The 60,948-nt window shown below is 38.8% G+C and overlaps 1 long non-coding RNA gene across 2 annotated transcripts; it reads right to left on the reverse strand.

Annotated features, from left to right (window-relative positions):
• Positions 1–20,544: 20,544 nt before the first annotated feature.
• Gm34327 lies at positions 20,545–60,547 on the reverse strand. Of its 2 annotated transcripts, none has more exons than XR_386140.2 (5): positions 57,447–60,547; positions 56,648–56,809; positions 24,366–24,610; positions 23,033–23,180; positions 20,545–20,704 (listed from the first exon to the last, which is right to left on the reverse strand). It is a non-coding gene; the product is annotated as a predicted gene, 34327 (long non-coding RNA). The 2 variants fall into 2 exon arrangements; XR_386139.2 differs by having other exon boundaries at positions 24,362–24,610.
• Positions 60,548–60,948: the final 401 nt, after the last annotated feature.

Genomic DNA, 60,948 nt, shown 5'->3' on the forward strand with positions numbered 1-60,948 from the left:
CTAAAATGTCTTTAATTTCTTTCTTTCTTTCTTCCTCAACCCAGTGGTCATGGAGTAGTGAACTGTTCAGTTTTCATGACCTTGTAGACTTCCTATTGTTTCTGTTTTTGTTGAATTCCAGCTTTAATGAATGGTGATCTGATGATAAGATGTAAAAGGTTAGTTTAATTTTCTTGTATCTGTTGAGGCTTGCTTTGTGACCAAGTATATGGTTAATTTTGGAGAAGGTTTCATGGTGTGCTGAGAAGGTATTTTTTTGTGTGTGTTTAGGTAAAATGTTATGTAGATATCTGCTAGGTCCATTTGATTCATAACATCAGTTAGTTTCATTATTTACCCATTTAGTTTCAATCTCAATGAGCAGTCCATTGGTGAGAGTATGGTGTTGGAGTGTAGAAATCTCCCACTATTAATGTGTGGGGTTTGATGTGTGATTTGAGCTTTAGTAATGTTTGTTTGTTTGTTTGTTTTTGTTTTTTATGAATGTGCTCTTACATTTGGAGCATAGATATTGAGAACTGACACATCATCTTGGTGGATTTTTTTCCTCTAATGATTATGAAGTATCTTTCCCCATATTTTCTGATTAATTTTGGTTGAAAGTTTATTTTATTATATAGAATGGCTACTCCAGCTTGCTCCTTGGGTTTATTTCCATGAAAAAAAAATCTTTTTTTCCAGCTCTTTACTCTGAGGCAATGTCTGTCTTTGTCTGAGATGTGTTTCTTGTATGCTGCAAAAGGATGGATTTTGTTTTTGCATCTGTTCTGTTAACCTGTTTCTTAATATTGGGGAATTGAATCTATTGGTGCTGAGAGATATTAATGATCAATTGTAGAGTGTAATTTTAAAATCTATGCTATAGCCTTCCTGTGGCAGTTCTCTCAGCTCTGCTCTGAGAACATGCTGCCACTGGTCCCACTACTGACATAGCCCTGCCAATGGCCAGCTGGTTCCCTAAGCAGGAACTGAGTTCCCTCAACTTCTCGTGGCTAGCTCCTTCAAGCCTCTAACAACCACCCAGGCTCTGTCCTTTCTCTTATCCACCTTAGTTGCCATGAATGGAAAACACCAGACAGCCTTAATATTTTAAAACTAGCCAGATAACTCAATGGCTGGGTGAAGAATATCCTGCCTTATCCTCCTTAGCCTCCACAGCCGTTGAATGATACAAATTATCACTGCCCCAAGATCTTCATGTCTGCTGCTTCCTCTACTCCATTGTTGCCTCTCTCTTCTCCTCTTGCCCTCTTCCTCTCCCTAAGACCCAAATATCCCACCTTTTCCCTTTCTCCCAGTGATTGAATTCTGCCATCTTTATTGACACAATCAAGAACCAATTAGGAAAACAACACCTCCACCTACAACCAATGATTGTTATTTTTTGCTAATTTGATGTTGGTTTTGTGTGGGGCAGGGGGGTGGTTCCCTTCTTTTGGTTTTGCTTGTGTGGAGTTATTTTTTTCCTCTGTTTTCTTGTGTGTAGTTAACCCCCTTGGGTTGAAGTTTTCTTTCTAGTATCCTCTATAAGGTGTATTTGTAGATAGATATTATTTAAATTAAGTTTTGTCTTGGAATATTTTTATTTCCCCACCTACAGGGATAGAAAGTTTTGCTGTGTATAGTAGTGTAGGCTGGCATATGTAGTTTCTTAGAATCTAAGACATCTGCCTAGTCCCTTCTGTCTTTTAGCGTCTCTGTTGAGAATTTGGGTGTAATTCTGATAGGCCTGCCTTTGTCTATTACTTGACCCTTTTCCCTTTCACCTTTTAATATTCTTTGCTCTTTACATTTACTGTTTTGATTATTATGTGGCAGGAGGATTTTCTTTTATGCTCCAATTTACTTGATATTCTGTAAGCTTCTTTTATGCTTATAGGAATCTCTTTCTTCAGATTGGGGAAATTGTCTTCTGTAATTTTGTTGGAAATATTTCCTGGGCCTTAGAGAAGGGAATCTTCTCCTTCTTGTGTTCCTAGTGTTCTTAGGTTTGGCATTTTCATTAGTGTCTCAGATTTCTTGGATGTTTTGCATCAGGAATTTTTTGATTTAACATTGTGTTTGACCTTCTTCTATTGTATCTTCTATGCATAAGATTCTCTCTTCCATCATTCTGTTGATGATGCTTGTATCTGTAGTTCCTGTTCTCATTCTTGAGTTTTACATATCCAGCATTCCTTCAGTCTGTGTTTCCTTTATTGCTTTTGTTTCCATTTTCAGTTCTTAAACAGTTTTATTCATTTCTGTCACCTATTTGTTTATATTTTCCAGTACTTCTTTGAAATAATTATTCATTTCTTATTTAAAGACCTCTATCATTTTTATAAGATTGGATTTAATGTCATTTTCTTGTGCTTTAGTTATGTTAGGATATTTAGGACTTGTTGAGGTAGGATACGTGGGCTTTGGTGATGCCACAATGCTCTGGATCTTGTTGATTTTGTTCTTATGCTAGTCTTTAGGTATCTGGTTGTCCTTGGTGCCAGCAGGCCAACAGGGATGGAAACAAAGTTGCAGCCTGGAAATGGCGTATACAGGATAAAGGTATAGTTTACCATAGTTGGGTGTGCTTTAAGGGGACTACCAATCCCCTGGCCTCCAAGTCGCCCCGTGGGCTAGAATTAGAGTGCAGGGCACAATTTATTATAGCTGGGCATGCCTAAGGAGACCAGGCAGAATGTGCCTGGTACAGAGTCTTACTTGGTTGTCCTGGAGGTTGGCAGACATGGTTTTCACTGGTGCCAGCAGAAGAGCTGGATATCTCTGCTGCTAGCATGGCTCTGGGCCTGTTCATGTTTTCAATGAATATATATTAAGCATGTACCATATGTGTGAAGTATTTTGAGTCATGTAGTGCCTCTGGTAATTATGGTTATATAATTCTTTATTCTATTGTTTTAAGCCACTGTTGTAGACTACATTACCCATCTTTGCCTTATTCTTCACTTCACTTGCTCAGTTAATGTTAAAGTCCTTGTCTAATTCTAGAAATAAGGAATTTCTTTTTTCAAATTCCAAAATTATATTTAAAGAAGGCCAGTCTTTCTAACTTGACCAGTTTCCAATAAATATTTTACAGAGATAAAAGCCTAGAGAGAAAAGATAATCACATTAAGAAAGGAGAACAACAATATGAACTAATCAGTACTCCCAGAGCTCGTATCTCTAGTTCCATATGTAGCAGAAGATGGCCTAGTTGGCCATCACTGGGAAGAGAGGCCCATTGGTATTGCAAACTTTATATGCCCCAATACAAGGGAATGCCAGGGCCAAGAAGCAGGAGTGGGTGGGTAGGGGAGCAGGGTGGAGGGAGGGTATAGGGAAATTCCGGGATAGCATTTGAAATGTATATAAAGAAAATATCTAATAAAAAATAAATTTAAAAAAAAAGAAAAAGAAAGGAAGGGAGGAAGGAAGAGAGAGAGAGAGAGAAGCAAAGAAACGGAGAAATAAAAAACAGATTATCCCATAGACTTCCTGCTATAATATGAGCTAAAACCACATTCAGTAAATGTGTCCTGTGACTGAGGACATAAAGCAAGCATTGAAGCCCCACAAATGAGTGGAAGCTTTGAGAATGTTCTCAGTGCCTGATTTATATTAGAACTGCTTTAAGATTCTGAATTTGATTCCTACTTATAACGTGTTACATACTACTAAAACACAGTCTTAAAGAACTCGAAGCACATGGGCATCCTTCTTGTCAAAGCAAGGTACACTTTCCAGGTCACATGCCATCTCATTTCAGCCTCATGGTCTAGCATGGCATTCCTACACCTGATTTCTAAATAAAACATTCTAAATTTAAATCCTAACTCCAGTGTTTTCCAGCTGTGTGACCACAGGGAAATATCTGTCTCTCAAAGTCTAGATTTATCCCTTTGTAAAACAATAGTCATAGGGTTCTGGGAAGACTGAACGATAGTTCATGGAAAGCATCTAGCAATGTTTGGCACATTGATTCCTTCTACAAATGCCAGATGTTCCTATAGTCATATTTGTAACTCCCCTGTCATGTAGATAAGACCTCTATTATTTACACATTAAAGAAAGAAGATAGAACAAGGCTGAGAGAAACTGTTCTGGCTATAAATGATGGTGGGCCTAGGAAGGACATTAACAGTCACTCTTACCTGCCGGGTGACAGCCCTATATCATATTATTTGTCAAAGAAACAGTTGCTCAGATAAGGAAGTAAATTGAAGGAGAGAGGACTGTTCTCATGGAACGAGCTGTAAGACCATCTAACCTGCTTGAGCCTACAAGTAGACTTGACATTAGGTTGTTCTTTGTTTTTATTCTAGGTTACTTTTACCCAAAGACTTATGTGTACGTATTCTTATTTGCAATACAATTTGCAGTCCTATGCATAGGAGACCCTAAAGACTACACAAGAAAAACACTCAGAACTAATAACCACTTGCAGTAAACTTGGAGGCTACAAATCACTATACACAGATTAGTAGTTTCTGATATACCAGAAGGAAATGTCCTGAGAAAGACCTACAAAAATAATACTATTCACAGCAACTCAAAAAATATTTGATGTAAGTAATTTTTTGAATGACAGAGTACATAAATTTTAAAACTGTTAAGAAAGACATGTCAGATGTTTCTAGATTATTTTTATATTTTATTTTGGTTTTGTTTTTATTTTTAATTTCATTTTTAATAATTTATTACTACTTTTAAAATATTAAAAAGTAGTAGATATAAAACTGAAACATACCTTTGACTAAACCTAGCAAAGGCAGTGAAAGATGCCTACAATGAAAATGTTAAAGCACTGAAGGAAGAAATTTAAGCAAACTCCAGAAGACATACTTATGGATCAGCAGAATTAATATTGTGAAAATGGCTCTCTTACCAAAAGCTGTCCTCACTCAAATCCAGCGCATCCATACCACAATTCCAATGGCATGCTTCAGAAAAGTCAGAAAAAAATCCTAAAATTCATATGAATTTAGCACAGAAGGCTACATGGAGTCCTGATCAAAGAGAACACCTGGAAGTTGTCCTTACTCCTCTGGTACACTAGAGAGTCACATAATAAAAACAGACATGATATCAATGGACAGAACAACAGAACCACACATAACCCCACACAGCTACAGCCTCATTCTTTTTCTTTAAAAATTCCCAAAACACAAATTGAAGAAAAGAGAGTCTGTGAAACAAATGTTGCTGTGTAAACTGCTATCAGCAGGCAGAAGAATGAAACCACATTAAATCACACCTCTGTCTCTCATTCATATACAAATTCAATCTACTGATCAATTCTAAATGAATCAAAATAATTCATATAAGACCTAAAACTTTTACCTATTTGAGAAAATGTAGGAAAAGTCTTTAAGTTGTAGACATAGGCAAGAACTTTCTGAAAAGGACTCAAATAGCTTACAAAGTAAGATTAATAATTAATAAATGAGATCATATCACAAGATCATATTACATACAAGAGCAGCAAAGGAAACTGCCAATTAAGTAAAGAGACAGACTACAGGATGGGAGACAAATCCTTGCTAACAGCACATCTGACAAAGGATTAATATCTAGAGTATATAAAGAGCTCTAAAAAACTAAATTCCAAGAAATCAAGCACCTTAGTCATTAATGGGCTAATGATGAGAAAGATGGAATAGAAATGGTCAGTAAACATTGGAAACTGTATCCTCCTCGCTGACCATCACAAAAATGCAAATTAAAGCAACCCGAGGTTCCATCTCACCCCAGTCAGCATGAACACCATTAAGAAAACAAGTAACAAATGCTGTTGAGAATATGGAGAGAGGGAATCTGTGTACACATCTGCTAGAAAGCTGAAGTAAATCAGCCACTGTGGCAATCCGTGTGAAGGCTTATCAACTGACGTTAGAACCACTGTATATCCAGGTATACCACTTCTGAGAACAGACTTGTGGGTTTATGATGATATCTGACAGTAGAGGAACAGACACAGAAAATGAAGCACGTATGCAAAACTGAAATTGATTTAGCCATAAGGATTTTATATCAGTTGCAGGAAAAATGGATACAACTGTAGGTTCTTTTAGAAAGCAAGTTGATTCAGACATTTTCCCTCATTTGTGGATCACACACACTGCACACATACACTAGTTAGGGTTCTCTAGAATAACATTACTTATAAAATGAATCTCTCTATGCCTACAGAAAAGTGATTTATTAGAACTACTTACAGGCTGTGGTCCAAACAACAATAGCCTAGTAATAAAAGTAAAAACAACAACAACAACAACAAAAACCCAGTTCAGTCCACAAGGCTGAATATCTCATCTGGCCTTTAGTATAAGCCAGGACCACAAAGAAGTAAGCCTTGGAGCCAGTGAAAGAATAGACACATTAGCAAGGTAAGAGCAAGTAGGTGCCAAGCTCGGTGTGGGCCTGGTGGAGAAAAGGTGACGTGGTTCCTGCCCATGAGAGAGGGCCTTCAGCATGAGCTTCCATGAGTGTCGATGGCTGCTGTAGGCATGGCTTGTTTGTGTAATAATGTACATATTTCACATTCCTCCAAATAACATCCACCCTGTTTATGTTATTGACTTTAAGAGAATTAGAAACAGCACAAGTCCAGGAGTCAAGGGTGTGGCTATGTCTCAGCATAAATGGTAAATGTCGGGACTTTCTGGACAGCTCTTTCAGGCTCTGGGAAAGAGCTCTAAATATATGAGTTCAAAAATATATAATTTCTCAACTATGCAAAATATAAGGATGCAATGTGAATTATGTGGGGCTTCATGAATGTAAAGGGATAAAGTCAGCTATACTAGGTGCCAGCTTGTCAGAAAGATACAAAGGCAGGCAGATTCCTGAGTTCAAGGTCAACCTAGGATAAAGCAAGGTTATGTGCAGGTGTGATAGGAGTGGTAATTTCAGGGCAGGATCCCACCCAACCAGTTTACCTTCTGTGCTTTACAAAGGCAGACAGATCTCTGAATTCTTTCGCAATGTTAAGAAAAACAAAACAAAACAAAACAAAACAGGATGTTTGCTGTCACTTAAGAATCAAAGGGCGGTGAGACAAGGGATGCTGATTAATAAGATAATCAAAAGAAAACCTGGACCGTGGGTTGGGAAGTGTGGGAGGGGAGGGTATGGGGGACTTTTGGGATAGCATTCTAAATTTAATTGAGGAAAATATGTAATAATAAAAAATATTTTTTTAAAAAAATCACTGGGTTGATATGTAAAATAAAGGACTGGACCTGTGTTCTGGAGATGACCCATCCAGAGAACTTTTTAATGATTAGAAAAAGAGAGATCTGCTTGGAGAACACACAGAAAAGTAAGCAGGACATGGACAGAGAGATCTTTTGTCTCTCCTTAAAGCTGTTCTAAGGCATTTCAGTCACTGTGACACACACACACACACACACACACACAAATAAAATAATGGTCTCCAATAGCTACTTGAATAGTTTTACTTAAATGTATTTTAGTTTTGTATATGCTGTTCACTGCTGATTTACAGTCTTCATTTCCTCTCCCCACTGCTCCTTCAGTGTTGTCTTGGAGGCTCATCTCTCAGATAGAGCTGATAAAGTGAATGTGTCTTAAAAAATGTTCTTTCATTTAAATTCCTTCCCTCCACAGCTGCTATAGCATGTATAAAACCAGTTAATTGATGGGATTACTCCAATTTTCAGAATTCTAATTACAATTACTATGTTGTCATTTTGAGTTAAGATTTTCATTTTGTTTTATTTTTTATTTTATTTATTAAAAAAATATTAATCATTCATTCAGCATTTAGAAGGTATTAGATAATCACCCAGACACCAGTTTCCCAATTAACATATATGTAAGTAATCAATGTGTGAATGATTAGCAAATAAAATTCATCTTTTACTGTTCAGTCTCCATTCACCCAACTTCACACTTCCAGGCCTGGGCATTTTTACTGGTGGCTGATGAGGGTGGGGTGAAAGACCAGGAAAAATTCAGACCCCCTAGCACCAAGAATGTAGGTTAGCGGTTCAGTGATCTGTTCCAGGAACTGACCCACCACAAAAGTTAGATTGAAATCCTGAGAACAATCTTGAGAAGCAGGGAGTTTCCCCTTGTGATTTTTAGTACTCCGTTGTGATTTTTCACTGGCATTTTCGGCATTTTCCAATAACACCCTCCCTACCCCCTTGGGTTGTGTTTTTTTTCCTTTAAATATCCCCTTTCCCAGCTACTCTGGGTCAAACTCCTCTACCCCTGCATGGAATACGAGTCGACCCCAGCGTGCTGGTTCCTGTCAATAAACCTCGTGCGATTGCAGCAAGGACGGTCTCTCGTGAGTTCTTGGGGGGGGGGTCGCATTACTCAGAGACTTGAGTGAAGGTCTCCCCTCTTCGTGGGTCTTTCATGGGGTGCAGCCAAGGTCTGATAACAAAATGATTTCACAGAAAAGATGTGAGCTTGCCTCAGAGAATGTCCGCATAGTTCTCATCTGTACCTAACCCAAAGGAAGAAGGCCCTCCAATCTGACAACTACACCCTCCTAGTCCCACATTCAATCAATGCTTGGTCATATCACATTCATTGTTTTTGTTTTGCTTCTCTACTGAGTGGCAAGAAAATGCTATAATCAATTTTAGAAAACGCTCTTCCAGAATCAAGAGGCTTGTTTTTTTGTTTTTGTTTTTAAAAAAGGACTTGGACATTTATAGATGTGAAGAAGAAAATAAAAGGCAATTTATAGAGACATTTTCAAGTTTGAGAGGTCTAAATATTTCATTCTTAGTTCTGTAATTAGCAGCTTTGAAAGTATTTCACTAGAAATGTATTTATAAACATATGAGAGGAGTTGGAATATTTGTCTGTAGAATTATTCTCCAAATGATAAAACCAAGGAGAACTGAAAGGCAGGTAATAATTGCCTTCAAGTAAATAAAAGGCTATTTCTGGAAGATTCTGAAAAGATGAAATGTTCTATCTTTCATATTGAAAATAAATTTCTGGGTGTCAAGAATTGGGAAAAATCACAGGCTCTCCTTCTATGCCTTTGTACGTTATACCAGCTAGTAAAGCTATTAATACCTGGACTTTTAAAAACCAGCCAACAATAATGAGAACTGGGGGTGGTGCTTAAGGCTCACATTACCTGTTCACCAGACCCTCACTTCTAATTCTCATCCTTCTGTGTGCTTTCCAGAGCAGACTGTCCCAGTACCAGTCAACCCAGAACAAAAGCTTTCTGTTTGCATAAAGGATTTAGATTTCATTGTCCATGGCCAATGTGGCTCCAAGAAACTCTCCTATATACAAGTTCTTATTTTAAGGAACCACAACATTTGACCTTTGACAGATGCTTATAATTAATATTCAGTTGATTAAAACTTTAAGATGAGACGTTATGTTTTGACATATTCCTGGAATAGGCCTATTATATTCTCTCGCTTAGAAAAAAAAAGTTTCCAAATCACTAAAATTTAAGCTTCATGTAGTTATAATTCACACAGTAGTCATTGATACATTAACATGGCAAGACTCTAAAAGAATAGAGACACAAAGCCCATTTATGGAAGTGCAGAACCTGAAGCCAGTGTGTTCCCAGAATAACAAACATAAAGGCTAATGAAGATGGAGCCTCATCAAGTCAAGTTACACCTGAGTAAATCAAACAGCTTAGCAGCATAAAGAAAATGAAAGAAAGGAGCTGTTTCATTATTTGAATTATGATTTTGTTTGGTAGGTTCTTATCTACAGGCATAGCATAGTGTTAGGGGTTGAATATCTCCCATGGGATGGCTCAACAATGTTCATGACAGCTTTATTTGTAACAGCCAGAAATTGGAAACAACCTAGATGTTCCTCAACTAATAAACAGATAAAGAAAATGTGGCACATTTACACAAGGGAATACTACTAAGCTATTAAAAACAAAGACATTGTGAAATTTGTAGGTAAATTATGGAACTAGAAAATATCATTCTGAGTGAGTTAACCCAGACCCAGAAAGACATGCATGATATATATTCACTTACAATTGGATATTATCCAAAAAGTATAAGATAACCATACTACAACTCACAGGCCCAAAGAATCTATGTAACAAGGAGGGCCTAAGGCAGGATACTTGAATCTCACTCAGAAGGGGAAATAAATGGAGGAGCTAGAGAAAGTATCCAAGGAGCTAAAGGGATCTGCAACCCTATAGGTGGAACAACAATATGAACTAACCAGTACCCCCTGGAGCTTGTGTCTCTAGCTGCATATGTATCAGAAGATAGCCTAGTCGGCCATCAGTGGAAAGAGAGGCCCATTGGTCGTGCAAACTTTATATGCCTCAGTACAGGGGAACACCAGGGCCAAGAAGTGGGAGTGGGTGGGTAGGGGAGTGGGAGGAGGGTATGGGGGACTTTTGGGATAGCATTGGAAATGTAAATGAGGAAAATACCTAATAAAAATTTTTTTAAAAATAGGCATTGGAGGTAGACAGAGGGACAGGACTGAGTGGGAGCAAGGGAGGAGAGGGAAATAGAGGGATCAGGTGTGGGGATATGGAGAAGAGGGCTAACAGAAAGAAACAGCTGGCATGGGGGAGGCTCCCAGGAGTCTATGGGAGTGACCCTACCTAAGACTCCTAGCAACTAATTTGTGGAGACTCCTATAGCCAGGCAGGACTTCAGGTGGAAGGAGGGAGACACAAACCCACCCACAAAACCTTCATCCCAAAATTTTTCATACCTACAAGATATGCAGGGATAGAGATAGAGCAGAGATTGAGGGAACGGCCAACCAGTGACTGGCCCAACTTGAGAAAAATCTTAAAGGACCCATTTCACAGACCTGACAAAGAGAGATCTCTTTAAAGGCTTTGATCTGATCATGTTCTGTGAGTGGCTTCAGCCAATCCTGTGGCCATGCCTAACTGATTTCTACATCTGAAAAAGAAAATGGAAGAATTTTTACTGCTAGCTTATTAAGATCTATGGGCAAAATGAAAAAAATTTTAAATCCAATACATTAACAAATCTTTCATATGCCCACATAAATATTAGTTATCATAATTACGGAACATAATCGCCTGCCTGGTAGATGCCATCCAATATCAGAATAAAACTCAGACTTACAAGATTTTCTTTTAAAAGACTTTATGTACTGGAAAAAATAAGAGATATTTCTAAAATTAGAAACGAAGATGTAATACATCTGTGAAATATACCTGGTTGCAACATACCCATCCCCTCTGTGTTACCTTCCAAGTGATAGGAAACAATACAAGGATTGGGAAGGGCAGCCAGGCTTCCCGGAGGACAAATTGCAGCAGTATTAAGGAAGACAGTGCTAAGAATGCTTTCAGAAATACCAACCAAGGAATCTTTTTCCGGGGCTGGAGATATAGCTCGGGAGTAAAGGAGTGCTTGTTCCTTGTGGTGGTTTTAATGGATACAGCCCCCATAGACTTATGTGTTTAGATGCTTGGCCCATGGGGAGTGGCAGTATTAAGAGGTGTGGCCTTGTTGGAGTAGGTGTGGCCCTGTTGGGGGAACTGTGTCACTATGGGGGTGGGCTTGGTGGTTTCCTTTGCTCAAGCTCCACCCAATGAGGAATCCAGTCTCCTGCCACCTGTGGATCAAGATCTAGAACTCTCAGCTCCTTCTCCAGCACCATGTCTGCCTGCTCTGCCATGCATCCTGCTGTGATAATAATGGACTGAACCTCTGAAACTGTAAGCCAGCCCCAGTTAAATGTTTTCCTTTATAAGAGCTGGCTTGGCTCTGGCATCTCTTCACAGCACTAAAGTCATAACTAAGATATAACTAAGATAACTCAGCTCCCAGGCCCATCTAAGGCAGCTCACAACAGCCTGTAACTCCAGCTCCTAAGGATTGAACATTTTCTGGTGCCTGTTTGAATACATATAGGCAAATACACAAATATACACAATTAAAAAAAAACCACAGTTTTTGAATCTTATTAAAGAAACATTTTCTGTACATTTGCTTAGCATTTCCTTTTAAGTCAAAGCCAAATGGTATTAAATGACTTTCAGTGCAGCCAGTATCTTTTAATTACAGCATAAAAGCACCGTATAATGCATTGTGGTTTTCTTTAATGTGCTTCAAGGGTCTTATACACAGCTCCCAAAATCCTTATAAGGATAGTCAATGACCCCCTCAGCTCCTAAACGATACATTGGATGTTGATAACTGAGACAATGTTAAACATATTATGAGAATATTCCACAAGATAGGATTACCACTATTTTCAATTTCCTGTGAAGATCTCATTCACCTTAGTTTGCTTCTCAAAAGCTCTTCCTGATGAGGACAGCAGTGTGTGAACTTGTCACCCATCTTCATGACCAGTGAGAGGCCAGGATCACAGACAAGCCCAGCTCCAGGAAACATTGCAACACTTAACTCATAGAAATTCTACATGGTTTATTTAATGATTTTAAATTAATTTTATCTTTGTATATGTGTTTTGTACAGCGTTCCCATGAGATAATGGCTGAGATAATGCATGAGTCTAGGTGATAAAAGAGGGAAAAAAAGAGCCGGGCGGTGGTGATACACGCAGTTAATCCCAGCACTTGGGAGGCAGAGGCAGGCAGATTTCTGAGTTCGAGGCCAGCCTGATTTACAAAGTGAGTTCCAGGACAGCCAGGGCTATACAGAGAAACCCTGTCTTGAAAAAAAACAAAAAAAAAAAAAGAGGGGAAAAAAAAGAAAACCTTTCTATTTAGTACCTTACAATAGCACATTTTGACCCAATATATTCAGACACACAAACATACAAAAATAGAAACAAAAACAGTTCTTAAATTTTATCAAAGGAACATTTCCTGTACATTTGCATAATGTACAGGATTTCCTAGTAAGGACTTGAAGGGTACACCCAACAAGATGGCTGAGCAGGAAGTACTGCCCCATTAGCCTTCATGGACCTTTGTAGTTCATCCATTCTACTGGAGTTGGGGGAATTTGCTGCAGTGTAGTCCAAGCTTTAGCATATCTTAGATATAACTGTAATGAAGTAGGTGTGAGCTCATCATGTGAGGTACATGAGCATCGTTAACTTTCTGCTTCAGTCCATAATGAACAAGGAGTCCAGAGAAAAATCAATCCCCACCTTCTTTCCAAAGTAAACCTTTGAATTAAAAGCAAAAGGAATATTAACACAGAGAATTGAAAACAAAACCAAACAAAAATAGAGTACAATTATGATTCTAAAGCATCCACTTGGCATTACCTAATTTCTTTCATGGGACTGACTATATTTGCATTTCACTTTCATTTTCAACACCTTCTGGTTTGGTTGAATGGATACAGAAACACCAACATACACACATGCATAATGGCAGCAAACACATTTGTTATACTCCTGGTCTAAGGGTATTGATGTTCTGTTTGGAAGAAAGTCAGACAATACATAAAAGCTTTAGGGAAAAGTTTCTTTGCATAACAAAAGAGCTAATGCATCAAGTTATGGTTTGTTAATGGCATTCAATTAACACATAACTGTTGTTAGTTGATTAAAAATTAACTGTGAATAACCATTTAGCATTTAGCACTTACAAATGTTCCTTGATTTATTAAAATGTAGGATCAAAGGAGTCTGGGGAGAAGTGAGAGATGTTTGGCTAGATTTTTAATGGAAACTGTAGACACATTGTAAAATATTTCTTCCTGGTAAATATACATTTGGAAATCAATCTTCGTGGTTTAACCACTCATGAAGAATTTTGCAGATATCCGGTTTTAAAAGCACTTGAGAAATAAGTATCTGCAAGGAAGAAAATCCCCATCCGTCTTCTTGTTGTTCTTCTACAGATGGCAACCACACTGTGATATCTACCATTCTTCCACTGCTCCATTCTGCATGCACCCCAAGGAGTCTCAGAATCATAGAAACGAAGATGTAATAGACTAAATAGGTCATCTATTCCAATAGAAAATTTTGCTAGATTTATATAAGACTTCTTGAATTTACAATACAACTCACTTCCAAGGGGGTTCAAATGCTGCACAGAAAATTGGCTTTTTCCCCAGCTATCCTTTAGAGTAATATATTATGTTCTGCTATTAATCACGCTCTTCTCCTGTGAAGATAATACACCAGCACAATATACACACTGAATTGCTTTTTCAGCTAAAGGATTAGACTTGCAGTGATCCATTTCCAGACACTCATCAGCACAGCCAAACCAATGGCTGTATTTGTAAAATACCAACAGATGTCTCAGGAATAATCCATGACCTTTGGGAAGATAACATTTAACACTTTGATCTCTGAGGAGAAGAGGGGTGGGAAACTGTGGCCCAGATGTAATATATGAGAGAATTAATTTAATTTTTCAAAAGAAAAAATAAGATAATAAAAACTTTTAAAGAAAAACTAGAGAAAAAGAAAGATAACAGTTTGGCTGGGGTGATAGTTCAGTCAATCAAGTGTTTCCTTCATGAGCATGAAGGCTTGAGTTTCATCCCAAGAACTCACACAAAAAGGCAGGGTGTGGTGAAACCCTACTGTAATATTAACATTGTGGATGTGGAGAACGGAGGATCCCTGGGAGTCACCAGACAGAAGGTCTAGATTATTTGACTAGTTCCAGATCAATGAAAGACTCTGTCCTTAAATTCAAAGTGGATAACATTGGAGGACTAAGAGCTAAAGTTGTCCTCTGCCTTCACCTCACACCCATATAGACATTCTAAAAATCGCATGAGAATGTGTGTGCACACAAAGTAAAATAAAACAAAACTTTACTTAAACCAACCACAATAGCCAACAGCAGATTCCTAGATTATTTCAAAAACACTTCAACTTATTTTTGAATAGCAATAATGGGAAAGGAATAGTCAAGAGAACAAAGCAATTTGAGGCAGAATTCCAAGCATGGATGGTAACATTAAGTTCATGAGGACATAGTCTTATTCAGCATTGTGACTGTCCTCTGTTGTCATCTGGCTTCTGCTGTTTTCCTGTTCCTATAGATAATATTCTCTCTGTGGTTTGCACGGAACAGACTCCACAGTAATTCCTTCTTAACCATAGCAGTGGATCCAGAATTGATGAACGAGCTAGGTTTAATAAATTAGGGCATTCTCAGGATTGTCTTGCTGGACATCTTCTGGATCACATTCTATCACCAGGAAGTGCTAATCAGAAAGATTGACAAACAGGAGGAGAAAATCTGTGAAGAAAAGGACTACTGAGAAAAAAATGAATAGCATCATTAAACCAGGGAACAGCTGCTCCCAAAGTTGGGTCCATATTTTTAATATATGCATTCTGTAACTTCTGCAGTTTCAACCACGTTCCCATCAATTATAACTGCAAGAGACCTGACAGATATGCAGCAACTTCTTCCCAGGAATGGACACAGATGTTAAGAGTTAATATCACTTGAGATCAACATTTAATAAAAGATTTTTCAAGAAAGTGGTAGCATGAGTTACTATACTAAGAATTTTGGGAAGGGGTAGATGAAGTGGGGAAACTCCCAGGAAAGTGGTTTTAACGAAATGCTGAAAAGCTTTAGCTAGTTATGCATGTTGTAAAAGATTGACTCTGAATGAAGCAGAGTCTATACATAGGATAGGAAGTAAGAAGGAAGGCCCAGAAGTGAGATGCACTATTCTTAGTACATGTGGAGTATGATTGATATTAAAAAGAGAAGTAATGGTTTTTAATGAGCTTGAGGGGAGGTGGAAGGCATGGGCAATTGGTGAGGGACTTGCCACCAAGCTTGACAAACTGATTTGAAGCTCACAGAACCCCCTTGATGGAAGGAGAGAACCAATTCTTACAAGTTGTCCTCTGACCTCCACACATACTGTGGCATACACTCATATATACACATACACATGCACACACACAAATATGAATAAGTATGTACATACATACAAAGACATATAAATACATACAATTATGTACACACATACACAAACACACACAAAATGAACTGCTGGCCACTCCCCAGTGCCTTTACCACCAAGCACCAATACAAATGAGTTCCACTCATAAAAGCTTTACTGTGGGCTCACATTACTCCAGAGAGTATCCTAGGCACAAGCAACAGAACAGCATCCTAGTGGTAGAAGCACTGTGTGAGTACTTGACTCCTGTGCAGACTCCAGCGTCCAGGCCACCCACTACACATTTTTCATCATGACATAATCCTGTTAGAAAGACCAATAGAATCGACTTTACTTATGGATTGCAATTTTTTCTCCTCTCTTACTCTCTTATCTCTGGAAAATAATTCAATTAGAAGCTCTTTTTTCTTCTATCTTACACTATTTTTCATCTATATCTTCTAGTCTATGCCCTAATTTTATCTTGACCTAATATGCTGTTGAAAGAATGAGTCAGAAAAATAAAAACCAATAGTTTCTCCCACTCTTATCTGAGAAGTTTCTTTGTCCTTATACAAAGGATGGAAAACACATGTAAAATGTCGATGGAACTACCTACTTGTGTTTATTCTTTGGAAGTCGTGGTGTGATGCCTGTAACAATTTACAAAGCCAGATTTTATAAGCCATGCTAACAGAAACAGATTGACCTTAATGGATACAGATTTGCATGCACATATGGATTTAGATATACAGGTATGGGTGTAGATAAAGGTACAATTACAGAGACTATCTCTGTCTGGGTAGCCAAAGCCCTTTGTTCTGTCTCATTTAATCTGCTTTTTTCCATGACATCTGCTCAGAGAACATTCCTTTTTGTTCTGTAAGAACTAAAAAATAATCTGTTCTTTCATTAGACCGAACTTCCTCATGGATGCAGAACAGTTCGTGCTGGACAACTGCAGGACAACCTCAAAAGATAACATCATTTGAACCATTTCTTAATGCAGCTAAAAAAAAGGAGAGGTTCTACTTCATCTGACAGAAAGAAATAAGATAGAGAAATAGCTTTCTACAGGTGCCATTTTTATTCATTTGGACTTCATAATAGACACATATCACATGGGCCAGCAAACAGGGCCACAGTCCTGCAGTAGATGTGGGGAGGGAAGCTAGTTTTTAATCATTTCTGAACACGTAAGAATTTGTTAATTTGGTTATTAAACATTGATTGAATAGAGTGTTCTCTATCAAAATGGCATATGAGTCTATGTATCTCAAAGCTAGATCATAAACTGTTAAGCAGGAATTGTGTCTTTTCCTTTCTTTATGTAACAGAACTCAAACCAATGAAAGCAATATTGTTGGTAGTCAATGGTTTCTCAACAGATTAATGTTAAGATGAGTAAACACTGTTATGTATCCAAGTTAAATCAAATATATTTCATAAACAGTACTGCAACTTTCACAATGACATTTGAGGAAATGGTAGATCAAGACAAACCCACAGAGAATGTAAATTAAGAGAAAATGAAATCAAACAACGATGCCATGGGGACATCTTCCAATGACAGTTGAGCTAAGGAATGCTTCCCATACTCTTTATAGCTGAACTACTTCCTATTCATTAAGACTTGGCTGTGAAGCCATAACCCCCAGAACGAGTTAGACGTATTTCCTTGACTGTGGTTTCAGATTCCCCACCCAGTTCCCCACGTTCACTCTTCATGGTTATGGAAACCACTGAGGTTAAGATCACAAAGCAATGTTAGACTCCTGCTTCATGATTTTGTCTACAATTTACATTCTCTGGAAACCTCTTTGTTGAATCAAAGGCGGCTGAGTGCATAGCTACAGTCTAAGGCACACCCATATATGGAGAGTAACCAGTTTGGCAACGAAAAACAAGCACCAAAAGTATGCTGTTCCATAAGCAAGTCTGTCCCCACACCAAGGTATATGTCATAAGTCACTCCCATTGTGGTCACAGCCCAAAGTCATAATCATCATAATCACCAGTGTGGTGTATAAGAAACTGATTATGGTCAGTTGTCCTCAATTTTATTCAACAAGCTTAAACATTCATGACTGATAAAATAAGAAGAACCTCAAAGTCTACTGGCTTGAAACATAGGTGTTCCTTCACACCCTGCCGGAAACTTAAATAAAGGCAGAAGAAATCAGAAGGAAGTGAGGTGCAACCTAAAGAGCAAGTCAAGAGTCTTGACTGTCATCAAAAGGAGAGAATCAAGGTGGTTTCTAGACTATCAACTGTTCATTTTAAGGGTACATATGTAAGTGTGTGCATGTGTGTGCGTGTGTGTGTGTGTGTGTGTGTGTGTGTGTGTGTGTGTGTGTGAGAGAGAGAGAGAGAGAGAGAGAGAGAGAGAGAGAGAGAGAGAGGGAGAGAGAGAGAGAGAGAGAGAGTGTGCATGTAACAGTGGGCTAGTAAACAACCTGAAGTATCTTTCTTCAGGTATTCAGGTACCTTCTACCTTTGTCTTGTTGCTGTTGTGTTTGTTTGTTTGTTTGTTTTGAGACAAGGTCTTTCATTGCCCTGATAAAGTATGCTAGCTGGAAGAACTCTCTTGCTTCTGTATTCCCATCACTGACATTACAAACATGCCTCACAATATCTGACTTTGTAAAGCAAGGACTTGGGGGATCAAATTCTTGTTCAGTGCTTGCAAAGTCCTAAATAAGTAGTTAGGAAAGAATAGCCATCACCCACATGAACTTAAGGGACAGTGAAGGGATTTTCATGACAGTTAAAGTGTGGCTCTGAAGCTGATAATGAGACGATGCACCCTGCCTTTCCATGTCACCATATCTGGCATTTTATGTGGATTGTACAGATCAGAACTCAAGCCTCTGTGCTTATATGGCAGACATTTTATATACAGAGCCATCTCCCCATCCCCTAGAAACACTTGTAGGTTTTTGTTTATTTGACGGTTGGTTGGTTTTTTAACTTTTTAAGGCTGTGGGCAGTCTTACCATTAGAATACTGCACCCAAACCAGGTCTTCAGAAGGAGTCCAATGGAGTGGGACAGAAAACGTGAGTCTTATTGAAAGCTTGGCAGTGGAAAGGCAGGCACGAACTCCACCTAAATGACATGGTGGGGAGGGTTCACACTGTCCCCCCAAGTTGGGATGGTGTCTCCGGTGTCACTCATCAGAGAGTATGCAGCTCCTTGGGCCAGCTCCCATTAACCCATCACTCTCTCAGATGGTGGCCAGTGGAATCGATATTCCCAAGGCTTTAAAAAGCTTCCAAATGTGCTGCCATTCACTCAACAACAGGGGAAGAAATAAGAGAGAGGAAAAAAAAAACTGATGCTGGCTTCTGATTTTGCTTATGTTGTTAAAAGCCGCTCCAATGCTGCGGTTCTGGAATCGGTCCCCTCTTTCTTTGAAAGCATGCTGTGTGATAGACTGTCATTTGTCCCCTGCTTCCAGAAGAGCCAGCTGGCAGCTAAGTGCTAAAGCCAGTGACTTGCATGTGTTTTTCTGACATTTAACAAATGGGAACAGCTTGCAAATCTGCATTAACTCACTCTGTCTCACAAATAATCAGGGCCTACGCAGTGTAGACGCTGGGAACATTAGCTCCGACACAAAAGAGTGAGAGGCTGGGGGAAGGCAGAAAACAAGTCAGCAAATAACGAATGTTTTAATGAAGGGAAGAATGTAGCATTCTGGTTCAGAGGGAAGAGTTTTGAAGTCATTTTAGTTTTTCAACAAGCTACTGCTAATGGCGCTAAATTCGTCTGTCAAAGCTGAGCGCTGCAGCTTGCAGCCTTCATGCCTGTACCTCACAGATGCAGAACTGCTAGTTGCCTCCCGGCCCCTGCAAGTGAGTTCAAATTCTTCATGCTGCAAAGACAAGACTCTTTAAAGAGGCTGTGTTTGACTCCAAGTGGACATTTATAAGCCGCCATAATAAAATGTTAAATGAAAATGTGTTGTGGTGTTTCATTACACAAACATTGTTCCATATATTGGGGTACAGATTTAACCCATGTGACTATTGTAGACTTAACATAAATGCAAGTACCTGCTTCATTCATACATACTATGAGGCACAAACATTTCTCTCTTCCATGAGACAGTTATCCTGTGATGTCTTTACTCCAGGTCTGAATTGCCCAAGAAAAATGGAGGCCTAGAACTAAAAATTAATAATAATATACAGAGAAAAGGACATAACGTGAAATATATTTGGCATAGGACTTGGAAAATCTGACTTCTAGAGAGGAAAGAAATGATCTTTCCTTTCCTTTAACTTTCAGAACAGCTTACTATGGACCCAAATGAGCCCTCCTTATTCCATAGGGGTTTGTGGGAAACTGAGGCAGATCCCCAGACATTCTTCAGAAAACAACAACCAGACTTGGCTTTTGGTTCATTTGTTTTGTTTTGTTTTGTTTTGCCACCAGGTTACTAGACTTCACAGAAAAGAAAAACTATAAATACACCACTCATGGGTGTAATGTTAGAAAGGCAGATAGGTAGCCTCATAGCCATGCTACCTGGGCCATAGTCAAGAACCCAGGGACAAAAGACAGGTTTTCAATAAAGGTGACACCACTTCTTAGGAGATCTTTAAGGAATGGTGAAGACCAAAACCAACTTTTCGACATAGAAAGAACTGCAATAAAAGCTGAAGTTGACTTTGGTGCCTAAAAGAGCCTTCATACTCCAGCAGACAGGAGAAGAGATTTGGGCAGGCTTTTGCACTCAATGAGAAAGCTCAGGAGATCACCTATTGGAGGTTGAGATTGAGGGCTCACCTGAGGCAGGTGCGGCCAGGCTGGCATGATGAGAAGGTCCCTACAGGCTTGAGACTCGCTGCTCTGCTCATGGCTTGATCTGAGTTGTTGGTGACTCTGGGGAAAAACAGACAAAAAGTAGTTGAGACGCGTGCTTTGGTGCAGGACACTGTATAGGCTGCCACTATTACACTAGACATGACTTAGAGGCCTGCGTGCCTATCACAAGAGTCCTGGCTTATTCCAGAGCAGTCATGTGGAAAAACAAGAGTGCCAGTCACAGAAGATCCTTTGTTTTCCCTGCCATTTCTAAAGTGAGCCCCCAACCTTGGGTTGATAAGATGACTCAGCAGGTTGAAGCTCTTGCTGGCAAGCCTGAACACCTGAGTTCCCTCCAGATCTTGGGATGCACACTGTGGGAGGAAAAAAAATAGATTCCCCCAAAGTTGTACCTTGACTTCCAGTGTATGCTGTGACAAACACAGAGGGGGGGGGGGGGCGGGAGAGGAGAGAGAGTCAACTAATAGGTGCACTTTCAAAAGCTCTACAGCCTTACATGATTAGGGCTTTCTTCTTGAATACTAGCCTCCCCCTCCTCACCCATGGGCCCACGTTTGGTCGTATCACCTCAGATGCTGGCACCCCTTTACCTTTCCTGTGGCAATCCCAACTTTACCCTTGCCTTGTTTAATAAAGTGTCAGAATGTCCATACAAACCTTCTACTTTAAAGTCCCAATTCAGGGAACACAACCTCAGAAAACTTAGGTCTCCATTTTAGAATATCCAGAGCACTATGAGGAGCTCTTAGTTTTCAAGAATATCATACCAGTGCACGTCCATCAACCTTGTAGTGATTTTTAAAGTATATGTGTATAGGAATAAAGCTAGTATGTGTTCATGTGCAGGTGCCCATGGAGTCCAGATGGAGGTGTCAGATCTCCTAGAAGCAGAGATGCAGATGGTTGTGAGACACTCGGTGTCAGTGCTAGGTACCAAACTCGGGTACTCAGCAAGCACAGGGCATGTTTTTAGCTGCTGAGCCATCACTTCAGTTCCAGCCCTGCAGTGTCAACATTAGGAAGAGCTGCACCTTGATGCCATGTCTTTGTGAGTCTGGGTTTTGAACAATTGCCATGATAAGAAACCACACAAAGACTACACAATAGTCACTATGGGACAGGAAATAAAAGTGAAACCATCAACTAAAACACCAGAGTTTGACAAGAGGTTGCAGCTACCCATCACTTCAATACAGAGATTTTCTATTTATGTGCTTTGCTGTGTGTGTGTGTGAGTGTGTGTGTGTGTGTGTGTGTGTGTGTGTGTGTGTGTGCTTTGCTCTATTTTAAAGACATTTCTATGTGCTGTAAATGTTAGATCATAAGCTATTTGTATCTAAGCAGCAGATAGTAAGGAGAATTTCTCGGTTGATCTTTGGACCTGAGGCCATGAACCATGAATGCTTAAAAACATGGGCTTGCTTCTGAAGTCTGAAACCCTGAGCATAATTTATAAGATCTGCCTGGTTTTCCTCTCCAGCTCCTCAATTTCTCTTAGTATGAACTCCAGGAATGATAAAGTCTTTCCTTTTCCCAAACACCGTGTATATTTGTTATTCAGGACCTTAATATAGTATCTTCTTTTTGACCACAAGAATCTTTCCTTCTTCTTCAACCACCCTAGGTTGTGCTCATAAACACTATTTTCCATAGTTAACACCATCTCAGCCCCTGTGTACACAGAACCTCACCAACTCAACTCATGCTATGTTTTCCTTTAAAACGCATTTGCACAAGAAGCAATGTAATAAAGTCAGTCTGCCAAATTCAAACATTCCAATTCTACTGGTGGCCAAATTGGTGAACTTCTGGGTACTCAGTTGAGAAAGTGGAGTTACTTACCGTGTGATTTACTCAGGTTGTTTTTTTTTTTTAATGCAATTAGGTAGATAGACCCACATACCATTTTGTAAAATACATGCAGTAAATGCCTTCTCCTCCTATCCACCCCTCCCCCGAGAATCCCATAAAGAAACCACACATCCTTTGCTCACAACTGTACCAGTAGTGTCACAGCATATCTGTCCTATGACTACTACAGTAAATATTTGTGAAAGGAATAAATGAACATGAGAAGGCTTATCAGGTAAGAGCATTGGCTGCATGAGACTGCTAATCAGGTAAGAGTACTGGCCGTCTTCCAAAGGACCTGGGCTCGAGTCCTAGCACACACATGATGGTTCACAGCCATCTGACTCTGGTTATAGTGAATCCAATCCCCTCTTCTGGTTTCTGTGCTCACTATACTCAGGAACAAGATCCTGAGTATTCCTGGCATTGAGTCCTTGTCTCCCTTGAACTTATATCACTAAGCCATGATGGTTTCAATGTAACCCAACTCTGGGAAGTGGAAAAAAGAGAACTCCGACTCTTATTCTTGCTTACCTTTCCTCACCTTGTCCTAGTAGCCCCTTTCCCAAGTGGCTCAGAAGGCACAAGAATAACAACAGCACAGCTTTGTTTTTCATTCGTTTAGCCATTGATTTCTTCCATGTGTGATATTATGTCACGAAGAAGCGAAGCAACTCTAGATCTCAAAGCAAGATACAGGGATTGTCAGGCTCTATCGAGTGGATCTCCCAGAGTATCACAGAGTATGTTTCTCACACAGTATATGCCAAAAGATATGAAGCCACAGATTATGGGAGGACACCAGATGATAACATTAGAAGGGACCCCGAGGGGACATCTTCTATTTATGGACAAGATCTACTAAAAGATGTGAAAATGCAGCCACCCTGTGGGAAGCCTAATTTTAAGACAATAACATTAAAAATTAATAAGACATTAACTTTTGAGCTTTGCTAATTGTACTCTGGTTATGTAAAATTTAACATTTGTAAAAGCTATGGGAAGGGCATATGGTACGGCTTTTTACTAGATTTACTTGTAATTGTATATAAATATGAATTTTTTTAATAAAAAAATTCCAAAACAGTTGTAAAATATTTAATACTAATGGAGACACAACAGGAGCTGACCCCACTGGTAAAGCCAGCTTCTTTGGAGGAAGTGACAGCAGGTTTCTTAATGGCCACAGGCAACATGTAACATCCAAGAACTGCAGAAAAAGTGGAGACTGGGTGTCTGATGGGCTGTCATGAGGATGTTGTAGACAAGGGCCATTACAAGTCAATTCTGCTCTCCTGTTCCTTTTCCCTAAGGGATCAAAGAAAGAGGAGAGACTAGGTGGGTGCCCCTAAATAAGTCAAAGCTAGTATCCCCTTACCAAAAGCGCTGAGAGAGACTTTAATTGGTTTTTCTCCCACCATAACTCCTTCAACCAAGTTTATCAAATGGTTATCTCTAATGCATCAATTTAACTGGTCATCCTGGTTGTATGTTGTAAATACCTTTAAGCTTCATGCACATTGGGAAAGAGCAATTTAATTAAAAAAAAATACCTCCTGAAGTGCTCCATCAACAACAACAAAAAAAAAATCACACAAGCAATGACATCATTTTCCTTGAAGGTAACCGGAGTCTGGGCGGGGGGGGGGGGGGGGGGCAGAAAGGGAGAGGGAGAGAGATTTAAATGTCAGCATTACTTTTCACAAATATGGCTATTCAAATTATTATGGCACATATTTTCGGTTCAGAGTTCAGAATCATCAGAGTCCATAGTAAAATTCTGTCCTGGCGCAAGGTAAACAGGTGAGTGTGGCCCCAGAAAAGTTTGATATACAAAATAAAGGGGAAACCCCAAAGAATTACCTACTCATCGCTTTGCTCGTGTTCATGACGTGTGGTTCTGGGTTTCATCTCTCCTCTCAGAGCGTCCAGATGCCTTGGCCTCTGATACACCAGCTTGGGAAGGACTGGGAGAGGTCTGGAACTGATAGGGTTCACAGTCCACCTCTTCCCTCCATGCCATCAGATTCAGCTGCCTGCCAGTCTAGGAGGAGGATAAATGGGGTCTGAGATAAGCAAGTTCCAAGTCCTGTTGGCAGTGAGCACCAGAGTCTAGAGAAGAGAACAGAGAAGAACTTCTTTGAGAATCTCAGTGTTACCGCTCTTTTATATGATCTTTAATGAAGCAGTTCTCTGAGATAATCTTAGCTTACTTGTAGTCTGTTATTCTGGGTGGGTTTGAAGGCTTACCCTTTATTTGGGGTGAATCAAAGGTTATATAGCTTTGGGGGAGAGCATGAGAATATCCAGGGAGGTAAAAGGTCATTGGCCGAAGGCGAAGGCTACTGACATGCTTCATTTGCATGGTGAAGAATTCCATGACTACAACATGACTACTTGTGACCACCTGGTTAGGAGGCTCCAGGTTACTGTCCTCTGATGTAGGCACAGAAACAGGGAGGGTCATACTCCTGCCTGTCTCGGGTTAAGATTCTAATCTCAACTTTTGAGATTTCTGGGGTTTGGAGATGATCCACCTCACCTGTTCTATGCCAGTTCTTCTTGTGGCATGGTCCATGTACTCTACAATTATCTAAATTACATACTGTCTCTGTCTGTTCCAACAACAATAGACAGAAAATAGGATCAAAGGTAGTGGTGGAGTTAGCTGCCTGAAACCAAATTTAAAATAAATGAGCAGAATTAGGGCAGGCTGTTGATTATGTCCAGTGTCCCTTTGCTGAGGTACCTAACAGCAATGCCCAGTTTGAGGTTTTCCTCACTCACATTCACTACAAGCAGACAATTCCTCTTCACCTAGTTTCTTGCTGATATTCTTTTCTTGAGTCCTTCCTGTACCCCACTTGTCCAGGGTCACCTAAACACTTCCCCACCCTCAGGCTGGCTTGTCCTCCCAGGACTGCTACTGAACACAATATCTCACCTCCCAACATGTTCTATCTTCTCTGAACTACAACTCTGAACCAGATACTGCAATCTTTCACAGCTGAAAAGTCCCAGCTTTTTAACATAGCTCCTGTCCTTCAACGATAGTGAGAACTTATGGAACAATACCAATTACTAGGAAATGAGATTCATGCAAACACATGTTAGTGTGTACAATGAAAGAAACAAACAGAACCAAGTCCACCAGGTGGTAATGGTACAATCAAAAATAGCTCCACAAGATACTTTCGAACTGATGTTAATGACTGCACTGTATCAATATCACACTTCACAATTAAATAAACAGATAAAACTCAAAATGTATACATGTATGTCTATATTCGTGTGTATGATTATGTACATGATATTATGTATGCATGTGATTTCTTTTTATATAAATAGTGCTGATGTATGCACCTTTTTATAAGTAAATATATAACTATTTATATATACACAGGCATACATTTGCTTATGCTTTATATAAAATCAGATTTTAACTCCCTATACCCATTTAAAAATTAAAAATAGCGTCTTCTGTCAATAAATAAATACAAAACCAATAAAGCTTGATATAATACCATCTGAAACCAAGGGTAAACCATATGTACCCCTTCAATAAACATTCCTGGTTGGCTAGAGAGAGAAGCAGTAGTGAATTTATGAGCATGAATGATAACAAAATAGAAAAATCAAGACATTTCACAAAGCACTTGAAATAAGAACTGCTATTTAGAGAACCATCTGAGTCTGAGAAAGGGGATCATCTGTGCTGCATAATCATAAAGAGCAGAAATGGAGGTGGGCAAAGCTAAGAAGATGCCTGTGTGATTATTAAAATCAATATTCCCAAAGTGGGAGATGCAGAAGTGGACTTGGGTCCCTATTAGTTAGATCAGCAATGTCAAGCTTCCAATGAAGACAATAATGGCATCTACTTCAGAAGGTTGTCATACGGATTAAATGAAAGCATTTAGACAGACTCCACTCTCCATGCTAAGTGCTCAGTACTGTCGGCTGTTCTCATTATTAACTGTCTCTTCTGTGTAATGAAATGTAAAAGCAGACAAATGCAGAAGGCAAGAAAGTGGAACAGAATAAGACATAGACAGGTTAATGCAATGCAAATGACCCCCAACTTGCAATGGTTCTGCTTGCTGATTTTTGGACTTCATAACTTCACCAAATGATATCAATAGACACTGTGTTTCAAGTTTTGAATTTTGGCCTTTTCTTTGGCTAGTGATTTGTGGTGCCAAGGTTCTCTTGCAATCCTGGCCATCATCAGTGAACCACAGCTTCCCATCAGTCACATAGTCACAGAGGCAAACCTCCAGCATTCCAGCCTGTGATATGTGTTCTGTGATAGGCCCTGATGTCTGTAGGTGAGACACATTAAATGATGTTTTTCTCCACTTACACCATTCTCTGCTTAATGTTGAGCTTAGCAGGATGTAATTTTGTTACAGAATGTAGGGCGTCTGTTTTTATTCTGAGGAATATTAATTCATTAACAATCTCAGGCTCCATGAAGAATTCAGAGTTGTCTGACTTCTCCCCTGAATCAGGCTGTCTGTAGTTCTATTGACAAACAAGCACAACTACACACAGGAGCACTTAAGTGTCAGAAGAGAATTTCTAAAATGTAGAAATTTGAAGAAGAAAAGAAAGAAGTCTCAAAGAAACAAAGCAAGGAGAATTTACGGTTCAGGACATACATTGGGTTTCAACGTGGAAAAGAGTCCTAGAGAAGTATGACAGGTTTCAGCAGAGAGGTAAAAAGTCACGCAAAAAAGGTCAAGCAACTGTCCCTGAACCTTGCAGCTGAGATGCAACTTGGTCCTAATTCAGATTAACACTATCTATGGTAGTATCTAAGTAGAAAGAAAACCTTTCAGCAATTTCATAAAGAAATTAGAATTGTCTCTTGAGTAACTAACATTCAATAGGACCTACAACATGCAGCAGGCCTAGACTTTCAAATGTACAGAGAAAGGGTAATAGAATGACTAGCACGGAAGGATAACTGTCATAAGGGAGAATCGATTATATACTTAACGAAATTTAATCAATATAGAATACCTACTGGCCAGCACCTAGAACTTCAATAGCCATTGATCAATTACCAGAACTATAGAAAACTCCCTCAAGAAAGCTCTTGCCTGTATAGGATGTTCTTACTCCCCACTGATTACAACTGCAACAGCAGTTCCCTCTATGGAGATTCATGCCGACCTCCTACACCTTCTATTCCTAGCCAAGTGTTTCCATCAAATCTTAGTAATAGAGGCAATTTCAAACTTCTATTTGGAAAACCATTTACCGGGCATCTCACTATTATCCATCTGTGCTTAGCCTAAACTAAACCTGTAATGAAGCCTCTAGCTGGCACTTGAGCCAGACTTGAGACTTAACATACTACAGAGTAATTTGTGAGGATCCAAGTCTTAGAAGCTGACAGGACTAAGCACAAACTCCTCAGACATCCTTGGACATTCTTTACCTTTTCATGCCTGTTCAGTAAAGCAGTTCTACCAATCAAGAATGATTTCTGCCAGGCAATATGTAGACAACATACAAAGTCATATGACTTCTTCCTGCCTCTAAGTATCCATTCCCAGTGTAAGAAAAGAGCATGTTTTTGCTCTCTGATTTCCTTCTGGTGTTTATTTAAGTTTAAAGAACTATTGAGCTGAAGAAATTAGCTTCCTATATCTGCTTGCCACATCTCCAAGTATTTTCTTCAGCACCTGCTTGGTCCTCCAATGTAGGTACCATGAATCATCACCTTCCAAAAGGCTCACAAACGTTTTCAGCTGACAAATGTGCTGAGCACCTGATATGGGTCAGACACTGGGTTTGAAGGCAGTAAGATTGTCAGTGATCCCTGCAAACAAACAACATAAAATTCTCCTGAGTTGGGAAATCAAGTTAAAGCGGCAATCTGCTATGTCTACACAATGGCTGAGATTCTAAATTTAGATCTGCTTTCTAAAATTCTAATTTTTTTCATACAAAAATTTTAGGAACCAAGACAAATCACATTCCTTCCAACTTTAAAATTACAGTTTTAAAATTCATACAAGAGACCCTAACACAATGTATATTCTATCAGCATATACTTCTCTCCTCTATTAACTGCTCCAAAGGCCTCCACAACAGAACTTAAGCTTACAAGTTAACTCTTTGGTACACTTTAATTTCCAGGCCAATTCAGTCCCCATGTCCAGAAGCCAGCCTGATGGCTCATTTTTCGCAATCATCAAGATGTGGTACCAAGTGGAATCACTGTACTTGAAACCACTCAACTGTGTTCTCTACAAATATTGCTCTTATTATTGGCTCCCACCCCAACTTTCCAAGCCCCCACTCTCTCTTAAAGATTTATTTATTTGTTATATGTAAGTACACAGTTGCTGCCTTCAGACACCCCGAAGAGGGCATCAGATCTCATTACAGATGGTTGTGAGCCACCATGTGGTTGCTGGGAATTGAACTCAGGACCTCCAGAAGAGCAGTAAGTGTTGTCAACCGCTAAGCCATCTCTCCAAACCCGCCACCCACTCTCTTATCCCCATATGTTTCATGATTTAGTTAATTTAATTTATGTATTTACTGTTTCATTTATTTACTCATTGTGTGCACGTGCATGACATGTGGGAGGTCAGAGTACAGCATGGAAAGAGTCAGTTCTCTCCTTTTACCATATTGGATTGAACTCAGGTCATCAGGCTTGGCAACAAGCGCCTTTACCTGCTAAACCATCTTGCCAACCCCTCTGTGGTCACAGCTTCAAGGCTCTCTGCCTTGGCGTCAAATGTCAAAGTACTAAATAATGACTCTTAAGGAAAGTTTCCTCACTAATCTACCTGAAAGTTTAACATCAAAAAGAACAGAGGAATGGAGATCCTGGGTCAGTATGGTAATATAAAGACTCCGGACTCCCTTCTGCTGACAGCTGAAGGAAGGATGCTCTCCCTTCTCTAGGTAATGGGAAAACCCACTGGGTCTTGAGAAGTTGATTAGACAGAAGAGGTAACCCTCACAGGGTCGGGGATTGAAGCTACCTTGACTTTAGAAGGGTTGTTTTGCATGTCCATCATTTCACCTGAGAGGGCTATGTGAAGTGATCTCCATAGAAATGGAATTTGGGATCAAGCTGTGTCCCTTATCTGAGACCTACAGAGAGGGGCATTCCCATTAGTCTGTGACAGGTCTTCATCATATCCAAAAGACAGTCCCTACTCAGATTATTGGTTCTTCAACCACATAATGTACTAGTTAGCTTCTCTAGGCACAACCTCTGATTTCATCTTTCTCTTAACATTTTTATTAATATCATAATCTTTTCTCAGACACCTTGGAAATTTGTGTTTTATAATACAGAGATTATATTTTGATTAAGACAAATAACTTCCTACTTTGTAATTTTCAGTTATAGCCATTCATTGACATAAATGCTGTTTCTTGTGTTGTATTTTTAGGTAGTAAAAATATTGTGCATGATGGGTGGGCCCACCAAGTATTACTGGTATATAACAATATTATTACATCTGTTATATTACCCATGGCAGCCTGCCTTGCTTCCTTCCTTCCTTCCTTCCTTCCTTCCTTCCTTCCTTCCTTCCTTCCTTCCTTCCTTCCTTCTTTCCTTTTTTTCTCTTCCTTCCTTTCTTTCTTTCTTCCTTCTTCTTTCTTCCTTCCTTCCTTCCTTCCTTCCTTCCTTTCTTTCTTTCTTTCTTTCTTTCTTTCTTTCTTCTCTCTCTCTCTCTCTCTCTCTCTCTCTCTCTCTCTCTCTCTCTCTCTCAAAACAAAAAACACAAATATGGGAACCCGAAATTACCCAAACTTCAGACACATGAAAAATAAAATTATAGAATTTCAATTGAAACACTTGTGTTAACAAACTGTAATCACAGCAATCTCTCCCATTCCCTTCTCTTACTACACTGGCTGTCTCACAGTCGATATAGCATAACTTCAGAGCCAAGACTCTTGAGAAGACAGAAATACACACAAGCAACAGATTATGTGATGTCTGAAACTGTCCTCAGGCACCAAACTGAATCATCATTCTGGCCCAAACAAGGTCAGTGCACCCTTGAGAAACCATGACACATTGGTTGCTTGAGAAATCCAATCCTAGGAATAAGCTGATTCCACCATTTCTGAAGGATCCTGTTGTTCAAACAAAATCACTCCTGAAGGTTCTAAAAAGTGACCTAACTCCATACTGTCCAAGCAGAACACTCTTTGCAATATTCCATATTTGTATTCTACTTTGAGCTACAGCCCTCAAGCACCCATCAAGCCATTTTCTGTATTACAGTTTATACCTCCATTCAAATAGCCTTATATTTCCTTGATGTACAAATTTTACATTTCAGTGGCATTAGAATACTTTACCTTCTTCAAATGTTCTCAGGAACAAACATAGCTTTTTTTTTTTAAAAGAAAAAAAGGGAGGAAGGGAGTAGGTTATCTTTCTTTTATTAGTGTCTTAGAGTGCCTGCTCCCTAAGTCCCTCATGGTTTGGGGTAAGAGAGAGAAAGGGTGGTGTGTTGGTAATCTTGATTGTCAACTTAGCAGGATCAAGAACTACCTAAGAGATACACTCTGAGCATAACTATAAAGGAAGTTCTTGATTGGATTAAGTGAGGTGGGAAAACTTACCATAAGAGTGGATATTGCTTTCTCATGAGGACTCTCCATGCTGAATTAAACAAAACAAAACAGAACCAGGAGGGAATCAAAGCTCCAGCATTCATTCGTCTCTTCTTCCTGATTGTGATATGACAGCTGCCTCCTTGAATTCCCACTTTCCTGCCTTCCCGGCCATTATGAGACATACCTTTAAATGGTGGGCCAGAATCACCTCTTTCTTAAGTGGATTTTGTTTTGTATTTTGTAACAACAATAAGAGAACACAGAAGACTGAGATTTTTGAGAAAATTGGGAGGGAGGTCTAAACTATACAAATTCAAAGGAAGTGTAAAGATGGACTTCACACAGTTGTGTTTACTGATATTATTATCACATCTCATGTAGTTTTCTAGTGTCATCACAGTGCAGCCTCCCGTATAAGGTTCTGCATTTTCTGGTCCTCAGAGAGGATGCCCTTTCTCTCTAGTTTTCAGACATGGAAACAATGTCTTAGTTTTTACTGCTGTGAGCAGACACCATGACCAAGGCAACTCTTATAAGAACAATATTTACTTAACAGATTCAGAGGTTCAGTCCATATCATCAAGGTGGGAGCATGGCAGAGTCCAGGCAGGCATGGTGCAGGAGGAGTAGATTATTCTACATCTTCATCTCAAGGTCACTAGGAGAAGACTGGCTCCCATGTGGTCAGGAAGAGGGTCTCATTGTCCACCCCCATAGTAACACACTTCCTCCAACAAGGCCACGCCCCCTAATAGTGTGATATCCTGGACCAAACATATTCAAACCACCACACAGAAGCAGAGAAAAAAAATTAGGCGTCATCCTTGCACTTCACCAGAAAAATGTTGGTAAAGCCAAAGTTAGAAGGCCTTGTAATTCTTAGGGCAACATGCATCCTTTTCATTGATATTTCATGACATTGTAGAATGCCAGAGTTAGAGAAGAGAGTGAAAAGCCTTAACACTGGAAGACATAATTATTGAATGAGTGGAATTATTAGAGAGGTTCAGCAGACACGCTAGGTAGATAAGTCCCTATAAACGGAACACCAAAAGAAGAACCCCAGCTTCTTACACTAAGTATGTCTCAAGACCAAAAAAAGAAAGAAAAGAAAAATAATCTATCTAAAGCTTAATTGGGATTTTTGGGGAATTTTCCTAACACGCTGATTCAATGCATCTTTTGTGACTTGCTGAAGGAAACTCTAGGTAGACGGAACACATGGTTATAAAAATTGTGTGTGTTAGTTAATACATCTATGAAACTATTAACATCTTGGGGTCAAGGACCCTGACTTCTCCAGATTACCTAAAATCCTCCCAAAGACCAAAACAATGCTCTCCATTCAATAAAATAATTTTAACTCCTTAATTATTGATGGAAAAAACATGAGGTATTTCAAGAGCTTTGCCAAGCGATTGATCTTGGAAAACAGCAATTAAACTTCATCAAGAAAAGTCAATGGCAAAATAAATCAAGAAAAAAAATATCTCAGAAAATGGGAAAATGAGGGAACCACCTGATATTAAAAAGCACCCAAAAAAGTACCCCAAAATAACACTTTTCCATAAATTATATACTAAGCATTGATTTTTATTTCTAGGATTGTATTTGATATTTATATTTCTACAAGTTAGGAGGTATTTATTTTTCTACAGAATAACTGAACCTCAGAAAGAGAATAACTTGGCTGACTTAGAGGAACACTGTGAATAAGATAATACAAAAAGCTGACTCCAACCTTGAAGTAAAATGAAAGGGACAAGCAGTATTTTGGGAAACTATTATTTTGCAAATATTGATGTTTACAAACAGTCATATTTACTAGCATTTTAAAACTATTTTTCCAACATAACAATACCATTAGACTCAATGGGACTTTTATTTATTACTATTTTTCATTATCATTTATTTATTATTATTACAGCTATAGTTTCTGTAATACAATATTTGATGATTTGTGGCATAATCCCTCAAAATCTAAGCCCGTGATATTGTGTGTGTGTGTGTGTATTTATGTGTCTGTGTGAGCTTGTGTGTATGTGTTTGTGTGTGTGTTCATTTGTGTGTGTTTGTGTATGTGTGTTGACTTGTGTGTGTTTGTGTGTGTTTGTGTTTGTGTGTGTTTGTGTATGTGTGTTTGTATGTGTGTGTTTGTACATTTTTTGTGTGTGTTTGTGTGTTCATTTGTGTGTGTTTGTGTATGTGTGTTCATTTGTGTGTTTGTGTGTGTGTGTTTGTCTGTGTGTGTGTGTGTGTGTGTGTGTGTGTGTGTGTGTGTGTGTGTAAAAGTGATTACTATGACTCCAGCTTCCCTAGTAGAAGCAAACTGAGTAAGTATAAGGCCTGGCTCCCCTCGGAACCTTCCCTGATCATCAGTCCCCGCAAACATTTCCTGTCTCTAGGGAATGTACTTCTCAGAGCTAAAGCACAGACTCACCCCAGCACAGTCCTGTGGAGGCTCCTCTATCCTGATCTGATCCCTGATTGTCCTGAAAGTCCCTCAAGATCAGGCCCAATTACTTCTCCTTGTGCAAGAGCAGGTGCTTGACAAATATTTACTGATGAATGAGTTTGAGCTGGGGAATTGTAATACAATTTAATAACTGTTTGAGAATAAATATGAAAAAATCCATAGAAATGCCAAGAAAGAAAAATGATTTCTGACCGGAGGAGTCAGACCAGACATTATAACGTGACATCTGCAAAAGGATGTGAGGATGCTTCAGAATAAAGATAGCTCTAGTTAGGTAAGCAGAGGCCAGATGAAATGGTGGGATACTGCAGCCCATCGTCCTTTATACTTCAATCCAGCATATAGGAAGCACAAGTACATTATTATAAAATTAATAAAATGGCAGCTTCTGCATATCTCTTAGTGATACAATCTCTCTAGCCAGGAGCCAGTTACATTTTAGTGTCACTTGATAGTGGCTTATCTAGTCCCAAGCAGGATCAACCAAAGCCAGTCTAGGATTTGGGGCTGTCTTAGAGTTCTAGGGCTCTTACAACAATTCTAAATATTGCTAATTAGACAACACCTGTTCCATAGGCTTGGTCAGGAGTTCTTGGACCAGGAGGGCAATGGAAACTTCTCCAGGTTCAGATATGCTTTCTTTACCTTCTTAATCTCACTTAATTTTTAATATCCTGGTGAACTCTACCAAATTCTTCATTCCTATGAAAATTGAAAAAATGAAAATCATCTTGTAAAAAGAGCACATAAAGAGTGAGCCAATTGCATTGTTTGAGAATTATAAGACTCGTGGTGCTGAGATTTTGCTAGAATTGACTTTCTTCTATAATCTGTATGAAATCAATCAATTTATGCATGTGTGTCAAAATTGCAAACAAAACACTATCAGTGGGAAGTCTCAGCCCAGATGTTACTCTGTCTTAGCACACATAAAACGAGCACTGGTTATTTGGGCAACTTGAAGATGCAAACCCTTAAGAACTAGAAAAAAGATATTAACCTATTTACTCTTTGCTGATTTTCTGAGTCCCTTCACATGTTGATTTGTTTGCTTTTCTATCTCTACTGTCAAGATAAGATCGAGAATCATGATGGGCACTCAGAAGACATATACTGAGTAAGTCAAGGGAAAAATGGTATTAGTTGCATTTCTCTTATACTGAATATACCATATGTCTCTGTCATTATAAGTAAAATACCCAAAACAAAATACAAAATTCCAGGTATTGTTCAACAAGAACCAAGAGCCAGAATGATGGCTTCTCTCACACTAGAGTCTAAACTTAATGGATTCAACCAAGACTGACTTCGTCTTCAACAATCCTGTTACTGTGGATTCACATCAAGTTTATAGTCAGCTAAGACACCCCAGAGATTTTTTTCTCAGATCTAATGTTAAGCTACATCTCCCTCAATTGAATTTACTGACTGAAGTGCAAGACCTCACATTATTCCCTGTAAGTTTGGTCTTATTGGATTTAGGCCATTACCCCAGCATCTAAAGACCTTTTTGAGCCTTGAGTCTGACCTCCAGCATATTAAATATTCAGCCTTGCTTTGTGCCCCTTATAAATTGGATCAACATTCATTGACAGTCTTCACAAGGGCCTACAGTGAGTAGATGGCACACATCTAGCTTGGAACCTGGAGACTTGCTTCAAGAGACTTCTCTTCAGATTAGTGGCCATTTATCTTGCAGTTGTATTATTGCTGTAAGCCACATGGGAAGCCACAAGAAAGAGAACTAATACATCATCAGAGTTCAGAAAGACCTAGCATAACCCCAGCTCATCATTACTAATTGTGTACCTCTTAATAAAAAATGTGTGTTGAACCAGACTGAGAGAGGGAAAGCAAAGAAACAGCAAAAAAAGAAGGGGAGTAGGAAAACTGAGGTGTACACAGAAGCAGGCAGATGTGCTGCTTTGAGAAAACAGTAAACTACAGATGTGGGTTTTACTTCTAAGTTTGTCCAGAGATTTCATGATCATGTATATGTATAATGTACAATGTATATGTATAAATATACTGAACCCCATTACCTCATTAATGGAGAAAAATCATTTTAAACAATTTATCTTATAACAAGTATGCACACACAACTTATATAAAAAGTACACTGGAGGCGGGGGCCGGGGAGGGGGGGGAGCTGGAGAGATGGCTCAGCGGTTAAGAGCACTGACTGCTCTCCCAAAGGCCGTGAGTTCAAATCCCAGCAACCACATGATGGCTCACAACCATCCATAATGAGATCTGACGCCCTCTTCTGGTGTGTCTGAAGACAGCTACAGTGTACTTAGATATAATAATAAATAAATATTTTTTAAAAAGTACACTGAGAATTCTGTTTCTTGACAGATATGATTTGTAAGACTGGTTCAACTGTTTAATTAGCCTTTAGGGTCTCCTCTTCTACACAATAAGGACTTTGGACTAAGGTCCCTGCTACTTCTGCTGTGGTGGTAAGAGAGATAGGGGGAGAGAAAAAAAGTCTACAAAACTTGACTTGCACGTTCTAGTTCAGGTTGGACTCTGATTTCCCTCCTTCGCGCTGAGCTTAAACTCCAATAACTGCATTTTTCCATTCTACTTTTGATCTTTGTTAGAAGAAAACAGAAGAACATTACTGAACCTGGTTCCCTACAAATCATCACAACCTTTAAGAAAAAAGCCCAGGGGCTGGTGAGAAACATATTCACTAAATTCCTTCATTAAGATGTGTCAAATTGCTGAAAATACTATCTCAGTCTGTCCTAAATATTACTTCTTTCTGGGAAAGCTAATATGTATGCTTCAAGTCATAAAATGATAATAAATTGAGACAATCAAATATTATATTACAGTTTTATTTTCTTGAAAAGATACCAATTGCGATCTCCACTAAACTCAGCTGACAACTTGTAGCAACAATGGAATGTACAATATGTACAAATGTACAATATGTACAATACAATTTTAGGCACTTCTTAGATTTTTTAAGTATATCAGTTATGATCCTTGTGGTTTTCAGTGACAGAAAATCTGAAGAAAATTAGATAACCTGACAATGGAATTACAGGGTCATTTCCTGTGAGACTCAGAATATAGAGCTGTTTGTCACTTCTTCTATTCAATTCACATCTCTACGTCTTGCTTGTTTTGCCTCATTCTGTATTCAACAAGAAGAAAATACAAGGGTTCCCCATGCCTCAGGTTTCTGTCATTCCTACTGGGCTATTCCAAAGAAAGAGGTAGCAGTCCCATTTTTATCAAATCCAAAAGAACTCCGGCTTGGGTTGTACACCAGAAACTGTGGCTGATAATGCTTGACTTGAATCAGGACACGTAGAGAGTGTCAAACCCAAGTGAACCATGGGGGAGTGAGAAACATAGATTCATAAAAGGAAGGAGCCGATTCCTATTGGAAGAGAGCAGAGAGTGAGCAACAAAAGGGAAATGAGCCAAGTACAGAAGAGATGAATATGTCAGTTAGTCATTTCTCACAAATGACCCCTGTGCAGTCCACTCATTTAGAATTTTTGTGCTCCTCTCTATTTCAAACAATAGCAAAAAAAAAAAGTCTGTTTATTTCCATGATCTAAATATTTCTGTATTTAGATCCAAATATGTATACATTAAACTCCAGTCCCCCTTGTGCTGGAAAGATTGCAGAGGATTTCTCAGCATCTGCAAGGCATCTTAAAACAACTTGTAACTCCAGTTCCCATAAATCTGATGCCATCTGATTCCATCTGATGCCATCTACCAGCATTCAGAGACATCAGGCATGCATTTGATTTTCATATATCCCTGCAGGCAAAATATTCAAATAAAATATATATAGAAAATTCTCTTTTAAAAAAGTCTCCATTCAGAGGCAGACAGAGATAATGATGAGACTGGGTCATGAAAGCTGAGCCCTCACAAATGCAATTAGTAAAAATTAGTATCTTTGTAAAAGGAGTCAAGGGAAACCCCCTCCTGCTCTTTGGCACCATAAAGACACAAGAATAAGCTCACTGTTGATGAAGAAATAAGTCACCACCTGCCACCAACCTGCTGGCAACTTCATCATCAAGTAAGTTTGTATTGTTTTAAAACTGCCCAATCCATGATATCCTGTTATAGTCCAATGGACTAAGAGAGGTTGGTACCCAGAAATGGCAAGATGGAACAGAAGCAACATTGGAACCAGGCAGTGGGTAGAGGATGGAAGAATTTTGAGGTTACTACTAGAAAAATCTGATGCTTATGTGAAGAAACTTCTATGAGCAGTCCCGAGCTCATAAAGAGTCAACAGCAGAGAATCCCTAACTTCAAGGAAAGAATGTGGGTAAAAATGTTGACAGTGATGTCAGGGCATTCTGATGTAATGGACATGAAGGTTATCATTTCCCAACATATGATTGCAATGAATTCAACTTTCTTGTGTTTGTGTCCCAGCAATATGTAGTAGCTAGAAGGTCTAAGTGATACAGTTTTCTATTTGTCTGATTAACTATCTAAACAACGAGTTGAAAGACTATACCGATCATCACTGGCCCCCAATGTCACAGTAAGCACACACCCCCTCCTGAGGACAGACAGAGGTCTCAAGATCAGTGAATATGTGACTCAAGCTCTAGGAGAGCCATACACATGTGACACACAAAGCCTTCAGAAAGGCAGAGTTCCACCCAGCACCACATTACCTTAATGGTTCTAAGGTACATAGTAAACTTTATGGTTCACCATCATTCACACATCATTTCTCTGCCTACTTGCCTATCTCTTTCTTTGGAAGTAACAGTATCTGTTCTGCCTGCCCTTTCATAGCTGACGTCACAGGTATACAGACGAAGAGCAATTCGCACCTTCGGTATCAAGCATATCTGATTTTGATGAAATTTTGAAAATTAGTTTCTTAGCTCTGGGATGATTTCAAATTTGAGGCCCCTGGTTTTAATTTGCATTAAAACTTATAAATTTGAGGGAACCAAAAAAAGAATGCTGTGGTCAGAAAGCTTCATTCTCTAAAATTCTTATGCAGAAATTAAATTCACAGTGTAAGAGGTATCAGGGGTGTACATTTGGGACATGTAAGTCATAGAGACTGGGTTTTCATGATTCACAGCAATACCCTTCTAAGGAGGCCTCAAAGAGATCCCTGGCTCTATATTTTCCACATTATACTTGAACAGAGTTTGTGATTCTTTTAAGCTATTGGATTCCTGGATGCTTGCATAGATGAAAAGAAGTCATCTATGAGCTAAAAAGGAGCCAGGCTATTCTGAGATACCAGCTCTCCTTAATGCCTTAATCTTGAACCTCCTAGCCTCTATATGTGTGAGAAATAAATGCCTACTGATTATAAACTAGTCTGCACCTATGGCGTGGTGTTACAACCACCAAAACAGTTACACTATTGTAAAATTCACATCTCTCTAGCAATGGATAATGCTTGACTGAGCAATGCCACCCTGGAGGTCAGAGGTCAGAAATACCTTGTGCTTCCTCAGCACTCAATCTCTATGTCTTATTTCCTTTACCCTTCCTGACACACTCTGCTCTTTCCCTTTAACCATTTTTGGATTTCCTGACCCCACCTTACTCTTCTTTAGGACCAATATCTCTTTCCTATCAGATCTACCGACTCTTCTAAACAAGCCCTTATTACAGGTTAAGCTTCAGGGGAAAATCTGAAGCTACTGAAAGGTTGGATTAACGGAGCGCTGAGGTGAGATCAGTGTTTGCTCAGTGATGACAAGCTAATGGGACTGCAAAACAGGCCTTGGCACATCACCAGCACCCTACTTCCCAGAAAGAAAGTCCTGCTTTGCTGAGTAGTTCTAGATGATAGTAATAGCTCTGGGGCAGAGATGAAAGACACACTTTAGGCAAAGTGCCAATTCTCCAGGACCTCTTCTCAAATGTCTAAAATTATCAAAGGTTGTTTGCTTCCTTGCTTTATCATCTATTTTTCTGCTGTATTTGAGGATGCATCTTATACTGGTCTCGATGCTGCCGTTGTAGAATTTCCCATATGCTATCACTGTTGACCTCATCTGGAAATGTCCAGATGGGACGACGAAGATCATGAACAACCAGGCAGCCAGCTCTCATAAAGATGAATCAAACAATGGTAATCTGATAAGACTTGTGAGAGCTATTTGTTTTGTTCATCCAAAAGGATTAGGGTTCTTACTTCTGAAATCACCAGTGTGATGAAGTAACTTGATGGAACGATACACTGCTCATGCCGCACCAAATGCACTAACCAGGCATATAGACAACAGCAGCTCATACCAGTAACCATCAATCTCTAGTTGGTATTCCAGGTCTATATCTATAGAATGACAGAACCTCATCTCTCCTGATGCACCCAGCAAGAACACATCATCCTTTTTCTCCCAGATCTAATCAGGAACACTTCTGCCATGTTCATTTTTCTTTACAAGTCAAAGGCACAGAAGAGATTTAAGCTTTCTGTCCTATACCTTCTTGACTCTAAGTAAAAGAAGTGGGCTGTGTGAGAGTAAAACCTCAGATTCTAGTCTCACCGCAAACAGCTTTAGTTTAGCAGGAAACAATTTCAAATGCTGTACACCAGTGACATCTAGTGCTTACTAATAAATTAACATGCTCCAAACATATGAAGACTTGGCTTTTCATAAACACCTGAGTATTTTTTGACTTTGAAATTTTTAAAGGATGGTTTTTCTGTTTTTGCATTCTTTTTGAGGAAATTATTTCTTTCGTCTATTTTTTGTTTAGAATGGAATTATCTTGGCTCATTTTCTATCAAAGTATACTTTAAAATGTAAAATGTGCACTAGAGTTATATAGAAACACAGGAGAATGTCTCTTTAATCGCTAGATCCTGCTCAGTGAAATTAGACTGAATTTATCCTATTCCCTGATACTTTTCCTTAGAAAACACCCCCTGGGCCGAGGCATAGTTGGGACAGATAGGAAATAAGGGAATTTAATCAGTCTCCCCCTTGATGTACAGAATCCACTCCCAAACCCCAAACATACAAGAAACAAGTACTCCACCATGTAGCTGCTGAGTTGACCATTTCAGCTTCTTGAATTCCTCTGCATCCCACACACTCACGCTTCTAGCTTGTTTCTTCATTTTCAGCAGGTCTTAAATTTAATTTCCACAATGAGCTTGTGGAGACGTGTATACTTTATCCTTTCTTTTATTTCCAATCTGATATTATTCTCCACTCTTCCTGGTGAAGAATATTCTAGATAACTAGATATAGTTAACTAGCTAACTCTACTTAACATTACATTCTGTATTATTTTTAAAATGAATAATATGTGAAGATGGACTTATGGTAGTTTAGGTTCACATTGAGACTTCTCTCACCTACGCATTACGGTGCTAACTCAAGAATCCTCTCACAAGTCAGCCGGACGCGCATGAATCAGAGTTGATGATATTAAATTGAATTTCTATGCAAGAATTTTGCAACTCATTACATGACCCAAAGAATCTCTCATCCCCTTTCTGACTCTCCAATTTCTTCACATAAAACAATAAGCTAAGATTATCACACATGTCCCCATGACTGTTGAAGTTATTAAGTCAGGAAACACAATCCAAAGGGTTTTTTAAATTATTTTGTTGTTCAACAGTTTCATACATTTATATAAGAAAAATGTAGTTGTTTTCACACCCCATTCCCCTCTTGTGCCAGAACCTTCCTTCTCAAAATTTCCCCTCCTTCTTCCATGGTCTCTTTTTCTGCATGGCCTACTGAGTTTAATTAGAATTTTTTTGTCTTGGGTGTGAGTGAGGAGTTGTTTACTGGAACAAGAACAACTTATCAGTGGCTCTACTACTAAAGAAAATGATTCTCTCTCCTGCAACAACTATGAATTGACTATAGTCCCTCAGAGAGTGGTAGGACCTCGTGGGTTTCTCCTTTTTCCTAAATAAAATGTTGACTAGTCCAATCTTGTACAGGTCTTATGCAGATAACCATAGCTTTAGTAAGCTTATAAGTGATAGTTATGATATTTGAATTTAACATACCTTTAATAATAGTTGTTCATTTATTTATATAACAACATTTATGGTTAATTATATATGTGCACAAGTATTTTTATGAAAAAATGTTGTATTTTTCAAAAGAAAAGAATATAAAGATACATGACATAATTTTGTCTTGTTTTTCAATGACCGTCTTGATTTACTTAATTCTTGCTAAATAACTAGATTCTTTCAAAACAGTTTGTTTGTTTGTTTGTTTGGTTGGTTGGTTGGTTGGTTGGTTGGTTGGTTGTTTTGAGACAAGGTCTTGCTATATAGTCCTGAGCTTAAACTCACAGAAATCTGTCTGCCTCTGCTTCTGCCTTCCAGAAACTAGGATCAAAGGCATGCATCACCATATAAGCTGACAACCAGATTCCTGGATTTGCCTATGCATTCAACCTATTACCATTCTTCTTCTATTTTAAAACTTATACTCCAAAATGAAAACTTGCCCCAATAAAGATGTATAGGGGAAAATCATGAGAGATGCTTCAGTAGCTCCCTAAGATCATTGGGTACTCATGCTTGATATAATATCAAAACACTGACGTTTCTGAGAGCCTGAGAACAGATGTCTCTTCTTTAGTACATAAAAAATTTGCTGGTTTATTGGGTAGGCATTTACCTGTGCATGCCTTTATAACATCAGATATTAATCATTTGTAAAATATTGACTAACAGAATTATACATGTCATGAAGACATTTATGCATGTAAGGCATGTACTATCAAGAATATCGCCCTTTGTAATATCATCTCTAACCTTCAGAAATTTCTTATTGTGTTGAGAAGCTACCATGATCCCATGGTTCCTACTGCTAATTTGGCTTAAAATTGCATATATTTTTTATCAACAATGAGTATAATATATTTACTGTTTTCTTGAAGTGACAGTCTGTCATTGTTCATGTCTGTTAGATTCAGAATTCTAGATTGTCATGATTTATCAATGTTTGACTTCATGGAAAACTGTACTGATTAAATGATTGCACCTATGGGTAGGAAAAAGCAGGTTAGTCATGTTAATGACTTCATCCATACTTCCACCTATCTTAACAGTGCAGTCTTCTGTCATCTGTCCCATCAGGAACTTTAGTTTACCCTAACATATCTGGAAGAATCATTGTGATGATGCCCAATTGAGCAGACACTAGTGTGTTACTGGTTCTCACATAAAATGCCCATTTTGATCTTTTTCTCTAGTTTCTTTCTTAGGAAACATTTAAAACTCCTAGAATTACTTGAGTATTCACAATCTTAAGGCTCTCTTTTATTATAATTGGTCTTAATTCTTGGTTCAAAGTACAAGAATTTTCATGACATAGAATGTCAGGAGTGAAGAGTCCCTCTTGAGTGCTCATGAGATGATTAGTCACTAGAGGTCTCAAGGTTGCTTCAGTTTGGAGATCGGTTGCAGAATATCAAAGTATGATTTTATGACTTAAAGTTTCAGTTCCATATGTCTCCAATTCTATAAAAATCATCACAAATGACTAACAATTTAATATACAGAACCTTATAATAAAACTTCCCTTCATAGTTCTAACCCATTGGATTCTGAGACTTCCAACTGGTGAACACATTGGTTTTCATATGCTCTTGTGGGGATGGCTTCTTCTAAAAGAGTATAGAATTTTCTGTGGTTTTCCCACATACTTCACTATATACATCCCTTCTGTTGGCTCTTTTGAGTTGAATTCTTTATAACAGAGCAATGATACTTTGAATAATGTTTTCCTGAGTACCATGAGGTATACTCATACAGTAGTACAGCTATATGAGATGGTCAGGGGAAATCAGGAGATAGCCCATTGATCTTCTGATCTTCTGAGATGGCAGGTGACCTATTTGACAGTCTTGTGTGATAGAAGGTTTTAACCTATAGGCCATATACCAGTGCTGCGGGTGTCAAAACTGAACAATTACAACTGCATAGTATTGTAATAGTTGGTGTCCAGAACACTGGGAAATTGTGTTGAAAAAATCCATATGTCTTCTCAGAAATGTTGAAAATTAAAATAGTTCATTTAGAAAAGGAAAACATTTTAGGCACCATCTCATGTATTCAGGAAATTCCCTTTATGGCAGGCCTGACATTAGGACAAGTACTTAAAGTTATGTGCATCTCTAATTTGCTAAGTAGCCCATTCTAATATTCTTGCATGGCATTAATTATTATTCAGACCTTCATCATTTTAAGCCAAAATGTTCTTGGTTCCATGATGCAGAAAGAATTCATTGACTCCTTTTCCATATTATTAATCCTAAAACATTGAAACTTCAAATTTCTTTGAATGTCAAAGACCGTTTAAACCTATATCTTTCCTTACTTCATGATACACACATCTTTCCATCCTCGTATTTCATTAGTTACTTTTATCATCTCTGTAACAACATACCTGACAGAGGCAACCTAAGAGAGAAGGGATTTGGAGTAGAGCGGGTAGAAGCTAGTTCAGAATTCATAGTCTATGGTAACAGAGAGGCCATGACAGTGGGACTAGTCAGTGTGTGGAAGCAGAAGTTTATGGCTTGTCTTGGTAAAATCTTGGCAGAGAAGTCAGCAAAGATGTGACTGAAGGCAGAATGTCTCCTTTAAAGGCCTGCCTGACATAGCCTGACATTAGGGCCTCCTGCCCTAAAGGTTCTACAACCTTTCCTAGCATAACCACCAGCCAATAGTCAGTTATTCAAATGTGCAAGCTTACAGGGGACATGTTAGATCCACAACATAATAATATCTCCCAGAGGAAACGAGTTTTTCCTGGCGTCAGATGGTTTCAAGACCCCTATTCATCAGGTTGCTGCTTTGCTTTCTATTGCTGTGATAAACACTGTGATCAAAGCAATTTGGAAAGGAAAGGGTTTGCTTCACTTTACAGTTCACCATCCAGGAAGGGAAGCCAGGTAAGAGTTTCAAGACAGGAACTGAAGCAGAGACCATAGAGAATTGTGAGTTGCTGCTTTCATTGGCTCAGTCCCCATGACCTGCCAGCCTGCTTTCTTACAACCCAGAGCAACCTTCCCAGGGGTGGCAGCATGCACAGTGGCATGAGTCCTCACTCTCACATAAACATTAGTCAAGAATGACCCCCAGACTTGGCTGGACTGATGAAAGCATTTTCTCAATTCAAGTTCTTCTTCTTTAGATAACTTCACCTTGTGTCAGCCTGATAAAAGAAGAAAACAAAACAAACAAAGCAAAACAAAACACGATAAAATGTTCATCCTAAGCTGTTTCTCTTTATTCTTATGCATTATTACTAAAGCATATTGAATTAAACAATTCCAAAACAGAATTCATTTCCTACCTGTGAACCTGTACTGGTGCAGGGTACTGTTGTGTTCAGTTTGTTTTCTGTTTGTTTTGCAGAAACCACATACAACTAGGGCACATATTAAATTAGCCTTCGAACACAATTGCCAGGCCTTTATCATAGAAACAATCTGACTTCACCACTCTGAGCATGTTCAATTAATATTTTTATCCACCAGAAAAGAATTTCTATACTATACTCATACAACTTGTATTAGACCCATTGAGAATAATGTAGATTATATGAATTTTTATCAGTTTTAAATTTTGTATCTATAAAGAAAGCTTGATGCCATTCTAAACTGAATTTTTCCTCCCTGAACACATGTCCAGATTATGCAAATGCAGTCATCTTTGCACTTAAATAAAGCTGTGAAAATTATCTTTAGCCAATAAAAATATGAGTAAGCACCACTGAAAAGTATTCTAGTCTATTCCTCTTGCTACCAAGACTCAGTAGTAACTTAAAAACCAACAAAACAACAACAACAACAAACAAGGCAGACGTTTCATTCTCACTGTTCTGAAAGGGGAGCAGTTAAGTCTAAGTTGAAGGCACTGGCAGAGGTAATGGCTTGGAGAGCTGATTCTAAGATGGCACCATGCTGGTAGATCCCCTAGAGGAAACAGACACTGTGTCTAAACATAGCAGAAAACAGAGGATAAAATAGAAAAATCGTCATGATGTGGGATGATAATAAGGGCTGAAGGTTATGGCATCACATGAGAAAGAGTTGGAAGGGAACAAATCCACCCCTTTCCAGCTCCTTTATAAAGGCCCCATCAGTGAGGATTATGCCTTGAGATGAGGCAACTATTAAAGTCCCATCTCTTAATCTATCATTGTGGTGATTAATTTCCATTACAACATTAAACAATCCATTAAGCACAAAGCAAGGTGCCTTAAGGAAGCAATGAGCCTACTTTATCCTCTCTCCCCACTCCACTCTTTAGCTTAAGTATACTCTAGACCAGCAATTCTTGAAGATGAAAGAGCAAAGGCAGAAAGTGTCTGATTCTTTGAATCTGCATGCAGAGAAGAGCTTCCTTTTTTTCCCAGGAATACCAATATTGCGTCCCACTCGACTGGCAAGAAAGACGCAACAAACCGGAATCTTCCGTGGCGAAAGCTTTATTGCTTACTTCTTCAGGAAGACCCGAACCAAAATGGCGCTGCTTTTATAGCCCGCAGCATGACGTTTCAGCACCTGATATGGCATGACAGCTCCTGATTCGTTGCTTGCCCATCACCCCACTATTACACCCCGAGAATGGGAGTGACTAGGAGTGAGTTCACTCTCGCACCTGCGTACAAGGCTTGTTTACTAGTTAGGCACAGCGGAGGCCAGCGCCATCTTATAATGGTGATTGCTCGCAGCACAGCTCTGCACAGCGATTACTGGCGGCACGCACGCGATTGCTCATGGCACGGCTCTCCACAACCAACAACATTGCAGTTACTTGATCAAGAAACAAACCAATGAGTACTGCTAAACCTATTCATTTGGGTTTTATTTATTGCAATAGTTTAACTTCCATTCATTAACAAGTATCCAAACTACTTATGGTGAATATAAATTAAAACATATCTCCATTCATATGTGAATACCTTCATCTATCTATCTATCTATATATCTATCTATCTATCTATCTATCCTTTTCTTTTTCTCCTATACAATGTATCCAGACCACATCCCTTATGCTTAGAACGAAGATGAGAAATACAATATCCACTAATAAAATTAGGCTATCCATGCTTCAAGGCTTTATCACATTCTAAGAAACTCCTCTTACTTTCTGGAAGGTATCATAAATCCCCAATTTAGACCATTTTGCACTAAAAACACCTCTTTTTCAAAGACTACTCCATCTTACCCAGCCTGACGTGGTGGCCTTTCCTACCATTCCCACACTGAAGCCTTGCCCAACTCTTTGTGGCTTACTTCATTCGTTGTTTCCCAGGCATCTTTTCCTTAGACCACATTTTTACAATGAAAGAGATCATATCTTATTTATCTGTGTACTTGCAGTGTCACAGTGTCTGACATATAGCAAATACTCAATAAATGCCTAAGAATGAATGGGCCCAAAAGCTGCACAGGTACTTTCAAGTTTGGACCTATAAGAGAAAGAACTCAAGAAACAGGGGTTTGAAATCACTAAATTTCCATTAGTGCCAAATAAAAACTGAGTCTGCAACTGTGATTTATCAGAGCAGAGAAGTTGGTAACCTGGAGGCTGTCTGGCAATCTAAGATCTGTGAATTCTTTTACAGTCCTATTTTTGCTTTGATAGTCTAGAACTAGTCAGGGTGTCATAATTATCTATGACGAGTTAATGCTCCATATTGCAATGAGCAGCCTCTGAGAGTCAGAGCATTTTTTAAAAACTCTGCATTCTCTTAAGCTCAAGTAAGATGGAACTTAGTGTCTCCTTATATTTCTTACTTTGGGTTCGATTTATTTCAGACCATTCATGACAGCCAGATGGTCCACACTAGTTTCAGACAATTTATCACAGAGCTCAGCTGTTGTATTAAATCTATTTCTTAAAGGAAAAAAAGGCATTCATAATTTGAGCTGGAAAAGCAAGGAGATCCAAAGTTACACCGGTACCTAGATGCCAGTTCCCAGGTCCCTAAGGTATCACAATTTCTGTAACTGATTTGAGGGAGTCAAATCACATTTGGAATTCTGTGCATGTTCAAAGCCCTCATTTAATTTTCCTCCCCATTACTGTAAGATGAAGCAGATTGGGTTAGGATAGTCCCTCCTGATACCTTGTGTTGAGGTTTTTATGTGTTATTTTCTCAGGCATACATTCTCTAAATTCTGCATCACATCAACCCATTAATGAAGTTAAGCTGTCTCTTATCACCTACTAAAATACTATTCAGATTACCGATGACTAAGAAGAGCTTCTGCTACAGAAGAGTAAATGGAATCAAAGTTAGTCAGGTAGCCTTAAGATTAGGCTTGGTTCCACTCCCTATTTGTTGCTTTCCCTGCCATGCCTCAACTGTGTCTTCCCCACTAATGCTTCTCCCATATAAATTTCCTCCCTCCCCTCTCAATTCCTGTTTTATTTACAACTCAGATCAATACAGATGTGTCCTTTGTAGAGTGAGCTCATGTAGAGATAGGAAGGGGTACAGAGATAGTTCCGTAAATAATTGCATTACTTCTTTTAAGTAGTATTGTGACACTAACTACAAGACAATAACGTTTTAAGCCTGCTTTGCAAACATACACTGGAAGAAGGAAACATGAAGGAAAGAGGACAAGATTACTATACTCTAGGACTTCATCATTCTGTACAGAGATGTGTCCAAACTCTAGAGTACGGAACTCAGCCTTGCCTGGGGGCTCCCTCTCTCCTAGTACAAAGCTCTTTCCAGTACGAGCCAGCTCTTTAGCTCTAACACTGTGGAGTGCTATAGTTAGCGTCTTAAATGTCTTCCTAGGGTCCATATGTATTCCACAGATCCCATGAAGTCTCCATCATCAGCCTATAGTTTTCTAGGAGGTAGTGGAGCTTTTATAAATTGAGAAGAATTGAGGTATTGATGGCTGTGCCCTTGAGGTGATGTGGTAGGCCAGCCCTTCTCTCTCTTTTCTGTCTGCTGTGAGGTGAACATACATTCTTCACCATCTACTCCATCATGAGGCAGTGTGCAGCCATGGGTCCAAAGCAGCAGAGCCAAACAATGCTAGACACAAGTAAGCTCTTCCTCCTTTTAAGTTATTTGCATTAGTAATTATCAGAGTGGCTAAAAGCTGATTAACACATGGAATAAGCATCCTATTGTCACCATGTCTGCCGTCTTCCCTTCAGACTCTAGCTTGGTGACACTTAACCTTTCTTGCTGCCTGGTTCTCAGGGGAACGCCAGAGCCAAGAAGTGGGAGTAGGTGGGTAGGGGAGCAGGGCAGGGTGGGGGAGGGTATAGGGAACTTTTGGGATAGCATTTGAAATGTAAATAAAGAAAATATCTAATAAAAAAAGAAAAGAAAAGAAAAGAAAAGAAAAGAAAAGAAAAGAAAAGAAAAGAAAAGAGAAGAAAAGAAAATCTGACAGCCCTATCTGTATTCCCAGGAATAGCACTACTATCCTAGTACAACACATATTAGGACTGTGATACTGAGCTATTGTGTGGCTCCCATGTACTGATTTACCATATTTTTCAAAATGCTACACACTGATTATATGTTCAAACATTTAAACATGGACTTTTAAAATGCATTTTTACCATATTTGGGCACTATTTATAATTTTTTGCAGTATATTTGTCACTATAATCCACATTTCCTAAGCTATGGACAAAAAGCAAACATTCTTTCTATTTTTTTTAAATTGGTCATTTGAACTCACTGACAATGAGATTCTCTTGGCAAAGTTTCAGTAAGATGGTGAGACCCTAATAAGCCAAAAGCCAAGAAAAACTGGCAGTACATATAGTATTAAAGCACAGACATAAAAATGATAAAATGACCAGAATTCAATATTCAATTAGAGTTGGACATTTCATAAGCAGCATTTGTGGACTTCCTGAGATGGAATTGTCAACATTCTGTCATAAGACTACACATAATATAGACAATAACTCATTGTTCCTCTAAACTGTATCATGTGCATTTTAATGTTAAATGTGGTTACTTCAAATTGTCTTAATACTTCTATAAAAGCAAAATCTATCTATATCCTTTAAAAGTTCATAAACACATAGTCCAGATGTGCCGGATTCATCTTCCAGGCACCTGGTTGTGTCAGAGAGCTGACTGTGTTGTCTCATGTAGGAAGAACATCTGGGCATCTGACTGTATTTTCCCTACTCAACCCAAAATTTTGGCAGCTAACTGTAGGCAGATTGAAAATCTTCTCTTGAAAGGGGAAAGGGAAGTCTCTGTCAGATGAATATTGACAGGATACATGGCAGGGTTTTTTCCCTCAAGTCTCAGCTACAATCAGAGTGTTATTTTCCAGATGTTAAATACTGGGCCTTTATAATTCAAGACCAATTATATTTGGAATAAAACATCAAAAATACATTTAGTAAAATTATCAACCCTGGCAGAGGTTTTCAATTACAGATAATGTTACAGAATGGCACACAGGGAAATAAACATGAACATTTACTATTTAATATCTGAAACTATTCCTCATGACTAGTTTGTACCTTATACTTGGAGAAAGAATTAGGGTCAACTATTGTCTTTTAAACGTATCAGGGCTCAACCTTGCATGTGTCTATTTATTCTAAATAAAATAAATATAATAATAATACAACTATTCCTAATGAAACTTGGATTTCCCTATAACCTCAATAATAAATACATAAACTAAATATTCTCTTGGCCAGGGATAGTGGCAGAAGCCTATAGTCCCAAAACACAATGGTGATGGACGGATAATTATTGTGAAGCCAGCTTGAGCCACATAGTGAAGCCCAACTCAGTTTAAACTACATTGCAAGACACAGTCCCAAAGAACAAAAGTTGGGCTATAGCTAAGTGACAAATGGCTCGCCTAGCATGTAAGAGGTCCTGGGTGACACTCATAAAACCACAGAAAGTTCTACAATACATAGCATTAACAATCAGGAGTAAACTATGTAGAGCATGCCTGCAAAGGAATTATGACAGTCCCTAACCACATAGAAGAAAATTGCGTATAGCACCAGACATCAAACTTGAAGTCAGAGAAGTGGATCTAACAAAGGAACAGGGAAGGATATCTCCTAACAAAGAGACAGCAAAGCCACCTTCCCAAACTTGATATGGGTATTCAAATCACTATTTACTCCCTTGAACCACATAGCCTCCCAATTCGCGCGTTCACTTATATTGCTTTGGTGCGAAGTTCACCTACTACCAATCACAATCCTTTTTCCTCTCCTGCCATAGAAGATGGGTCCTTCACCTTCTAGTCTTCTTTTATCTTCCCACTCTTTCCAGATTTCCTTCTCTTCTAAAATATGGTAAAAGCCTACCATGTACTTCATGTTTCATCAGTTAATGAGCCTGCAGTCTGCATGCACAGGGTTCATTACAAATACCCTATTGACACACTTAAGCAAAAAAGATTGCACACTTAGTAGCATTAAGCTTTAAAAATATAGATAAGAAAAATAGAGATAAAATTTCTAAAACAAACATAAAAAGATTAGTAGTCAATTATTATTTAGTCCCAAAGTATATTTTTATGTATGCCTGGTGTCCACAGAGGCCGGAAGAGGGCACTGGACCACTTGGAACTGGAGTTACACACATTTGTAAGCCACCATTCTGAGAACTGAATCTGGAGCCTCTGAAAGAGCAGCCAGTGCTCTTAAGAGCTAAGCCATTCCTTCAGCCACCCCCACCCAACTGTATTCTACCTGATAAGCTGGTCAGTTAACGTTATGTAAAAGCTTGCCTCAAGTAAAATAATCCCTACTTGCAAAAACCCAACACATAGCAGTATTGCACAGAAGGAAGCAGCTCTACTCAGTGTGTCATTGAATATCTACAACCCAACATCAATTACATGTCCTATGCCTTACTAATAAATGCCATGTGTGGTACAAAGTCAGGCATTTCACTAAAAGTAAAATAAACAGTTTTAAAATACATTTTTCCAAGTGTTGGTTGAAATGTTTTTGGTTTTCTTCATTTTTTTAATCTTTTATTTTTTTATTTTAGTGTCAGTACAACAATATATGACTCCCTAAAATAAAGATAGAAGATGTTCATTTGGTGAGCTCTCAGGTCTTCAGGGCCCAGTAGCCATCAAATTAATAATGTTAATGGCGGTAATAATGTTGGAGGCAGCATGGTCGAGCTGCTGAGATGGAAAGCCTCATTTTTGAAAAAGGCCCTTTCAGATTGTCCTTTCTTTGTTTCCTCCTTCTCCTCCCCCTCCTCCTCTTGCCCCTCTTCTTCTTCCTCCTCCTATTCTTCCCCTTCCCCTTCCTCTTCTTCTTCCCCTTCTTCTTCCTTTTCTTTTTCCCCCTTCCCTTCCCCCTCCTCCTCCCCCTCCCCCTCTTCTTCTTCTTCTTCTTCTTCTTCTTCTTCTTCTTCTTCTTCTTCTTCTTCTTCTTCTTCTTCTTCTTCTTCATTTCTTTTATTTTTTCCATTGGTAATAATAGGTGAAGAATCACAAATAATTTCAAACTGCATTATGCTGCTTGCTTGACACAAAGGGCCAGGACTAAATCTCAGTCATCAGCTCTCAGCCAGGATGTCACGACACACTCATTTTTATCTTCCAGCTGGGGAATATTTCAAGATTGGTCTTAGTATGCAATGTAATTAGATACTAATAGGAAAAGTACTGAAATGTAATTTTAAAAGACTGTATATCTGAGCTTCTATAACAAACTATAAAACTTTTGTTCATTTCCTTTCAAATTATGGTCTCCTGAGAATGGAAAAAACTGAAGATATAACTGGTATACCAAAAATTGTAAAGAATATTCTTTTTTGTCTACATCATAGTCTCACAGTGACAAACTCTCACGTATCCTCACTTCAAATGGTCTGTCATCACAGAAAGAAAGAGCTTGTACCTTTCTGTCAAAACCTAAATGAAGCAACTCACTTCTCAAAGGCACTATGGGCACCTCACTCTTTTGTCAAACCTATATCCTAAATATTTGTTTGCAAAATACAGTCACTTTAGAATCCTGATAAAACTGTGGGGTTTTTTTTTTATTGTCATATACAAAAAAACAAGATCAGAGAACCATTATATAGAAATTTAATTGTATAAATCAAGAATAATGCAAGAATATAAAAACATGTATTATTAAAAATTCTCCTTTAGTATAGCAACTTATTTAAAAGATACTTTCAGCATTTTCCCCAAATTCTCTTTACTGTGTCTGGGGTTGGAGAGTAAAAGCTGCAAAGGGCAGTCAAGCCTTCAAAAATACATCAGAATGAAAAGCGAGACATCCGTTATACTTGCAATAGATTGGGGGTATTTGCAGCACTCTGTATAGAGAATAGCCATTTTCAAGTCACACTGGGAAGAGAATGGGGAAAGTATAGGAAAGGGGGAAATGTCAAGTTCACCTGAATGTCTCAAACTATAAAGTCAACATGAGGGAAATGTGATTGGGAAGACAGGAGATAAAGAAGTCTGTGGGGGTCTGGTAAGAACAGAAGAAGAGAGGCTGGACTGAGTGTTTAACCTTATGGGGTCTAGGAACTGAAACCTTCAACCAAAAACTCAGTCAAGGGGAATGGTACAGGGCAGCCAATGCAATAAGAACAATGCAAAAAGAACTGAGCTCTCAGTGAAGCCAGTTCAAGGATGGAGTCAAACTGCCAGTCCCCTGGTAAGGCACTGCCATGGACCCATAATGAACTCACCTAGCAGAGACAGTGTGGAATTCTTGGAGTTCTGTGGGGGGAGGGGTGTCTCTTGTGTCCATCCCTCCAAGGCCTCATTATTGACCCATGAGCTTTTCTTAATCACTTGTTTGCTTTATGATTTGGAAGCAAACACACAGTTATGCCTGAGCTGATTTGAGATTCCAACTTTTCATTTTGTGTAGCTGCGTTAACACATGAAACCTTTCCCAGTACTCATGACAAAAGTCAACTCTTTCTTCCTTTGTTCCAGGGGCTCCCCCTTCCCCAGGTGCCCCCCCTCCCTACAACTAGAAGTCATTTTCTGTAGAAATTTTCTCCCACCTTCCATTACTGGAACAGTCTAATTACTGCATATCAAAGAGAGAGACACACGCAGCTGTCTGGCTTCACCACTTCCACACAATGGTGCAAAAACGCAGCTCAACAGTCCAGTGAACTGTCAGCTACAAGAGTAATTGGAACTCAGGGGTCCGCCTCCAGTCCTGGTAGTGGGGGCCATTTTTGTGTTTTGTTAACATGGAAATCACCCTGGGGAGATGGGAGTTTGGAGTCTGTAAAGATTCTTTGTAATTTTTTTTTTAAGAAGCTGCCATACTCTTGCCCATCCTAAGACATTTTTTTTCAATTACACATTAAATGACTTGGCATTTGAGGTAATGTTATCTAGTGCTAATTCACCTGTTAGGAAATTGCCTCTCTTCAGAACCTGGGGTTAATAGAGTGCAGAAGACCATTCTTATCAAGGGGTGGGAGAAAGGCGATTAATTTACACTATAAATTAAAACATAGAAAATGGAAGGAAAAATAGACCGAGTGCTGGCCTTGCTCCGGAAAAGCTATTATGTTTTGTTGGATTTTTTTCTGTTTTTAATTTGTTATTTTTATCCATGTTAGCAGGCCTCTAATCACTCTAGGCATAGCACACAGCGTGGATGAAACTGTACATGAAAGAATATGCTTCCGGAAGCAAAATTAATTGACATTGTAGGGAATGTAGTCTCAGGATCCATGGAGTTAGAGCTGTATAATTTCTAGCCACATCATAGGAGAATCTGTTTTCTAAGATTTGCAAAGGCACATTAGAAAAAGAAAACTATGCAATGTTAAGTAGCCTTGTTGATAAGCATTAATCCTCTTGGTCATACCTCACCTTTAATAAAAAGCCTAAATCTAATCACAGAAAAAAATAAATCTATTCAGAATTCCTTACAAGGGACTGTGGGTCAAAGGATGGCTTCCCGCAGGCAGGCACTTAGGTACTTGTTTATGGGCCACTACTAGTTCTTTAAAGCTTCTGGTGAATGAACGATAAAAGCTAGTGGAAGAGCTGAAGACAGGTGGGCTGGTTAATCCTATTCAGGGGCCAGAGCCCTGCTCTCTGCTCCACCAATCTACAGCAACTAAAGCTAACAGGTGGTCTTGTTACAGACAAAGTCGTCAGTAAGCTTACCATTTGCTCCCCTGATTCTCAATTTTCTGCATCTATAAGGCCAGATTAGGCATCTTCCCAGGAGCCTACCATTTCCCAGAGCATCAGACTCGGAGGGTCAAGTCAGATCTATTTTTCTCTCATCAGTCTGGTGGTACTTCCTTTTTCCTTTTTTTTTTTTTTTTTTAAATCTCTTAAGACTCTAACAAAGGTATCTCAGCACATTAATTTGGCCTAAGTAGCAACTGCTTACTGTGTAATTGATCAAGTGTTCAGCACTCACAAATTTTGTAGCCTTGAGCCTATTGTCTAATTTCTTAAACCTTAGTTTCCTCATTTGTAAAACTGGATCAGAGTTACCTTTTCAGAGACAGAATAAGAAGTAATCGAGGCACCTATACCAGGAACTAATTAAGTATTAGCCATCACATAATTACTCCAGGGCCAAGCAAAGTCTGTGCCACATGGGGAGGTTAAATGTGAAATACATGATTGTTCAGTAGACTAGATGAGGAAAGACAGATTCTCTGAGATCGCTATCAATACCTAAAGTGGCAGAACAAGCCACCAGTCAAGAAGCAATTTTTATGCATAAAATATACTGTAAGCATCACACAGTATCTAGAACAGTGCTGTAGTTTATACTAGTTCAGATTCCCCCTGAACATGCGCAGACGATGCGAATGCTGCTGCTGAATGATTGCATCAAGCAGTCAGGTGTAGTCACCAACGCTGTTCAGAGACACAGACTCTACCTCAGGAGCACTTCCTCAACAACTTGAATTGAAGTTACTTGACATAATTCATTCTTCGATATATAATGTAAAGCCATGGACAAAATGGCTCATCATTGAGAATAATGACCAAGTATAAAACAAACCCCCATGAGTGTGCTTAAGAAACTCCAGTCATCTTAAAATATGTAAAAATGGAAAACTTGCAATATTACTGATAAATTTGGAAAGTGGCTGAGCTTGTAGGAACAGCAGAGTAAGTATGGAGAAAATAAGGAGAGAGATTGGGAACAGGGGCTGAATAAGAGAAAGGTCTTCAGAAAAAGGATCTTTTTAAAAAACCAAGTTAGTAAGTTGAAAAACAAATACATCACTCTGTACTTATGTAACTTTACAAACATCAACCCCTTCAACCTTGGCTTTCTTATCTTTAAAATAAAAATTATCTGTTCTGATCTGGTGACGTAATTCTGTTATATGGGAAGGTGAGGCAGGAGAATCTTGTGGTTCGAGGCTTGCATGGGCTACAAAGTGTAGTCAAGGTCTGCCTGAGAAATTTTGTACACCGCACACAAAAATAAATCGATGTTAAATACAATATTTACTGAACATCCTAATCCAACAATCTGAAATCAAAGAAGCAGAAATTTTCTGTGCACCAAAATAATACCAGAAGTGGACAATTCTACCCTTGTCCTTAGTTGACAATCACAGGCCAAATGAAAGCACACTAAAGCATAAGACATTACCTGAAGACTATGTGCAGAAGGTGGCATCTATATTTGAGCATGGACACCATGCCCAAGTACCTCATAATAGATATATGAACACTCCAAAATTAAAAACAAAACTGAAAGCTGAAACACTTCTACTCCCAAGCTCAGTCAGTGTAGGTCTCTGAAAATGTTTTATTGAAATCAGAATAATAAGCATTCTAGGCACAGAATAACTATTTGTTACAGCTATATTGGAGGTGGTAAAGGGGGCAACAGAATCCACAATAGCAACAGCAGGAATAGTCAGTTGTTTGGAGAGTCATATTTAACCACATGCTAAGTAAAAATAGCAATATCATGCTACACACACACACACACACACACACAGAGTGCTTAGGAATGTACCATTTTAACCATATGTGCAAGGTGGCAGTGGTGGAACCAATGTTCAGTTTTAAAAGGCATCCAACTGGTGATCAGGGACACAAAGATTATGTTGCACACGTACCAGAATGGTAAAAATGAAGAAGTCAACAAAAACCAATGCCAGGGAGGATGTAAGCGGCAAGGGGCATGTGAAGATCCGTGGGGAGCAGTTCAATATGTAGTGAAAGAGAAGGGATGCTGCAGATACTGTTCTGATACATGTCTCCAGAAGATGCATTGTCACCTAGAAACATGAGGACATACATACAACATTGCTTATAAGAAAATCTTAAACCCCCCTCTAACAAACAAATACAGGAAAGAACATGGTCACATGGATCACAATAGAACATACCCACTTGAGTAAATGTTAAAACAACAATGTTGAAAAGAGAAAGGACAGTGCTTGGTTTAAGCAGTGCTGAGAAACCACAAAACAATCCATACTAAACTTGAGGAGATAGTTTGCCCAAGAAGAGAATCAGGCAGAAGTACAGTCTCTGATAACTGATCTTCAAAGCTAACGCAAGTATAGCAGAGTGACACTTGGCACTTGGTGCAAATACACAGCTCTGCAGACAGGAAACCACCTAGAAACACCTCAGGTAGATAAGACTCAGGTGCTTAGAGTGGCCATTTGTTAAAAGGTTGCCTGAGGCCCCTATCACCACACTCCCGTCAAACTCAGCCATTCTTTAAAGCTGTGTTGAGCAAATTTGTAATGCTAAGACAAGCCAAACAAATAGTCTTTCACTCAAATTTAGGAAGCAATACTACAAAGTCCCTAGCAGTGTGGCATATCAATACTGTACTTGCATAAGAGTGATCATGCATATCAAGGTAAGAGGCCTGGGATTGTAGAAATCAACAGAGGTACTTACTGGTAACTGATTTTCAGCAAAGGTGCCAACTCATTCTGAGAAGAAGAGTAATCTTTTCAACAAACGATGCTGGGACAGCTTGATATTCTCAGGTAAAGGAATGATGTTGAATTGATATCTCACCCAAAGGAAACTGTCACTCAAAACAGACCATAGGCTAGATGTCAGAGCTGGAACTGAACCTCCTAGACAGAAAATTTATTCTGGGAGTAAAATTTTTGTGGCCTTCAACTAGGCCATGTTTTCTTAGATGCACCACTAAAAGTCAGAGACAAGAAAGAAATAAAATAAATTTCATCAAAATTTAAAACCTCCGTGTTTTAACAGACACCACCAAGAGAGTGAAATGGAATCAGAGAGAACATTTGCAAATCATGTCTCTTGATTTATGAATACAGATGTTATAGTTATACTATGCATTTAAAAAATAATTTTTGAAATCAGCAAAGTGTTTAAATAAACATTTTAAAATATATAACCAGCACTGCACAATTTCTCACCTGAGGCTTTCTTCTCAGGTTGCAGCAATTGAGAATTAAAGACTTACCATCACATGGAATGAAAACTGATAGAGTCATTTGGAAAAACAGATGTACCATTCCTAAAATGTTAAGTACACATCTACCATATCACTCAGCAATTCCAGTCCTGGGAATATTCCCCAATGAACTTAAAACACAAACACACATGCACACTACAACTTGTATACCATTGCTCATAGCAGCCAAAGATCAGGCAACATAAATTCCTACCAAGTATTGAGTGAATAAACAAATAAAATGTAGTCAGGTAGAGATATCATTTAGCCATGAAAAGTAGCTGAGTGCTGATACATTAATAAAATTGAATATAAAGCATTTATTGGAAGAAGTCTGACATAAAGAATTGGTCTGAATTGGAATTGCTTTACCACCTGTTTGTTAGTTTTATCAATTTGACAGAAATAATAGTCATCTAAGAGGAAAAATCCACAATGGATTAATTCCTCCATCAATTGTCCTGTTAGCAAATCCATAGTGGCACTTTCTTGATTGGTGATTGATGTGAGCACAACCACCCTATTGTGGATAGGACCAACCCTGGACTGGTGGTCCTGAGTGCCATAGGAAAGCAGGCTGAGCAAGCCGTGAGGAGCAAGCCAATGAGCAGCACCCCTTCATGGTCTCTGCTTCAGTTCCTGCCTCTAGCTTCCTATCTTGAGTTCTTGCCTTAACTTCTCTTGGTGATAGACTATAATGTACAAATCAAATAAACCCTTTCCTCTCAATTAATTTTTAAAGTCATAGTGTTTGCCACAACAATAGAAAGCAAACTAGAACACTTGCCAAATTTACCATTTGAAATGTTATTTGACTATGATTAGGTGGTGGGGACCGTGCAAGAGAGTCTCAAGACCTCAGTCCTTTTTGACCTGTAGAGAGAGTCCATTTGTAAGGGAGGAAGCAAAGGCCTTGGCACCAGATCTTGGTGTCTTGATCTTCGACTTCCCAGTCCCTAGAATGGTGAGAAGTTACTTCATTTAGCTTATAAGGCATAACATTTATATTTTGTAACAGCCCATATGAACTGAGTCCCATATCACACAATTCAAAGAATAATAAAATCCTGCAATGGGTAAACCTATTTATGAAAATAGATTTAAGATTTTCAGGCAATGGGGTAAGGAGAAAATGAGGAGCTGGGATCTGGTACAAGGTTCTTTTTAAAGTGACCCAAATGCAGTAATATTACATGCTAAAACTATCAATATGCTAAAAGGAACTAAATTCACTGTGTTAGGACATGTCATTCATACCTCTATACTGATATTTAAAGACTTAAAGAAAAAAAACTTCAGTATTCATGTTTAGGTTTTACAAAGAATGGCTTAAATATCATAATTTCTAGGACCAGTAGAGTTTTCTTGGAAAACTCTAAGAAAAAAAAGAGCAAGTTGTTGTTTCAGGAAGACTTCAGAGAAGGATATGTTGCAGCCTGTTTTGATGGCATTGGACATTTTTCATCGGAAGCTTTACAATCTAGTGATGTAGTTTTATGACATTTCCCCCAGTTTTATTTAATAATCAGCCCAAGAGTTCTATTACCAAATATTGATTTTTTTTCTTCCATTCTCCTCCTAGGCTTTATGTCTAAATACAAAATATATTCTCTGTCTCATCTGATTCTGGGAAAGCCTTTCATGTAAATCAAAATGTGGTGAAGTTAGAGCCACCTGCCATTGAAACGGTAGGAGTGTGTATTTTACCCAACAAGATGCTACCAACAACTGGAAACTATATGTAAACTAAATGCCCACCTGCATTCTTCTTGATCATGCTTGTTAGAAACACTTCCAAAATGCTGTCTTCCATGACTTTTGAGACAACAACAAAAGCAAAAATGAAACCAACAAAATCCCAGTATGTATAATCACCTCTGCTTTCTGAACTGGAGTTATCATATAGAAGAGCCACATAGTGCCATGTACTACTAAGCCGTGGTCAAGGCTACCCTGGGTGAGTGGAATCTACTCACAGACTTGACATTCAGTGTGATAACATTGCACGTGTGCCATGAGAGTTTTTCCATTCTCATTACCTATCCCCCACTCATCAACAGAGAAAATTATTTTATATCAGTTACCTTTAAAGGAGAAAAGAAATGTTTTGTAGAAATACCATGAAAATAAAAAGCTGTTGTTCTCCGTAGCCCTAACTCCATTTATACTTGAGAGATGAAAGGCTCTTGAGTCCAGTTATTCTTCCTCTTCTAATGGCTTAGGGTTGAAGAATGGATAAATTTTCATAATTTCAGTATCAAGATGTTGCAGAGGAGTAGAGCTGAATACTTAATCTTCGTGGTATGGCTATGTAGCTACTCATAACAACCTCTAACGTGACCCAAACACCATCTCCCACCTACTCCCATCTCTCAAATGCATTTTTCCTAAGGATGGCAAAAGTAGAAAAAGAGATGGGAGCATGTGATGACATGCACAGGAACTAAAAACAGAATCCTCATCTTGGCCCAAGCAATACAGGAGCTAAAAGAGTATGTTACTGGCTTCTCAATCTTTCTCAGACATATAATTTAGTATATCACATTCTTCTTGACACATCATGTGGACAACATGACAGGCTCTCCTAGTGTTTGTCTATTGGTACATTGCAGATGAGTTAGAATATGATCTATTTCACAAAAAGGTAAAGGAAACTAGTATGATGCACACTAATGTAATAACACTATCCCGTCAAAATCGAGAATAGGTCAAGGTCAGCATAGACCAGGGATAGACAAGATCAGCAAGGTTAGTGTCAGTGATTATGTGTCTGATAAAAAATGTCATGAACAAAACAAAAGCAAGAAGGAAAGAGAAATAAGCTGCAACAATCGACAGCAACAGCAATGGCATCTTCCTTTTGTGGCTGCTGTTATTGTTACTGCTTTCCAGGCTATTAAAAAAGCCTTTCGCTGGGTGTGGTGGCACACACCTTTAATCCCAGCACTTGGGAGGTAGAGGCAG

This window comes from Mus musculus, chromosome 18, assembly GCF_000001635.26.
Source record: "Mus musculus strain C57BL/6J chromosome 18, GRCm38.p6 C57BL/6J".
NCBI classification, from domain to species: Eukaryota; Metazoa; Chordata; class Mammalia; order Rodentia; family Muridae; genus Mus; species Mus musculus.